Source organism: Acomys minous (genome assembly GCF_964271855.1).
Source record: "Acomys minous genome assembly, chromosome: 12".
Taxonomy (NCBI): Eukaryota; Metazoa; Chordata; class Mammalia; order Rodentia; family Muridae; genus Acomys; species Acomys minous.
The window spans coordinates 39,509,506-39,581,594 of record NC_140493.1 but is presented as its reverse complement, the minus strand read 5'-3'; the positions used below and the strand labels follow the sequence as shown (position 1 = coordinate 39,581,594).

At 44.8% G+C, this 72,089-nt stretch overlaps 1 protein-coding gene across 1 annotated transcript; it reads left to right on the top strand.

Moving 5' to 3' along the window:
• The first annotated feature begins 17,999 nt into the window (after window positions 1-17,999).
• ANXA13 (annexin A13) lies at window positions 18,000-68,242 on the top strand. The gene is made up of 11 exons (XM_084748196.1): window positions 18,000-18,052; window positions 38,870-38,945; window positions 45,575-45,669; window positions 48,759-48,929; window positions 53,864-53,897; window positions 54,001-54,080; window positions 55,614-55,682; window positions 56,676-56,777; window positions 61,186-61,261; window positions 64,420-64,532; window positions 67,692-68,242. The coding sequence occupies exons 1-11, from the start codon at window positions 18,038-18,040 to the stop codon at window positions 67,809-67,811; spliced, it is 951 nt and encodes a 316-aa protein (XP_084604322.1). The 5' UTR covers window positions 18,000-18,037; the 3' UTR covers window positions 67,812-68,242.
• The last annotated feature ends 3,847 nt before the right edge of the window (window positions 68,243-72,089 follow it).

Sequence of the window (72,089 nt, the reverse complement as noted above, 5' to 3'; positions counted from 1 at the left end):
ACTCAAAAACATCCTTAAGCCTCAGGTACTCAATAAGCATTTGTTATAAGGATTTGATAAAATGAGGAGATTGAACAAAGATTAATAATATCCAATTCTAATTCTCCAAGTCAGTGGTTCTGTTGACCAGATATAGTAATCAAATCTATGGTATAATATGTAATATTCAAAAATAAAATGCTTGATAAATATAAGGCTTCATTTTTATGTGTAAGACGATCTATCCAATCTCGGCCTCCTAGCATAAGAAGTGAATAGCTTCAATACTGCTCAACATTCAACACCCTGTAAAGACCAAGGAAGTATTTTTTTTTTTGTACCTGAAAGCAATCAAGAGACTTATAAGTCAAAAAAGAGTACATCTCTGAGCCAACATGGAAACCACCTGAGTTTGTGCTTCTTCCCTTGCATTCGTCTGCTTTGTTCTTTTTAGCCTATTTGGATGTTCTGCCGGAGTGGCTTAGCGCTTGGCTGAAGTACTTCTCTGTTTCCTTCTACATTGTGTCATTCAAGGTTTACACCTCTGAATTACACAAGTAACTCCCCACTGTTGAACAAGAAATACAAGCTTGTCTACTAGTGTGAGCTGTGATCAGAGATCAAATCCGATAAGAGCGGAACGGTTCTGTGACCTCTATAAGTGAGATGTGAGTGACAGATAGGGACCATGCTTGGCTGTGGCTGCAACTGATTCTGGGAAAATGTCAGTGGCTGATTCTTGGCTGTGAAAGCAGTTGCTCCTCACTTCACAGAAATGTGAGATTCTCCTTCCTGGAGCTTTAACTTATGACTACGTCTTTTAAGAAACTATACAACCATAGTACACATTAATTTTTATACTTTTATTTTCCATAATTATTTCAATATAGAAAGTCTTCTAAATCATATACCTCATTTAAAAACATATGCTCGGGGAAGCAAAAATCAGTTAAAATTAATTTAAAAGTCCAAAGATTCCCATATTGCCTTTGAGAAAATAAAAATTGCTATAAAGAAACCCAAGGTTCAGCATTGGAATATGAAACAGTTTTTGAGTCTCAGCCAGCTAGCCATGTTGAAAGCTGGCCTTGGAAAGCAGGACCTTTCAGAATTCACTCAGATCTTGAGATGAAGCAGGAAAGAGCATGACGCCTTCAGGGTGTCCCAAAACTTACCAGTGGAAGTCACTGCCCCAAAGAGATGACAACATGTGAACAGAACCAAAGCCACTCTTTCAGGCAGTAGAGTTAGGACACACACACACACACACACACACACACACACACACACACACACTCATGTACACCCACCCCTGTTACCTGTGCAGGAAAGGGCACAAGGAAAATACCCCAGAAAATGCAGCAGCAGATTTTCTTGGGTATGGAAACAGTTATGCATGGTCATCATCAACCCCTAAATGATGACCTGGTTTAATCTGGACTAAGACCTATTTTCTGCACAGGAGATAAAGGTGAGCTTGAATTTAAGTGACAGTCCTTCATTATCTGTGTTCTGAGACATCAGTATCACAGGGCAAGACCTCAGGGACATCAGAGTCTGGGAGGGTTGGACAAGGAAGGTTTCCATGGACACATAGAAGGAGAAATAACTCAGGGGACTCCAAGTATGACTTCTATGTGAGAGGACTTGAAATTTCTAAATTTAGAGTCTGTGTGGCTCCTTTTGACAGATAATTCTGACCCATCTTATGAAAAGGCTAAGGATCAAGGCCATTTCACAGACACCATTCATGAGATTAATGTGAAATATGTGATTTATTTCCACGTGTAAAAAAAAGCACATTCATTATATTTAGGGATAATGGGAACTATCTCATTCTATATATACAGGGGAAAGAGAATACAAAACTCCTTCTCACACTCTATGTTAACCCCAAGCCTCACAGACCAGCAATAGAAAGAATATTATGACTGATTCTTCTCTACTGGCAACTTCTGACTCCTGAGTCTAGAAATTAAATTCAGCCAATAAACATCAACTTAACGAATAGATACAGTTTTCCAGCAAATGTGGACTAAGTTTCAATGTGCCAGCCACTGTGCTAAGCACTCAGGTAGGGCACAAAGCAAGTAGGATCCAGAATCCAGGTATGTGATTTGTGATTTAATAGGCTGTAAAGTGTAAGGTAGGAGGGGCTCAGGATGCTGGCACAAGGAAATAAATCTTCTCATTAAAGACTCACGGAAAAAGTGGCTTTTCTGCCAAGTATTAATGCTGGGGGTAGATCAGAACCACATACGAAAGGACTTTTCGCTGCCAAGGAATTATACAGATGATAACACGAACGGCAATAACACAAGGAACATTTTCTTAAACTAGCCAAGGATGGTGGTACACGCCTATAACCACACAACTCAAGAGGCTGAGCCAGGTGGATTATGGGTTTGAAGAAGCTTGGTTTGCATAATGAGATGTTGTGTCGAGAAAACAACATGGACAGACAGAGTGATACTGCTCCTAGACTCAACTCAGTGTTTTTAGGAACGGAAGCTCACCTGAGAGATAATTTGTGATTTATTTTTGACAGTCTCACATAGCCCAGGCTAGCCTTGAATTACTGATCCTCCTGCCTCCACCTCTCAAGTTTAGGAATTATAAGCGCATTACCAAGATGGGTTAAGTCTTTCCTTTAGCAATTCAACTGTGTGTTCTCTCTCTCCCTCCCTCCCTCCCTCCCTCCCTCCCCCCCTTTTCTCTCTCTCTCTCTCTCTCTCTCTCTCTCTCTCTCTCTCTCTCTAATTCTGCTTTCCTTTAAAAACCTATAAACATGTTCAAGTAGACGGCATGAACTTAGTTTAAAATCTGTCCTACATTTAAATGAACAGCAGCAATAAAACTTTGATATGTCTACACACTAAGTCAAGAAAGAAACCTACTGCCTTAAATATGTAAAAACAATTGATGATACTATATTTTAAGTTTCTTGCCAAGCTATAAATGCCAAATATGCTTGCCTCCAGTGTGGCCACTGGATTCTAGAACAATAAGAAGCTGGCTGTTCAGTTTATAAGTAAGCCACAAAGTTAAAGATTTACTGCATATTGCATGAAAACCTAGTAGCTGGTACAAGCTGGTACAGTCTATTTATTACTGATATGAGAAACTGGACACACCTACTATGAGCAAATAATGGCATGATACTGTGGCAGTATACCCAAGGAAACATTCCTGAGCTAGGTGGTCATGTTACTTCATCACGGGGACAATTACTTAATTGGACCCTTAGAGACCACAGTATTCTCTAGATTAATATTTCTTCCCAGGTGCGAGTTTTGTTCCCAGGACACACTTTTCAGTGTCTGAGATATTTCCTGATGTTGAAACAGAAAGTAAGCCTGTCTTGATAGCACACAGCTATAGCCTCAGCACTTTGGAGGTAGAGGAAGCAGGGTTGTAAATTAAAGGTCATCCCTGGCTACATAGTAAATTTAAATTCAGCCCCCACTCTATGAGATACTATCTCAAAAAGTAATAATCAAGTAGATACTAACCTACAACTCACAAGACACAAATTTCCTGGCCCCAAACGCCCATAGTGCCAAATACGACCCTTGTTCTAGACAATAAAGCCATGAAAATGAGCACCGCAAGCCTTGACCCTGATCCCAGCTCAGTCCTGAAGATGTCAGGTCAGTCTTCTCATAGGAGGCCATCTCCACCCAGTGGAGTGGTGGTCAGAGGAGTTCTGGCTGCGGTTCTTATCCTCCTCTTGTTCTTTAGCTGGGGCAGGAGGAGTCCAGCACCAGGCTTAGGTTTCCCATACACAAAAAGAGGACAATGCCAGCATCTGTCTCAAAAGCTCGGTGTGACATTTAAGCAAACGCATCTAAAGTGGTTAGAAGGGACTGGCTCAGAGCTGGGAATCCAATCCAAGTTCTCTGCAAGAGCACTAAGTGCTGCTGACAGCTGGACCATTTCTGTAACCGTCCACCTTAGCTTTTGAGACAGAATCTCTCCCTGGGACGTGGAACTCACCACATAGGCTAGGCTGGCTTGCCAGTGAGCCCCACGGACCCTCCTGCTCACCTCTCCTGCTCTAAGCTTTCAAGCACTCACCACTCTGCCCAACTTTGTAAAGCCTGGGATCAGAAGGATCAAACTTTGCTGACCATGACAACAAGGTAAATATTTGACTGTCTGAGCCACCACCCCAGCCCAAGCTCCAGAGTCTTCAGCTGTCTCCTCTCTTTACCCCTTCTCACTGGAAGGCTTGTTTGAGAAACAGGAGAGAACTGACTGTCTTCTCCCATGTGGCAGCAGTCAGATTCCAAGACACCCTCTTCTGCTTGCTTTCCAAGAGGCAACTGTATTCCCTGATTAAAGCATACTAACTCAGTTCAATATTTTTGCTCGTATTATTTCTATGTGTATGAATGTCTTGCCTACATGTAAGTATGTGTACCACATGCCTGACTGGCCACCCCTAGAGGCCAGAAGAGGGCATCAGACCACCTGGAGCTGGAGTTATGGATGTGATAAACCACCATGTGGGTGCTGGAATCCAACCTGGGTTCTCTGCGAGAGCAACAAGTGCCCTTAACCACTGAGCCATTTTTCCACCCCTATTCCCCGGGTGTTTCATCTTTTACCAACATCATTTTGTCTGACTATAGCATACTTCTCCTTGTAGATCCTACTATAAGGTCGACTCTTTCTGGAAGCCTTTCCCCATCCCTCCTTTCTTCCCCTTCCCGCCCCCCTCCCCAGCTCTGCCCACTTCTTAACCCATCTTCATTAGGTTAGGTAAATTGTACCTGGGGTAAAAACTCCACCCACTTAAAAAATAGTCTCTTAGCCCTAGTCTTCTAAAGTATAGATGGATACATTTACACGCTAATGGGGCAGAGTGGGAGGCGGGAGGAATGGCGCACACTCCTAGAACAGGAGTGAAGTGGACAAATGTGAGGCAGAGCAGGACAAAAGTAAATGTTACTGAGAAGGCTATAGCTTCTCAGGAAAGATCAGTTTCTTCGTCCTGTGTGACATCTGTCCAGAGCAGTATGAAAATGGTTACCAGGAAGACGAAGGTGTCTATGGATTGGTTCCCCCCCCCCCCGCCCAACCTCTTGTTGGACAAATTTTGAATGCTGAGATACTAACTCTTCTCACCCAAATGAGTTTCCTGGTGTGCACAGGCCACAGCAGAGCTGCCTCTCCCACAGCACCACCATGTTGCATGAAAGGATGCTGCTCAACAATTACCAGTGGATGGTCACTTACACACGTGGCATTCTCTAGCGCGCAGCGCAGAGAAGGAAAGGAGGGAGGTGGACTGTCTTTATAGGCAGACAAAGTGAAGCAACAACAGGAACGTTTGCCTCCAGAATCTCTAGATGCACCAGTGTGGCAGAAGACACCAAAGTGTGTAATGTGAAGACGGGACAAAATTGAGGTAATAAAGGACTGTTACAGACAAGAGCTGTTCCAGAAGTTGGAAAAGGAGAAACAGTCCAAGGATGATAGTTGTCAAGGGGCATGGCATGCAGAGATGGGGCATGGCAACTTAAAAGTATCAAAGCTATCCATCCTTCGGATCAATGCACACCTTGACCAACCCAACAGCACGCTGACTTCTGGCCTTTGCTTGCATCTCAACCTCTCCCGGCCTTCTCACTAAGAGTCACAGAGCAACCTCACTCTGGATGTGTGGTGTAGACAAGTTAAACAGCAAATGTGTGTGATATCTAAAATCAGGCATCTGGAGTCTTCCTGCTTGCTAAAAGCTGATCTCATGCTTATGCTGAGCCCTTACATTTTTACAGGAAGGTTTTCACATATCTGTTCAATCAAAGCCATTTCTTTTAAAAATCTTTTCTGTACAGCTCATTTCTAAGGAATCTTGCCACCATAATCCCTCTGCAATGGAGTTGCAATTAAGAAAACCATCATATAGAAAAGGGTCCAGAGGTTCACAATAGTGCTGCAAACACCAAGATACCCTTGTTTGTTTTATACATTTGAATGCTGCTTCACTATAGATATTGATAAATGTATGTGTGCAAATGTAAATTCTTTACATCAATACATTGGTGAGCACTGAGGTTGTTTCCCTTCCTCAGATGCTGTGAACATGAAAGTGGAGATTTCCTTATATGAAATAAGACAGACATGGCAAGAGAAGTATTGCATGATCTCACTCACATGTAGGTGTGTGTGTAGGTGTGTGTATGTGTGTGGCTGTGTGTCTGTGTATGTGTTGGGTGGGAAGAGACCAGAGATCAGCATGTTCGAATGTCTTCCTCGGTAACTATCCATCTTATTTTTTTTTTAATGTTCTTTTGCCTAACCTGGAGCTCTTCTCTTTGCTCACACTGGCTGGCCATGGGCTAGAGGGATCTACCTGTTCCTACCTCACCCCCAGTGCTGGAGCTACAGGCACACACTGCCACACCCAGCTTTTATATGGGTTCGGAATATCCAAGCTCATGTCCTCATGCATATAGATATTTCTAAAAATCATCAAATAAAATGAAACAGAGGATAGAACCTTAGTTGTTAAGTTCAAGAGAACAGAGGGGTGAGAGATGTAGGTCAAAGGTTATGAAGTTCTAGTTATGTAGAATGAATGAACCTAGAAATCTAATTGATGTTCAACTTAAGAACCAGAGCAATTACTATTGTATTATTCTCTGGAAAGCTTTCTAGGAGACGATTTTAGGAGCTCTAACCACACCCAAAAGTGCAGTTATGCAAGATGATGGATGAGTTTACTTGTTGTTTACTGCAGTAATCATCTCCCTATGCTTATGTAGGTAGAAACAGGCTGATGTATAATTTAAATATATACTAATTTTAAACTTTAGATGGGCTGGAGGATGGCTCAGTGATTGAAGCTCTAGCCAGATCAATGTGAGGACCAGAGATCGGATACCCAGAGCCCACTTATTTGTGGCCGGTTTGTCATGCCAGCTTCAGGAGGTGGAGATAGGGCATCCCTAGAGGAAGCTAGCTAGCAAGACCAGCCAGATTAGCAAGCTCTGGGTTCCACTAAGAGACCTTGCCTCAAGGAAAAAGGTGAAAGAGTGATGGAGGGTGATTCCTGGCATCAAACTTGGACCTCTACATACACACACACAAGAATACATATCCACATGTGTGCGTGCGTGTGCACGCGCGCGCGCGCACACACACACACACACACACACACACAATTTTTTGGAGACAGAGTTTCTCTGTGCAGACTTAGTTTGTAGACCAGGCTGGCCTCGAACTCACAGCAATCTGCCTGCCTCTGCCTCCCTGAGTGATGGGATTAAAGGCATGCACCACCATGCCTGGATCCATATACTCATATTTGCTAGGAGGAAAAATGGTCTGGTTTTGACCATTATCTTCTACAACCCTGTAATACATAAGCAATATTTGTCCAAGTGCGTGTTTGTGTGGTCAGCTGTCTGTTAAGCCTTCCCTGGCTGCATAGCAGCAGGCTAGACACCTTGCACACCTCCAACCGCTAGTGCCTTTTAAGAGGTTTCATGTTTCTAGCCACTTAGCATGAACCCCCCAAATGAAAACCCATGAACCTTCAACACACTCCCTTCAAGGTGATGACAAACTTAAGAATCGGGTTAAAAGAGAAATTTTTAAAAGTAAGATCTAAGAAGTGAAATAAATCATCTGTCTGATTTATTCCCAGCAATATTTGATCTGTTTGTTGTTTCCAGCATTCCGACTCTGAGTCTCAGCACTAAGGAAATGGCAGGAAGCCTTGGTCCTCTGTAATAAGCCATGTGCCCCCTCCTCCTTGCACCCCTTGCCAATGACATTTGCACCAGTACGTTCGTCAGTGAGTCATTTATTGCTTCCTGCCTCATTAATCATTTGTCTATTATTGCTCAGCATGCCTGATATCACAACTTCCTCCAACCTCCGTGGAGAGAGCATCCGGGAACATGCCTCCCATCTGCAGCAGACTCCAGAGAGAGTTTTATGGAACTGTTCGGCTTGGGGCTCCCAAGTGGAGCCCACACAGGCTGTGTGTGTCAGGAGGACAGGGGTGGCCTCGCAGGGAATTTCCAATGTGTGCTTTCTTCACAAAGTGCTGAGCTCAGCTGGGCCAGCAGCACAGGGCCAAAGCATAGGGAAGTTCAAAAGACAAGAAATTCTTATCTCAGGCATCCCAACCCCAAGGTCCCTTCATAAAGTGAAACATTTTGAACATAGACCAGGCTTTTTAAAGCCATAAAAATCACAAGAGTCTGCAAATGGGGCTGTCGCCTCTCGCTTGTTGGCATTGCTTTGCATAGAATCATGAACCAAAAAGTCAGCAACAAATACTCCTCTGTGGCACAGCCCTGCAGGTGAGGGAGCACAGTTTCTGAGCCTAATACAGTACTGATGTAAATGCTTCTCAGCAAGAAAGGGGCTTGGTGAGTGCTCCTAGTTGGGGTCACAGAACCCAAGTGACCTTGCAATGGAAGCGGGCTCATATGCCATCTGGTCTATTCTTCTGTTTTAGAGCTATAAACATGGAAGCTGTAAATGGAATGGACTTACTGGTCATTACTGGGCTAACAACAGAAACTAACGGAGGTGTAATGAGGGTTGCTGGAGACAGAGAGAGAGGTAGGGAGAGAGGGAAAGAAGGAGAGAGGGAGAGAGAGAGAGAGGGAGAGGGGGGGAGGGAGAGATAGGAGGGAGGTTTCCCCCAGGGACCCCTGGCCAGCCACCTGTTCTTCCTCATTCCCACCAAGCCAACACTGATCCTCATCAAACCTCTTTGCCTAAATCAAACCAAACTGGTTGATTTTCAAAGTTAAATCAATGAAGAATTTATTTATATTAACTTTAAAAGTAAAATTACCCGGGATAAGGTGGCTTCTGTTCAAGTGATACATGTACTTCTAATATAAATTTTAAAAAAATTTAAAAACCCAGTAAGGTTAGTTATAAAAAATAAAGTATATTTTGGATGCTTTGCTCTCTTCGTAGGACGCAACCCCAAGGGCAGCTGTCTTCTCCTGGTCTCTCATCTTGCTTTCTGGGTTCCACAGTCTCCTGTGCTTGCGGGTCCCCAGTCCTTTGCAGTCCGCACTTCTTACAAGGCGTGAGCACTGGCAGACTGAATGCTGCCTCCAGTGCGCTCCTGCTGCTGGCCTTCCCAGCCCATCCTTATCTGCTCTCTTCCCTCTATCCAGAGCAGCACCACCCTGGCTTTTGTCATACGCAGCACAGCACCGACTCCCAACTTATCTCTAGCCCAGGGTCATTCCGCTCCACGGTGGTTTAGATGTCTCTCCCTGAGCGTCTAACAAAAGCTGCGGACTTAACACAAAACCAAAACCTTTATCTCCCTGCTCCACAATCTTTCCCCAGCTTTCTTCTTCAGGGCAGTGAATGTCAACACCTCCCAGGAGATGCCTGAGACAAGTTCTGCAGGGACACCCTTGATTGGTTTCCTCTGGGTTCTCTTTGATCACATTGCTAACATCCAAATGGAATCATTTTTTATCTAAACCAAACAAATTCCTCAGCCTCATTTTAACATTGCGCACATCCCCTCAAGATACCACCGCCCGAACCAGCTCCTCATCACTTCAGTGGCAGCTGCCATTCCCCAGGCCACACCTGCCTGCCTGTCCCCAAGTCTTTTCCCTCCCCTGCCACTGCACTAATCTCAAGGTAAGATCCTCCTCCTCCTGCCTTCTGATCTCGGTTCATCTCTCCTGTTCTTTTCTCTTCCCTCACCTGCTTAACATTGTTTTTTCTTCTTCTTTCATTTATTTATTTAGTTAGCTAGCTAGTTAGCTAACTGGTTAGTAAGTTTCTCTGCTACAGTAGATATTTCTTTATTGAGCCAATTTACCATCACACCCACCCTTCTTTGATTAAGATGGTGCTAATTTCTTCCAAGCAACACCCCTCACCCACTCTCTGGAGGGTTGGGTCATCCTACAGCTGCAGTGGCAGATGTGACCCCAAGTCCTCACAACCTAGTGCTGTCCCCTCCACCCCCCATCCCCCCCACCCCAGCAGTGGAGACCAGTTTAGAGATGAGCCTGAGCTCCAGTTAGAAGCCAGTTAGAGTATCAGATCAGGACACATGTTCAAACATTCAGGAAAGGGAAGCTTTTGCTTTCTTTCTAATAGTCTTGGAATTGAGAGAATAAAAAATGAGATTCCAAAGGGGGTAGACATCTGCCCCTTGAGTCAGAAAGATGAGGCCTTGCTCTTCGCTTCTCATAACAGAAACCTGAGAAGCCTGGGAGAAAGGACTCTAGCATAAGTACCAGTCCAAAGTATGGGGCTTTGTTCTCTCAGTGTTTGTTTCTGAAGAAAAATGTAAACTTGAGCATTTTTGCGATATGGATGCATTATTTTCCCTTCTGGAGGTGTCACGTTCGTGTCTGCCTGTCAGTCACATGTCCTATATAGTTCAGCAGCAGCCCGCACATAGGCTAAGTTCTCGCTCACACACCCCGGAGCTAAAGGAAGCATTTCATTATGCGAGACTTGGGGTGTGTGGCTTTCAGGGTGTTCACTGTTGGAAAGTAGAGATGCTACTGCTTCCAGCAAGTGCAGTCCCTTCCTGCCAACGTCGGCACTTTTGTCTTTGTCACATAACAATTTTTATCAAATTTTTATCTGTTTGCGGACACATGGGTACAGAATGTGTCGAGCCATAACCCTTTCCCCATTCTGGGGGCTTCATTAGCGAACATGAAGGGGAAAGCATAATCAAACATGACAGAAACCCTGACACTTTTGCTTTTGTTTATGTGGAGGAAGAGGTCAGTATGGACTGCATAGCGACACTACATGAAGGAAATACTATTTATTCTCTCTGCACTAAGAAAGACAGAGCAAGTGCTCAACTTTGGGAAACTGGTCTGTGTACACTCTGCTATTTTAACTAATACTAGGTGACTAGAAAGGAGCCTGAGACACTTACGGTCTTACTGTGGTAAGTTTAGAACTGTCTGTACTTACTGAGAGACAGCTGCTCTCCTAAGTGCTAAGGGAACTACAGTGGACAAAAAAAAACCCCTTGTCCTCCTAAGGTTTGTCCCAGTGAGGTAGAGAAAGATAAATTAAAATACTGTGACAAGAATCCCTGACAAGGCACCTTTGACCCAGTTTCAGAAGGTTCATCCTGTCACCACAGAAAAGGCATGGTGGAGCCATAGCTGGCTACTTCGTGGGTTACTTTCTCTCTTCCATCCTTCTCTACCCCTTTACTTCTTTCCTTTCAACCCCCTAATGCTAGATAGGAGAGAAAAGAAGGGTAGAGGGGAAAGGGGTGTCGTTATCGTTAGACTACTTCCTGCTGATTTGGGACGTTCCTTGGGGTTACGTTTTTTGTTCACCAGCGGGATATCTAATTTCTTCTTCTTGCTTCTTTGTGCACAACCACTTGGCAACTCATAACCAACAGCGTCCAGCTACCAACCAGCAATCCCCTATTGGGGCTCCAGCACTTACATATCCTCTGAGAAGTCCCCAGAATCCCAAAGGTCACACAATCACAGAAATTCTCTGCAGCTGGCAAAACCACGCCCCTGATAGAACGCAAAGCAAATCGTAGTCAGCTACTGCAAAGCAGCCCCGTATATTCCCATAACATTTCTATGGTTTTTAGAGAAATCAAAATGACACAATTCTCACTACAGCATGGGGGTGGGGGTGGGGGAAGCAGAGTGTTCACATCGTGGCTGACATGGAGCAGAGAAGAGCGAACACAGGAAGAAGGCAGAGTGGGGACAGACCCTAGGACATACGAGTGGCTCCTCGCCTTCCTACCTTTATTCCCTCCAGTGATACTATCTTATCATGGCTTCCTTGGGGGACCAAGCCACTGATTAGGTCTAATCAGATGTGGAAATCCCCTCACGGACACACCTGAAGTGAGCTTCACTAATCTCCTAGGTGTCTCTTAATCCACTTAACTATCAGCAAACACATCGAGGCCATCCAGGTTCCCCTCTTGTGTATAAAGGGGTGGAGGTGGAGAGGTGTAGGGATAAGCTCTGATCTAAAGGGAGCCACTATGAATGCAGTAGGGGGAGGAAGATGAACTAATGAGGAGTAATAGGGACGAATATAATCAAAATATCGTATATATCTGTCATAATTAACTCTTTGGTATTAAATAATTACTATACTAAAAAAATCCAACTGAGGACTCATGGGTAGAGCATTTGCCTAATATGTGAATGGCTCTGGGCTCAATCCCTGGTACCATTTAAAAAATGAAATTGAAACACCACATACTGATCTGATGATAGTTAAGCCCAAGGAAAAAGATCAGCAAATGTGCGGGAGCTTTAGAAGGGGTCGTAACATCTCATCAGAGGCCTAGAGGGACAGAAATACAAGCCATAGAGACAACTGCAGGTAGAGTCTACCGGGCAGAGGGAACAGCATGTGCAAAAGCGCTGAGGCCTGCGTGGGGCCGCTGCAAGGCGCAGTGAGGAGGCACGTCCAACCAGAGCACGCAGCATAAAGGGAAGAGAATGGGAGAGAGGCCCATGGGAGTCAGGGGGACACTGGACGTTACAGGACCTATAATGACATAAAGGCTGACTCTCCCGGAGAGCGAGGGGAAGCCCCTGGAGGGTAATAGGCAGGAGAGCAATACAACCTCCAGTGTTCACAGGCTCACTTGTCCTCCATGGTGAACAGAGAAATGTGGTGACATGTTAGTGCAACAGTCCCGGAGGACTACTGTGGTGTTGGGACTGTGGAAGGAGCAAGGTGGCCAGATCCCCACTCTACCAGTCACCACGATAACCTAGACACTCCCACACATTGCCAACAGCGCCTCCCACCTGGTGTGCAGTGTCTCCATTTTTATGAATCCTCAAAATCCAAAAGACCAAATAAGTAAGTAAGTCCTCTCTGTTACACAGCACCTATTAAAATTTTATAATAACTAAATATTTATAATAATACAGGAAAATTATGCTTCCATTACTGGGCCAGTGATCTTTACTCCTGCAGATTATATTTCCTTATCTTTTTCTCAAAATAGTTCCCTCTCCCTAGAGTCCAGAAATCACAGAAATGCCGTTAGTCCCCAAGGCTGCAGCTGTTGGGTACATTCCAGCTAACTCCATCCATCTGTGGAAGGAGGGGAAAAAAGATACCCAGGAGAGTTTAATTTCAGCCAGATGGAAACCTGGTACATCTAGAAAATCGAGATTGTCCTTGGTGGTGGTGATCTGGAAAATTAAAAAGCTAGGCCGACTTGGCCTCTTAGCTTTCTATCTTTCACCTCCTCGGGGCCATAAACCCATAAGTGCGTATCCACAGGCTCACTAGCTAGGCAGCCTTGAACACAACTTATCTCCGCAGTGACGTGTGTGTATCTAATTGCCCTGTTCATTCTCCCGACCTTTGAGTTTCTAAAGTCAAAATCATAAGGGGGAGGGACCAGAAACCAACCCGGATCCCCTGGAGGTTTCTAGGAGGGGGTAACTGATGCGTAGGGCGTGACTTCAAAGCCGCTGCTGAAGTGGGGCAGGGCTGACTGGACCCCGAGAAGCCTGGAGCTGTCTAAGGAGACAGTGGACAATAAAGCAGAAATTAGGTGCAACAGCTGTAATAAAATAGCAAAGAGCCAGTGTGTGGGTCATGTTTGTCTTTGTGTCTTCTTCCCACTACGAGTTCTCAGAGACAGGGGTGTTTGTATTACTCACACGTATCCTAGGCCCTAGCACTCTTCCTGGAAGACTAACTCTTCCGGTTAGTCTCCACTCTTTGATTTCCTCCAATCGGTAGTGCCCTTGCCTATTTCTAACCTTAGCACAGCTACTGCCATCCAGTCTGAAATACTATATTTTCAAACGAGAACGCCTTGTCCTTTAATTCATAGTTTAAATGTTGGCTAACTATCCGGGCAATCCCAGCACATGGGGGTGGGGGTGGGGTGCGACAGAGGCAGGAGGATTGCAGCTCAAGGTGTCAACAGAAAAATGCACCTTTCACCTCAGAGGAGTAAGAGGTGATGTCAGATTCTAGAGCCAAATGAAAGTGACAATGGCCTGGGGACACCAATTGAGGGTATCCCAAATCCTGTGCTCTAGTATGGTAAGCATTCCGCGCAGCTCTTATAGCTGCAGAACATTAGAAAGTGTCAATAACAGTGCTTCTGAAACACCATGCTGACAATATCACATAAGCAGGTCCCGGGAGAGTGGCAAGATCTCTGCTGCAGGTCTCAGATGCCCTTTGATGGATGACGTAATTCCTAGCCTTGGGGTAAGTGGACAAGCCACAGAGATGTTAGGTGAGATGCTGAGAGGGGCAGTGAGCGGCCGTTAAGGAACCTAAAGAGAGCCACAATGATTTGGCCCCACCCTGCACACCTACACTATACTCCTGCCCGATAACCATGGCCCGTCACTGTGGCCAGCATGAGAGCTGCTAACACACTCAGTCTGTCCCCAGTGATGCAAGTGTGCCAGATCATTATCCTGACCCCAGAGGCCTGGACATGCAGACAGCCTCAGCTATCACCCACGGTGGCAGAGCTGGGCAAGGATCCGGGGGCAGCTGTCAGGGAGAGGTCAGATTTCGCAGTCCACATCTGGTTCCCCTCTTTCTCCTTACCCTTATTACTTCTGCCAACATGCCCAAGCACATGTGAGGCGTGTATTAAGAGGATGCTGGACCCAGAGGGGACATCATGTCCTTTCTGAGTAGCATGTCAGAAAACGGAGTTACACTTTACATTTGGGAGAGGTGGGGAGGGTGCTTGCTTATTAATGCAAATAACAGGGTCCTGCTGTCTTCTCTGAACATGAAGTAACATTTTAATGTCATGTTTTGGATACTCATTGCTTGTAATTTTTAAAAATCAGCAGGAGTCTTCCGAACCCTGGCTGCCTCATGGTGACTCCTGGCTGGCTAGCACTGGGACGGAATGGGGGGCAAGAGTTGGGGTTAAGGCTCTGCGCATTACCAGCCCCTCTGCCATGGCTTCAGGATGGGGCTTTTATCACCTGACACAAGTGAATTTTTGGTTTTTTGAGGCAGGGTGTCATGTAGCCAGGGTGTCCTGAAGGTCATTATGGAGCCAAGTGCTTGCCTTGTACTCCTGCCTCCACCTCCCAGATTCTGGGATTAAAAGTGGGTACCACCACGCCCAGGACAGTGACCTGCACTCTGGACATGCCAGGAGGGGACCTAGATCAGGCAACTGTCCTTTCTCACAGCTCATACTACAGCAATCAATGCTTAGTGACACTGCTCAAGGATTCCTTCCACAGATGGCATTAGCATGTGATGTGTGCCATACTCTGGCCTGGTCCTGGGGTGTAACAGTGACTAGACCAACAAGCACCCACCTTTGGTGGATCTGGGGAAAAAAAGATACTAAACCTAAATAAATACCAATGGGTGGGGCTGGAGGGATGGCTCAGTGGTTAGGAGCACTTGCTGCTCTTCCAGAGGACCCAGGTTCAGTCCCCAGCACCACATCAGGTAATGCACAGCTGTCTGTAACTCCAGTTCTAGGAGGCCAGATGTTTTCTTCTAGCCTCCACAGGGACCAGGCATACATGCAGATAAAAAGTGATACACAGGAAAATTAAATATACATCTTTAAAAATACTTTTAAAGATTAAACAAATTAAACACCTGTAGGATTTTTAAAATTAATCAACTTAAATAATTTTGGTCTGGGGCTGATTGTACAGACCTATAATTACTATTACTCTGGAGGTTGAGGCAGCCTGAACTACAGGGTGAGTTCAAGCCCAGCTAGGGAACCTAGTGAAACTCTGTCTCAAAATAAAAAGTAAAAAGAGACAAGTGATTCAGTTCAGCCATATAAGGCTCACCTAGCACCCAAGACCCTCACTTCAATTCCAATTACTGAGACAAATGAAAGAAAAACCTTAGAAAAACACAATATTTAAGCATCTTAATGCAGAAAAAATATTTTCTAAGCAAGAGAAAGTAAACACTGACATTTAAACATTAAAAACTCACAATTTCCTCTCATATATATTTACATGCTCAATATAAAAATGGATCAAAGGCAATAAAAACAAAAATGAAAAACCTCGTGAAAAACAGCTGTTCTACTTGGCAATGGCAATAATACTTTTACTATAAAGAGTTTTATGAATAGTAACACAAACTGAAAACAGGAGTATTAGCAAGCAAACAGTAGGAAAGTTTACAAAAGAGCTCTAAGGGAATTGAATATATTACTTCAAAGATATTGAATAAAAGAAATATAAGTTAAATCACCATTCTTCCTTTTTGAATTTGACAGAAGTGAAAAGTTGGGCTGTGTGAATGCCAGCAGCAAGCAGGACCAAGCAATGAATGCCATCATAGGTTGTCAGCTTTATCTTTTAAACACTAGGCCTATGGGTCAGCTGACCCTCAACAGTAGTTCAACATTCTAATGCCTATGTCGAAGATATCTTGACAACAGCTACTAGAATTTTAAGTTCTTGTCCTGTTTGATAAGCAATCTCATCTCAAGATTCAACAAATAGACAAATAAAAACCAAAGACATATACGCAGAAAATCCAAAACAACCTAAATGGACTGTAGTGGTGGATTAATTAATAATGCTGAGTTAATGCCTGTAACAGAAGAGCATCTCCTTAGTATACATGCATGCCAGGCATGGAGCAAAAGACATCACGAAAGCCTTTTGTTATAAGTGCACATACCAAGATTGGAAGGTAGATAGGTAGGTAGGCAGGTAGATAGAAGATAAATAGATAGATAGATAGATAGATAGATGATAGATAGATAGACAGACAGACAGACTTTTGGAAGGATTCGTAGAAGCAAGCCTCTAAAAGAGACTGAGAGAACAGTAGGCTTATTTTTTGTTTGTTTTTGTATTTTGTTTTTCAAGACAGGGTTTCTCTGTGTAGCCTTAGCTGTCCTGGACTTGCTTTGTAGACCAGGGTGGACTCAAACTCACAGAGATCCACTTGCCTGTATTAGTTTTTAAATTCAAAACCTATTTAGATTATAAAAATGATGACCCAGTACACCACCAAACGTATCCACCAAAAAATATCTGTAGTAAACAATATAATAATTATAGTGATATAAATAAAATGTAGTCTTCAGTCTCTTTGGTTAATGCTATAATGGTGACAATGATGGCAGTTTTAAAGTCAGGGTCTCATTATGTAGCATCGGCTGTGCTAAAACTCACTGTATACAGCAGGCTGACCTCGAACTCACAGAGATCTGCCTCCCAAGTGCTGAGATTAGAGGTGTGTGCCTCCATATCCAGCAATGCTTTTATTATTTAAAAAATGAACACACACACATACACACACACACACACATACAAAAATAACTTGGGGCTGTTGAGATGGATCTGTGGGTAAAAATGAGTGTTGCCCTGCCTGATCACCTTAGTTTGATGCTCCCTCAGACACACATATCAGAAGGAGAGAACTGACTTGCAAGTTGTCTTCTGATCTGCATGTGCTCTCTGTGACATGCACACACACACACACACACACAGAGAGAGAGAGAGAGAGAGAGAGAGAGAGAGAGAGAGAGACAGACAGACAGACAGACAGACAGACAGACAGACAGACAGACAGACAGACACAGACAGACAGACACAGACAGACAGACAGAGACACAGAGACAGAGACAGAGACTAGATGACTGTAATATCAGCACTCTGGAGCTGAAGCAGGAGGATTTCTTCCAGTTGAAGACTAGCACAGGCTATATAATGAGAACGTATCTCCAAGAAGAGGGGAAAGAAGGAATAATCTTTTCAAATTCTTTCAAATATTACAAGTGCGGCGAGCTTTAACCTTTTAGTTGTGATTAAGTAATTCACCTCAAAGACGCCAAGCTCCCCTTCCCGGCGTGTATCTTCTGTGGGATGGCCTGCCTGCTCAGCCTGGGTAGCTAAGGTCTGTTCATAGCTATCGCCACTCCCTACCCATCCCCAACAGTGTATTCAAATCCAACATCAAAAGTTACTTATTAAACACAGGAGATACTGTGCCCTGAGAAGTCCATTATAAACTCTGTCTGTGGGAGGACCAATCTCTTTCTGAAGGAAGCCAGGACAGGCATCTCAGAGAAGAGGAGATGGGGAACCGCCACGTAAGTACTCACTGCCTTTGGGGATCAGTTTCCTGTTTGGTTAGCCTGTGAAAGAATTAGCTGTGAACTCATGGCTGGTATCCTTCTGTTTCATCGCTTTGATGTTCCCCTCGTCGGGAGCACTAGCAAGAGTGTACTATGCTTTTTAAATGTATTTGAAGTACATGTCTCTCCCACCCGGTAAAAAATCTTGTAAGAGGGGCTTTAAAATAACACAATAAAGATTGCCTTGCAGAGAGCAAATGGCTAGCATGTGTTTGTAGAATGAATAAGTAAAGCTTTTAGTTTGTGGCAAAGTTGTACAAACCCTCATAGACTATTCCCAGTCAGTTTGTGTGGCAGATGAGCTCCTGTTAAAAGTGTGGGTACAGCAAGAGAAAGATGCTCCTGGAAGGCTATATCATTTAGACTACAAGGTGAAAATCCTCCGGTGTTATCGCCCAACACCCAGATATTTGCAGTTGTTCATGAACAGAGTAAATGTTTCACTTTTCACTTCTGAAACATCTAGGCTTACAAATGTCATGTCTGAAAACGACTAAGAACTGACCGAAACACTTACCATTTGGTGTCTCTGGTGCATGAGGCAGAGAAGAATTGAATCAGATTTTTATGCAGCGATACGGATACCTGGAGCTAGTCCAGTTAGACTGAGCAAGATCATGTGCAGCCACTGTAGTTTTTCATGGAGAGATTCTATATACATCATATACTTAATATAGATATTTATAGAACATGGCACTAGGGGTAAAGGGAGTAAACATTCAATTTTTTCCCTGTGAACTAGCCTTCTTTATAAGGGTTTGCCTTTACGGGTACGAAAATATTGTTTTCAGAGGGTCATTCATTTTAAATCATATGTAAATAGCTTTTTCTAGCTAGCCATGATTATGAGTTATCTATTCACTATCTTTCTCAGGAACCAAAAACTAATTATATTATAAACTCTGTAACTAGACACAAAAATCTTCAGGAGACCAACGGCCCAATGCCTGCACTTTGTCCCTTGAAAATCCGCCCCTGACTGGGGCAGTCGTCTTTTGAGATTGGAGCGGAATTGTTACAGATTCCAGTTTTTAATCCCCAGGCCCCTTTTTACTCCTCTCAGGAGGCAACCAACAGTTGTCCAGAGGAGACATCCCACTCTTGGTAGCCTTGCTCCCACCCAACCACAGCCAAAAGACTTTCTTTTCCTTTCAAATTATAAGATTTCTCCTAGGTGTGGGATCACCCAGCTATGGCCTTTGGCTTCAGGCTAAAAACCTCATCACAGACATGACTTACAAGTAGGGATCTCTCTGTGTCTCTGTGTCGCTGTCTGCTCTCTGTCTCTGTCTGTCTCTGTGTCTCTCTGTGTCTCTGTCTCTGTGTCTCTGTGTCTGTCTGTCTGTCTGTCTGTCTGTCTGTCTGTCTCTCTCTCTCTCTCTCTCACACACACACACACACACACACACACAGACACACACACACAGACACACACACACACATACAGAGGCAAAAAGCTTGTTACAATATTTGCAGCTAATTGAAGAAAATATAGCCTTCTAGTGTTCACTGTTCCAAGCAGTGTCCCATTAACAGCCCCAGCCCACACCCTATCCCCACACACATGGCCCCAAGCTAAGTTACAGTGTAACAGAGAAATTTAACAAGCCCAGAGGAAGTGACTCCATTCTAAAAGAGTGGGTACAAAAACATACTTACAGAACAAAAATATTATGCCAGAAATGGCTCAGATTAATTTCCCTACCAAGCTTCTTGAATATGTACAAACTAAAACCCAAATGCCAAAACAGATTCACAAATTAAATACTAATAAATGCAAATCTGTGATGTTCAAATGGATGTTCATGTAGTGGGAGATGTTGTTTTCTTGAGTTACGTGGTCATGTGCAATCTCCAAGTGTCCTGTTTCTAGTGCTACTGTCTCTTGAGTTCCTGCAAGCCTAAAGTATAATGTAGTATGACTCGTATCTCCACTGTGCTATCACGCTTACTCCAATCAATCTGCGAGAAAGTTTAGTTTCGATATGTCTTGCTATGCCATTGGGCTCTGCTCTTGGCTCTTGGCTCTAATACTTGATTTCCACAATCTCTCTCTCTCTCTCTCTCTCTCTCTCTCTCTCTCTCTCTCTCTCTCTCTCTCTCATCTTTGTTCTATTTCCCTCATGTGGCTATAAAATGAAATTTGGCTTATTCAAAATTTTAAAAATGTGTACACAAAAGCAGACACTGAACTCGTGTGCCAGCACTTGCTCATCCTCATGATCCAGGGTGCTCTATGGTACATTTTAGGTTATCATCACAATCTAACACCTAGGAAAATCATACATTCCCAAGAACACACCCACAGACCAGTATCCATATATAACTACTTGACTATTATTGCAAAATCAAGAGAAAAATGGCCAGGAAATACATTTTCCTGGAACATCTGGAACTTCGCCAGTCCAGAAACTGAAGAATACTGCTGCTTCTTACTTTCCTTTTCCCTCCCCTTTAGTGATTTTATTATTTTTATTTCTTTTTTATATCCATATTATGAGCACACATGCTATGATGCATGCATGGAAGTCTGAGGACAACTTTGTGGAGTCAGTCTTCTCTTCCCACCTTGACATGCCTTCCAAGATCTAACTCAGGTCTCCAGGCTTTCACCACAAACACTTTTACCCACTGAGCCATCTCACCAGTCCTGATTTTCTTTCCTCCCCCCACTCTCCATTTTTTTGTACTAAAGATATCATTGGACTAACCTGTTTGAATAGTAGTAACCAAGACCCTGGATTAGTATCATCACACTGACTCAAAGAGTTTGCATTACATAAGTTGGTCCTTATGCTGTAGAGCATCACACATTGAAAAGTAAGATACATCGAACACCACGCTTAGGTTTAATGAGGTGGGTCATCAGTTCTGCTTTGGTGTATGGGTTATTCTCAAAAGAACTGGTATCGAGAAAAGAAATTGAAAACTGAGCTGGCAAAGTAACAGAGATAGAAAACAAGACTTGGGAGGGGCACTAAAATGTGGAAATGCTGACAAACCCAAAAGGATGAGTGGCTTCTGGGAAATGATCTGCAATGTTGATAAAGAGAGCCTAGAAGGACAGACAGCTTTGCTGTCCATTGGGCCCTTGCCCTAGGAGAAGGAGCAGCATTGCCGGGACTCTTAGAAATTCGAAGCTATGGCTGGAGAGGTGACTCAGTAAAGTGCTTGCTGCCCATGCATGAGAACCTGATGTGATAGCGAAATACTCTGTGAGAAGAGCCTGCCCTCTTTATTTACAGACAGGTTTTCATTCAAGGGCTAGCTACTTTTCAATGGAAACTATGTGTCCTGGGCTTAGAGGTGGCAAGAAGGCTGCCAGGGACAGATAGGGCAGACATTGACACACACACACGAGGGAGTAAATGAAGCACACAAATTAACATAAGGCTATAAGAGCTGCAGGTACCAGGAGCCACTTAGTGCATGGATGCATCCATACACAGCCTGGTGGCACAAGCCTGGTGGCACAAGCCTGGTGGTGCAGCCTGGAGTCAGTATTCTCAGCTCAGAAGCAAGAACTGAGACTCCCCGGAATGACAGAGACAGAGAGAGCTTAGATGAGACCTTAGAAGTGTTGGTGATAGCCAAAGTCCATCTGGTACTCACTGGAATGGGAGTTGCATAGCTGTGCACTGTGGTCTGTGATGTTTGAGCTTTTCACTGTGCCTGCTATGGGCACAGTCCTCATGCCAATCCTCAGAGATGCTGGTACATCCCTCTCTCAAACAGAAAGGTCAGTCGGTCCTTCCAAAGAAGTACACCACGGTGGTCTGGGAAGACAGTCTCGAGGTAAAATGTTTGCTGTGCAAGCACAAGGGTGTGAGTTCAGATTCCAAGAACCCACATCATAGCTGGGCATGGCCATGTGCATCTGTAGCCCCTGGTATTGGGTGAGGGCCATGGAAGCAGGAGAGTCAAAGAGCTTGCTGGCCAGCCTAGGCAAAACAGTGAGCTCCAGATTCAATGAGAGACCTACAGAGAGTGATAGAGGAGGCACCTAATATTAACCTCTAGTTGGCACACGCACGCGCACGCGCACACGCACACGCACACACACACACACACACACACACACACACACACACACACGATACAGCAAGGACTTGGATTTAGCAAGTTTTCACACTGTCTTGGGTTCATTTAAGCTCTAGATGCTAACCTACCTTGTGTAATTAGTAGATCATCAGGATCGTTCCTTCCTCCTCTTCTTTCATCCCCTTTCTGAGTCTCCTCCTCCTCCAAGCTGGGTTAAATATCATCTCAGCATAACATTCTATAACTCTCACTTGCCTGTGGACTTAAATCAGTGTCTCTCAACCTGTGGATATCCTGTGTAGCATATATTTACATTACAATTCATAACAGTAGCAAAAGTGCAGTTATGAAGTAGCAATGAAAAAAGCTTTTGGGTCGGGGGGTCCCCACAACATGAGGAACTGCACTAGAGGATCGCAGCGTTAGGAAGGTTGAGAACCACTCAACTGATGGCTCTCTGAGTACAAGATGGCGTCTTATGTTGCTTCATAGTATACCACAAACACAGAGCCTACCACACAGCAAATGTCCCAGGAAATTTCAATAGATTCTTTAATTGGCTACTGTCTTAGTTCTTTTCCTCTTGCTGTGATAAAGTACCATGAGCAAGGCAGCTTATAGAAGGAGGTAGTCATTTAGGACAGGACCACATCATGGCCAGGAGGCATGGCAACAAGGGGCAGGCATGGTGGCAGGAGCAGTGAACTGTTTCAAAATCAGGGACAAGAAAAATACCCATCCATGCGCTGGACAGATGCAGTTATTTTCCAGATAGTCTTTAATCTGTGGTTGGCTGAATCTGCAGAAGCAAAGCCAATGGACACAAGAACTGTGCGTTATCTTCCTTCAGCACCTGTGCAAAACATGCCAGAGAAGGGATGGAGTCAGAGCTTGGTGGCTGGGAGTGCTTGCTGAACCATCACGAAGACCAGAGTTTGAATCCCTGCACTTAAGTAACAAGCAAGGTGTCCTGTGCTTATGTTTGTAATCCCAGCCCCTCCCCCCAGGAAGGTGGATCCCTGTGGCTTGTTGTATTCCACCTTAACCCAAGATGACATATGTGCCTGGTCAAAGGGAGACTCTGCCTCAAAAGAACAGAGGGTGCTAGGGAGGACAGCCAACACCCTCTTCTGGGCCCTGTGTTACCTTCGAAGACACACATGCCTACACACACACTCACAGAGACATGCATACACACAAATACATAAGTCATCTTTTTTTTTTCACTGTCAGAGGATTCTGGATGGATTGGATCACGTCCTGCCTGGTGGGTGATCACTGTGGCCCAGGCTGGGTTTACCTTTGGGAGTGGGGACATGGCCTTCTCGAGGCTGACTTCTTCAGACTGTGGTTTTACTAATATCACGTCTCAAGGCCCCGCTACACATACTAACTTTCTGATGACAAAGAGATAATAAAGACTCGAAGAACAGACAGGAAGTGAAGCAACTCCCTCTTCATATGAGGGGAAAGGATTAAACACACACACACACACACACGAATTTTAAAGAAAAGAATTACTAGGCTTGGAGCCAGCACATAGTTAAAGTCTCTTACAGGGGAAGAATAAAGTTTATTGTTTTGATGCTGACTGAGATAGGAATTTGCTCAAGTGAATTCAGCTGTTTCACCTTGCTTCCTTTTTAGCAAATCGCAACCTGTCCACACTCTGTTGCTTAGCCCTCACTGCACAGCATATAGAACACAATAGCTTGACTCAGTCCCCAGTATTTTCTCTCTTCAATTCCATCGGCCCACTTATCTTCGATCCACAGTTTCTAGAACATACCAGTTATTATTATTTTTTTTATCGTATAAGAAATGAATCTCAAGTTTTCGCCCTGGGTGAATTGGCTAAAGACAGCCTTTGGCAATATAAGAAGGAAGTGGACTATTCCTTTCTAATGAAAAGCATGCTTCCTTTGTCATAGCCCCTGAAGACATGGCTCTTGTCATCCTTGAGAAATACCCTTCGTCTCCCAGCTGCTACTTTGTTCTCCAAGCTTCTTTTCCTTGGTGCACTATAGTGGTGATTGGATATATGGAAACCTAATGCAATCCCAAGGTCTTTGGCTCCCAAAACAGTCTGTGAACAACCCTTGAATAGATGCTCCTTTCCCCGTGACACGTGTTTTGCTTCCAGATAATTAGTGGTATTCCTCTTCTGGTAGACCAGAGGTTCTCAAACTGTGGGTCTCCACTCTTTCACAGGAGTTACCTAAGACCATTGGAAAACTCAGATATTTACATTTACAATTCATAACAGTAGCAAAATTACAGTTACGAAGTAGCAACAAAAATAATTTCATGAGGCTAGAGAGACGGCTTTAGTGGTAGAGAGCACCGACTGCTCGCTCTTCCAGAGGACCTGAGTTATATTTCTAGCACCCACAAAGCAGCTCACAACTGTCTGTAGCTCCTGTTTCAGGGGATCTGACACCCTCACACAGACATACGTGCAGTCAAAGCATCAATGTACATAAAAGAAGTAAGTTATTAAAAGTAGTTTTATGGTTGGGAGTCACCACAACATGAAGAACCATATTAAAAGGTCGCAGCAATGAGAAGGTTGAGAATCGCTGTATTAGGCACTTCATGTTCTTGGGCCCAGCACCAAAAGACCCTAAAATGGGCCAACTGAGAGCTGTCACATAGGTGTGACATCCTGCCACGCAGGCTGTGGTGCTCTTAATATCACGATGCAGACAAGCAAGCAGGAGGCCATAGCAGGCTTCTCACTCAGGGTCTGAGCTTAGCTCCACTGTTTTTCTTCCCAGTTATTTTATCCCATTACTCATCTTGTAGATTTATCTTCAGAAAGGCACAGCTTGCTTTTATTCTTCCCTTTTCTGGAAGGCCAGTTATTTGCTGTTAGTGCCTTGAAATCTATGCCTTAGTCAGGATCCATGTGCCATTTCCCACTAGCATCTCAGTCTCTCACCACCTTCTAAAGTAACATGTTGACAAGCATTGTTAAAAGCACAGGCAGCCTAGACCCTGGGCACGTAGGACCTCGGTACTATTGACATTTGGGCTAAGATATCACTTCGTCATGAGGGTTTTCTATGCATTCAGAGAATCTTTAGCAATCCATGACTTCTATCCTTAGCTATGAAGGTAGTAATCCCCTGGGATCAGTCAGTGTTGCCCGGAAGGAGAAATCACTCCTGGTTAGCTGAGAGCCAGTGTATTTGGTACACCATGGGGCAGAAGCTGTCCCCAGATTGTCTTCTGCTCTCAGGATCTGCATCAACAGTCATACTTGCTGCCTTCCACCCTCACACTGACTCTTATCACAGGGGGCATAAGCTCCTGGAGACTGACCCTTGTCCTCTCGATAAGGACAGTGGCAGTTCTGAGGCAGCAGTTGTTCTACGTTAGTGATTTGTGGTGGCCAGGGGAGGGGAGCACGGCTACATGGCAGGTGTCCCTGAGTAGAGTGACACTATGGGGAGAGGCACTAATGTAATCACTCAGGCGTTCGTTTACACACTTGGTTATAGGGTACAAAAGGCTGCTGGGCTTTGTCTCCCTATACCCTTGCTCAGTACGACAAGCTGACCCCCCACATATACACTTCTGAGTGTCCACTGCCACCTCCAGGAACAATGGTACTTGACCCTGTGTAAGGAGTGTCAGGTCAGGCTTCCTTGTTTCTGGCCAAATCCACAACCACATCAACACATATAGACTAAGAACACTTGTCTTTATAGAAAATGCCCTAACGATGCCAGCTGCCACTAAAAGGTACCAAAAGGCAGGTATGGTAATGCACCCACTTAATCCCAGCAATCATGAGGCAGAGGTAGGAGGATCTCTGTGAGTTCAAGGTCAGCCTGGTTTACATAATGAGTTCTAGGATAACCAACTACATAGAGAGGCCCTGTCTCAAAACATCAACAATAACAAAGGTATGAACATATAGAATAGGTATAAAAGAAAGCTTATTTGTAATAGAAAAAGTTTCACTCATTTTTCAAAACAGTCAGTATATATAAATACGGCATGTTGTGTTCTGATCTGAATAGATGTCTTTTTCTTTTTCTTTTTGCATGTGTCATGTGTGTGTGTATGCACACACGCATGTGCATGTCCACATGTGTATGGATACATACATGTGTTCATGTGTGTGGAGGCTTGAAGCTAATATCAGGAGTCTTCTTCAAATGCTCTCTACTTGTACAATACAGGCCCAGCTGAAGCCAGAGCTAACGTACCTTCTCAGATTGTCTCTACTTTCTAAGCCCTGGAATTACAAGAGGACCATTACACCCACCAGGCATTTACACGTGTGTGCTGGGGATCGCAATCCCAGGCCTCACATTTGTATGGCAAGCACTTTAACCATTGAGCTATCTTTCTAGCCCATTTGTCTGCTTTCAACCTTGTCAAATTATCCAAATAGCTTACTCATGTAGAGTGATAGCCAATCACTTAATAGTCGTAGTGTCGCCTCAAAGCTGCATCTCTGAAAGCAGAGTCCATGGCAACACATAGCCATGTCACACTTCCAACCCACTATGAGGACAGAGCATAGGCTTCCATGTGCACTTCCTGGCTCTCTGATTCATCACAGTATTAGTAAATGTAATGGGTACCAGTGGAAAGGGGCACTGGGACCAGGGCAAGTGCTGCCTTTAGCTGGTGTAGTAAAGGAGAATCCCACTGGAAATAAAGCAATCATCACAGAGCAGACTGGCAAATATTCCTGTAAGATTCAAACTGTGCTTGAATGTGCCAAACAGAATACACAGAAAGCAAAATGTTTTGTTGGTAGTCTTAGTGTTTGCCATACAAGCACTTAAGTGCATTTTGACCTAAGAAACAATAAGATTTTTAATCCGATTGATTAACCATAAGAAACTATGACCAAGAAGCAATCAACTTAATGAAACCAACATGTCATGCTTAAAACACAAATGGCCCCTTGCTTGTTTCAACTTGTCTCTCAGTCTCCACCATCCGTGTCTGTGGATATGTCATGAGGATATTTTCCAGCTCTGAATTCATGAACTTTAACTGTGGAATAATTTGTGTTCAGACTAACTGGCTCAAAATACAAATGACTAACCATTTAGAGGTATGAGATCATTATCCTAACAGGGACAGGAATCTATTACATGAACAAGTATGTGACCATGGGCAGGCAACTTAATAACTAGACTATAGTTTCTTTACCGGTAAAAGGACAGGATTAGATATAGTCCTTCAGTGCTTCCCAAAGTTCAAACTGACACATGACCCTCATGATGCTGGCAGGATGCACATGTCACCTGATCTACTAACTGTTCTATTAATTACCATCTTTAAATCTGTTTGCTTTTTTGCATCGGTGAATTTACATCAGGAGGAAACTCTAGATTTGTCCCATGAATGGTGGGCTGGCATCAGTGTATGTATAAGTAAGCGAAAACAAAAGATGATATCAAATTCTAACTAAATTCTAACTAAATCATCCTGTCACCTGCTCTCAGATTTGAAAGCAAGGAATAAAGTAGTTTTCCTGGAACATAATAGATACTGACACAGTAAATATCTGAAGCCCTGGGGACCCATCCTAATATCATACAAATGTAGCCATGGACCAGACATAACTGGATAGTTTGTGTTTTACAACTTTATTTCCAAACACAAATGATGGGTTCTGATAGGTTAGAAGGATGTGAAACTTTGGTGTCACCAATTAAAGACCTCCAGAAGAATTGAGGAAGAACTTAAAAGAGAATTGTTTTTATTTTTCTTATTCCATCATTTGTTTATTTATTTTGGGTGGTGTGTGTGTGTGTGTGTGTGTGTGTGTGTGTGTGTGTGTGTGCGTGTGTGTGTGTGTGTACATGCACAATCACATGCCATGGTATACATATGGAGGTTAGAGGCACATGTGTGGCGCCCAGAAGCCAGCTCCTGAACTGTGGGCGTCAGTTCTCTCCTTTTACCATGAGTCCCAGGATACGACTCCAAGTCATTAGGCTTGATGGCGGCCATATTTGTCCCGCATCATCTCCCACGCCCAGGAATTCCTTTTCTAATGGGAGTTCTAATGACTTCCATGCTTTGGTGTTCCATGTCACCTATTTGAAAAAAAAAAGCTCTAATTGTACTCTTCTGTAGGAGTCTTTGATGGACCTCTTCCCTCTGTGTTTAGCATTTTGGGTAAGGTCCAGGCTTTCTTGTCTACATGAATCCTCAGTACATTTCTAGTCTTCCTTTGTCTTCATTGGAATATGAACAGGAAATGTTTATAATTATTGTTAAATCAATGGCTCTCAACCTTGGCCATCCATTAGAATTAGCTGGAGAATTTCAAATTTACACAAGACTGGTCTATACCTGTTTTTCCTGGTTTAGGACCAAAGTAGATCTCTGTCTTTTGTATATTGTAAATATTCAAAATGATTGTGAAACACAGGCAGGGGTAAAAAACTACTCAACTCTCTCCTGGCCAGGCCATCTTCCTTAGAGCCCATTGTCCCTCCATATGGTGTTAATTCTCAGAGCTCTAAGTTCAGTTTAGCTCAAACTGCTCTATGTCTGAGTATCTGAGGCCTTGGCTTTGCCCCTGTGAGTCCTGCCTTTCCGAGGGAACTCCCTCAGCTACGCTGGTTTCAGCTGTCTTTTCCCTGCTCCATCTCTCCAGGAAGCCTGATATTATTTGCAACTCAGGATCTCTGTCTGGGTAAGTTTTCTCTTCCCTTCCTCTGTCCTCACTATTGCCCTTGACTCTTAACAATGTCACAGACTAAGACAAGGCCAAGCTACCACTGAGGATCCTCATTTCCTGTAAAGACAGAGACATGACTTGTGCTTTCCTAAAAGAGTTCCTCCATTCATTACATGTCATATGCTTGGTATTGGCAGCATATGGTCCCATTCCCTTCGCTAATGCATGTACATTGACCAAGTGTCTCAGTGGGTGGCCTTTGTGCTGGTATTGTGGATGTGACAGTGGACATGAAGTGGCTCTCACCACCAAGAAGTCTACAGTCTAAGGAAAGAGCCAGACTGGCAAACCTAGACAATGAGGGGAATACTATGGAAGCCTCTAGGGTACAATGTGAACACAAATGGCAAAGTCCATGGGTGTGCTGGAAAATGAAGCCATAATCAAAAGCCTAATTTATGAGTTTGCCAACTATATGGCTGATTTCCAATAACTGATATGACCTCTCTGAGGCCCAAGTTAGGACAAGGTGCTCATAACTGGTGCTTGCAAGCTTACTTAATCTGTTTCAGATGGGCTAGTCAACATCAGTTTATCCAGCATGTCATAGATTTAGAACAGAAAAAAAATATCTCCTCCCAGGAAACCCCCAGTTCTAGGCAGGCAGGTTAGACATGGTTTCAGAAAAGAGTTGAAGCTTTAGTATATTCCCATATATAATTGTATTTTCCATGCCTGTCCACAGAATCAATGTCAAACACTGTTTAAAAAAAAAAAAAAGGAAGCCAAGCCTGGTGGCATACGCCTGTAATCTTAGCACTTGGGAGGTGAAAGCAGGCAGATCTCTGTGAGTTTGAGGCCAGCCTGGTCTACAAAGTGAGTCCATGACAACCAAGGCTACACAGAGAAACCCTGTCTCAGAAAAAAAAAATCAACAAAAACAAAAACAAAAACAGAAGGTCATGAGGCTCCATTCTGTCAATCAGTCCCACCCAAGAAATTACAGTGAAAACCCACTTGAAGTATGCTTCAAGCAAGAATGCTTCACTGTAATGACGCCTTGGGAATAACATATAACAACAGTCAATTTATATAAATTCTATCGGATAGACATGTGCCATTTTACATTTGACAATATTTGACAGTTTGTCAGGCAGGAAATCAGTCACCTCCCATCTACCCCCAAATAAATATATTAGAAGTGACCTACTGGTTACTCTTTCCAGTCTTCAGAATGCCTTTGCTAAAATCACACACACACACACACACACACTTACACACACACCACATGAGAGAGAGTGAGGCAGGGGGAGAAGGAGAGGGCGAGCATGCTGTATAGTGCTTTCTGTTCTGGAAGAAAAGTGAAAAGCTTGAAAGTGTAGGGTGGGGTGGGGAGGAGAAAGTGTCCTCGGAGCTTGTGGAAGGACTGAAAAGCTGGTTCCTCCCCTGCCGGCTCCGGGTCGTCATGCCAAGTAGCCAATATTGAATCTTCCTGAGACTGCTGGGTAGGGCAGGTGTTAATCTCAGTTTCCCAACGAGAAGCAGAACACACGGTTCTGCTTGAATGGAAAGGAACACTGGGTGATGGTTATGGCCACAGTGACCATCCCACATGCCCAGTCTGCCTAAGAAGAGAGGGACGCCCATGTTACCTTGCAAAGAGTGGTACCCAGCCTGCAGTTTCCATTTCACTTTCTATTTTTGCTTCATTGAACTTCTCTTGATCCCACAGCTATCTACAGAAAAGGCTCTACTTTCTGGCCAGGGGACAAGTGTCAAATGATGCTTCTATGAAAGGCAATCTTTTGAAGACTTGGACTACAATTTCTATCCTTAAAAATAATTTTAATAGGGGATCAAAAAAAAAATCAGTAGTGGGAAGTCAGTTGCGGAGTTTCTGAACCCAGAGTGTAGGCATGGATACTTATTCCATCACTTGACCTTGGGTGGGTAATTTACCTCTCTGCTGACTTGCACAGTCATAACACCTGTTCCACAGCTGCTGCAAGGATTAAAAATGGGCTTTATGTAAATCATCCAGACCAGGGAGGGCCTGCCACTTAATGAGTGATCTGGCTTTGGCTGTCATTCTTAGTGCTAAGTTTTCTTCCTGTAGATTTCTCTGTGGCTTTTAGTCCTTGCAGCTGATTAAAAGTATAAAATGGCTCTAGGATTAAGACAAAATATACAGTTAATAATTTTGAGCTCACTGTGGTAAAGGTAGATTTTATTTTTGTGTGTTTGTGCATGCGCGAGTGTGTGTATGTTGAGGTGCAAGTGTGTGCACATTTGTGTAAAGGCCAAAAGACAACCAGATAGTCTCACATGTCATTTCTAAGGTGCTATCCACATTGTTTTTAATTTTTGTTTCTTTCTTAGGGCAGGATCTCTCGAAGTAGGCCAGGCCAGGCTAGCTGACCAATGGGCACTCGCTTTCCTCCCCAGTGCCAGAATTTCATGTGTATAGCACCATACCTAGCCTATTTCACATTGGTTTTAGGGATTAAACTCAGATCACTTTACTAAAGGAGCTATCTCAACAGCCCAAGTTTTGAAGTCTCCAGACTACACACCATGGGAGAAATTCACTCAGCCCCGTGCAAACCAAGAGATATCACAAAGTGCTCACCACGTGCCAGCCATCTTGCCAAATGTTCCATGTCCGTGTCCTTATTACAGGCCATAAGAGGTGGAGTTCCTACTAACTCTCAGAAGGGAAAACAAAAGATAAGAGAGGACATAGCTTTGTACCTGGATCAAGGGTAAATATCTTTTTGAGGGCAGAGAGGGGAATCTATGCTGTCTCAAAGAAGTCCTTCCCCAAGCTAGACCTCAGTTTTGTCAAGTTTACAACACTCTTAAAGTCAGCACAAGGCCGTCTTACAATGAGATATGATTCAAAATTAAAAACAAAAACAAAAACAAAAAACAGTTGTGCCATTTGTGACAACTTCGATGAGCCCAGAAAGCAATCTTCTAGATAAAATAAGCCAGTCATTAGAAGGCCAACCCCTTCCACTTAGGAGAGGCACCTACAGCAGTCAAACTCATGGGAATGGCACCTGGAATGGTGGTTAGCAAGTACCACTTGTTTCCTAAACCTCATCCCCTCAAGGCAGGGACGAGGAAGCGTGGTTCAGCCACTGTTCCATCCAGGCCAGGGGAACTGAGCTAGTTCTAGAGATGTGCTGGCCACCATGCAACCACTACTCAACAGTATTCTAACACACACATAAAATTGGTCAGGCATGCAGAATGCTCTCCCCACATCCTCAAGGGAACAGAGTAATGTGGGGGAGGTGACGACGATGGTATTGGTAAGTGCTGTCTCTCAGAACAATCTAGGCAGCTCCAGGACTATCCCCAGCACGATCGCCCTCTATTTTGCTCCTGTTTCAATAGACTCAGACAACACCTTCTTCTAATTCTGGTCCTTGTTTTTAATATCTTTAGTCTCTTCCAGCAGCAGCACCTGGCAGATCAATATACAACAGCCCTCTGCCCTCTGCCCTTCCTGAGCCCTGCTGGCTCAGAGCCTGGACACTAGGCAACCATTCTCAAATATTTACTAAGCAGAGCGCCCCAAGGCAGGGCCTCCGGGGACCTGGGGTGGAAACAGTAAATCCTAGTGCCACTCCCATCACATTTCAACAATATTTCAGAGTTACAAGTGACCCTTACATTCTTATGTCACCAGGCTGCCCACCTCCTACGTGCCACCAGCCAAGTGAGCACTGTAATCCAGCACTGTGCTACTCTATCCCAGACACGACTGCATCTGAATACCACACTACACATGAGCAAGAACATGTCTGATTTAAAGATGAGCTGTGACGCTAATTAAATAGCTAATAAAATATGGCTTCTAAGGGGGAAGGAAAAGAGTCAAGCTAAAGAGCAAGGCTTCCTCCTCAGGCTGCATTTGAGTCCCACCAACTCAGACTTGTCCATCCTCTGTCCCCACTCTCCACTTGGGTAACATCAGGATCAGAAAATAAGAGTTTATTGTTATAGAACTGGACATTCCCAGGACTCCAGCCCTGAGGCAGGAGGATTGCTCTGACTTTGAGGCCAGTCTATAGTATAGAGTGAATTTCAGGCTAGCCTGATCTACAGAGAGACTGTTTTTAAAAACAAAACAAAACAAAACAAAACACTGCCACCTCTAACAGCAAAAGACTAAAAAGGAATATATAGTTGTGTAAGAGCCATATGAATTAATTAAAATGTATCACAGCAAATTAAACTCTTCTCTGCTTAGTGCCTCCCTTTTTCCATCCTTCCTCCCCTTTTTTATTCCTCCTTCCTTTTTCTTCCTCCCTTCTTTCGTCTCTTGCCCTTGTTTGCAAACAAGTGCTCAGGACCAACAGTGGACCAAGCAGGTATTTAAGTGAAAATGCATATATATATATGCACCACATGAGAGCCTGGTGCCTGTGGGAGCCAGAATAGGGCAGGTGATCCTTTGCAACTGGAGTTATAGACCATTGTCAGTTGTCATGTGGGTGCTGGGAGTCAAACCCAGGTCCTTTGGAGGGGCAGCCACTGAACCACCTCTCCAGCCCAGTAAAAAACTTTAAAGCAAGATAGCAATTGCTCTTTTGTAAATAAAAAAATGTATTTTTCCATCCTTAAGTGTTAGATGATACAATAAAGTCAATGAAGAGTGTGGTAAATTATTCTGCTAAGACACAAAATCTTTGCTAGCAGATAGATTATGTAGCCAGTAATGGTTAACAAGTCACAATCTACTTACCTTAATTATTGTCTTCAGTGGCCAACTGCAATAAATAACATTGTTTGGCCAAGTGTGGTGGCACACGCCTTTAATCCCAGCACTTGGGAGGCAGAAGCAGGCAGATTGCTGTGAGTTTAGGGCCAGCTTGGTCTACAAAGCAATTCCAGGACAGCCAACGCTACACAGAGAAACCCTGTCTCAAAAAGCAAAGCAAAACAAAACAAAACAAAAGAAAAATAACATTGAACATTGTGACATATATAATATGTATGCATGTGTGTATGTATTTGTAGATAAATACATGCTAAATATATGTGAATCAAAATATGCAGAATATAAAACTCATGTATCTTCATATATATTCATATAACTTTTCAAACTTGTCGATCAAATATGCCTACCTGAGCCAGGCGCGGCATGATGGTACACACCTGTAATCCCAGCACTTGGAAATAAAGGCAGGAGTCTCAAGGGTCAAGGTCATGCTTGGCTACATAGTGAGTTCAGAGACACCCTGAGATAGGTGAGATCCTGTCTCAAAAGCACATATGTGACTGATATCTACATCAGAATTATTTCCTGAAATGTTGGCATCACTATACAACAAAAAAAGGCAAGAGATAGCTGAAGAAGCAGGGAGGTGCTAACATGAATGCTCTACAACAGTGGGATAGTTAATGTTGGTGTGGAGCAATCGTGTGGTATATAAATCTGGCATTTGAAATGTACTCCCATGCCAGGCTGGGCCTTGCAAGATAGACACCACCTCCATTTTGCAGATAAAGACACCGACTCACAGGTGAGCAGCCAAGTGGCAGAGTCACTGTTGAACCAGAATTCCTGTGGCCCAGAGCCCAGACTTTCATACTGATTGTTACTGGCATTTAACCTCTTGTCTTGTTTTTGTTTCCTGAGTGTCAGTGGGTGCCAGGGCTGCTCAAAACACACACACATAGGAACATAAAGGATGTCACTCTGCCTCCACACTCAAAGCAGGCAGAGTGTCTGTGTGCTCACTCAAAGCCTGGGGAATGTGGTGACCCTGTGCTAGAGTCCCCTGCCACCAGCTCTCTATCCGACCCCACATTCCTCCCTCTGCGTGCAAGTTCTGCACCATAGCTTTGGTTTCAAGAATGAAATTTCCTTCTTGGCAAACAGGACTAGGCCCATTTAACAATGAACAATGACTATGGCATGTCTACTCCCCTGTGCATTCCAGAGGAGAGCTTGTCCCAGCTCCTCCAGAAGAGCCCTGGGACATTCCAGGATCAACCAAAGGGCCACTGACAAACATAAACATGGTCATTGTGGAGACAGATCAAGCCACACAACTCTCTCTCTCTCTCTCTCTCTCTCTCTCTCTCTCTCTCTCTCTCTCTCTCTCTCTCTCCCTCTCTCCCTCTCTCCCTCCCTCCCCCCTCCCTCCCTCTACCCTATATTCTCCCTCCCCCTTTGCCTCTCTCTCTTAAATCACGACATGGCATAATCCCTTAACTCCAACATTACAGACCCCACTGTTATAAAGAACAAGACTTCATTCTTGAGTAGGTTGGAAAGAGTAGCCAGAATGGCTAATGGTGATTACTCCCTCTGTGTCCCTATCCTTCCCTGTCCATGATGGTGTTTCTGATTTGGACCCCACTCCACATTACATGCCAGGCATGTGCAGCCATAACGAAGTCCTAGTGTCTTGGCCACTGTTCTATTGCTGTAAGGAGATACCAAGACCACAGAACTCTTACAAAGGGAACCATTACAATTTCAGGGGTTCAGTTCATTATCATCACGGCAGGAAGCATGGAAGCAGGCAGGCAGATGCTGGAACAGTAGCTGAGACCCACATCCTGACCCTTAGGCAGAGAAAGAGAGAGACACCGGGCCTGGCTTAGGCTTTTAAAACCTCAAAGCCACCACCAGCAACACACTTCCTCCAACAAGGCCACGCCTCCTAATCCTTTTTTTTCTTTCCTTTCTTTTCCCTTCCTTCCTTCCTTTCTTTTTTGTTTTGGTTTTGGTTGTGTTTTGTTTTGTTTTGTTGGCTGTTTGATTTTTCATTTTTGAGACAAGGTTTCTCCTTATAGTCCTGGCACTCACTCTGTAAACCAGGCTGGCCTCACACTCAAGAGATATGCCTGTGTCTGCCTCCCAAGTGGTGGTATTAAAGGCATGGGCCCCGCCACTACCCAGCTCCTAATCCTTTTCAAATAGTGCCACTCTCTGATGACCAAATATTCAAATCTATGAGTGTGAGGACCTGAGTTCAAATCAGCAGAATCTACATAACACTGGACGCAGCACCACACACCTGTAACACTAGAGCTCCAATGGCAAAATGGGAGGCAGGAAAAGAAAAGGCCAGGGGAGCTCCCAGGCCAGCTAACCAGGTATGCATAATGGCAAACAACAAGAGGTCTTGGTCTCAAACAAGATGAAATGTGAGAACTGACACCCCCACCCCACCCCACCCCACCCCCCCGCCCAGGCTGTCTTCTATCCTCCATGCTTGCAACATGACAAATCCATGCCTATTCGCGCACACAAGCAGGCACGCATGTACACACATTGTACGCACCAATACACATGTTTTTCTTTAAAGAAGAGCAGGATGGGCTCCATGAGTACGTCTGTGCGGCCTCCAGGGTCCCATGCGCACAGAGCCCCGAGTTTGCCTGAGTACTCTGGCTTTCCATGTCGCAATGCTTCATTACTTTTGAACATCACTTAGTAATGAAGCCTGAAAACAACGCGGCAGATTTTGCCAACAAGCCTCCAAAAGCAGCAGATAGGTTCTCTCAAATCCACATGAGATCTTGGTAAGGAGAACGGGAGTTGCCCGGCCTGAGCAGAAGGCCTGAGGGCACGAGTGGGGTGAGGGATGGGGTGGTGCCGGACCTGAAGCCAGGTGTCCTTGCCTATAAGGCTGACTGACTACAAGCGTTCACTCTTCTCTGTGGATGACAAAGGAAGGTCTTATACATAGGCTGGTATGTAGCAGGTGTTCTAAAAGTGCCAGCCCATCTCCTGGCATGTTTCAAATACTTCAGTATAGGCCACATCGGACTGTAAGATGATGAGGTCAGTGGATTAAAAACACCTGCCAGCAAGTTCACTCCTCAGGAAGGAGAGAGCACTGCAAATTATCCTCCGACCTCTACACAGACACTGCTGCATGCACACACCCATAAACACATATATAAACAAAACCAATCAATCAATACATAAATAACTATAAAAATTATAAACTGGTGGTCCATGTCTTCATAGTCTGAAATGGATGATTGATGGGTGGCCCCTGGATCCCTCTGACCCCCTCAGAACCTATGGTTCTCCATTAAGGGAAACTTCCTTCAGACCACAGACTTGGTCAGGACACTCAGGGTCTTGAGGGCAGAAACTGAACTCATATTCTCTTAGCTGAAGGGGATGTTCGTGGTTTGTGGCTCCCTTCCATCCAGGGGTCACTGGCCACTGGTCCTCAGGAACAAAAGGAGAAGTGACGAATTGGGGATTCAGTGGCCAGTGAGCACGAACGGAAACACCCTTCTGGGACCAGGTGCAGGGAGGCAGATCAATTTTATTTGGGGTGAACTAGACTTATATAGAACTTTGGGGAGGGGGTGGGGATTTCCAGGGTGAGCAAATGGCTGAAGAGCTCAGGTACTGAGATGCCTCATTAACGTGGAGAGGCATTCCACGGATCCCAGGTGCTTGCTGAACAGGTTCTATTGAGAGAAAGGGAGGTGGACCTGTAATTAGCCTAAGGACTGACTATGTGACATTCTTCAGGTAGAGGGTGTGGGGATCCGGGCTCCCCAAGACAGAGAATAGGAAGCCTTGCTGACCGAGCTCAGGGCTTTTAGGTAAGGACAGACTGCGACCTTAGCAGGGTTTCCCCCTTAGTGGTTGTCATGAGTGAAACAGAAAGCTAAGGATCCAGGCACTGCGGTGAAAAGGCATGTTTCTCCCTGCTCCCCTCCCTCCTCCTTCCTTGTCCATTCTCTCTCCTCACTGACTCTTGTTCTCTGTCTCTCATACTTTCTCTCTGTGGCATGTAGTGGGCAAAAAGGTCACCAGCAGCTTTAACCTAAGAGCCACTCAGCTCCTCGGTGCCCTCAGAGGAACGCTCCTGCCTCTCTCAGTGTATTCACCAAGGGAAAGACTGAATGATTCTGTTTCGACTATATCCTCAATTCTGCACGAATCATGGCAGCCAGAGTGACAGGAATGGTGTCCACGTTGATGACTGACACCCTCATTTGGGACACCAAGAATGTGGGAGGGGCAATCCACCAAAGAAATAGTGATGCTAAGCAGATAAGTGCTACATGGTCACTGTCCCATGTGTGGTTTGCTCTTCACTTCCTCTGTGTAAGGAGAAGAAGAAAAGTGAAGGGGATGTGGACCCTAGGCCCTAAGCCAGCTTCCCTGAAGGAAATACACAGATGCCTCATGGACATCTGAGGAAAGGCAAAAAATTGAGAGAACTCAGATGTATTCAAGACCACTAGCTTCAGAATGGCGACTTAACTTCCTACCTTAACATCTTTAATCTCCATCTGTCTACTCTTATGGCTATCTGTTATTATGCAAACTATATCGGTTTTCCAGTTTAGTACTAATGGAAGTGTCTTTTTAAAATAACTAAGTAAAAACAAAGCTCACAGCCTTATTATTATTAGGCAAATAATAAGGAGATCGGCATAAGTAAAAGAACACAGCAGTGCATGCTCTAGCCCAAAGACTGAAATGCAAGACATCTGGATACATAAACAGGACTGTGTTCCCCCAAGAGAACTAAAAGCTAAAACCTACTCTCTTGTCAGTTCACAAAGAGTCACCAAGAAACTAAATGATGTCCCTCCTGTGTGGACGGCACTGATCCAGGCCAGCGAGAGAATCTGTAATAAGATTCCCTCAGCGTTGGCCAGCAAATCTGTTCCCTGGATATACTTGGCGTATCCATCACGGAGGACAGATAGTCCAGGAACACTGGCCCACTGTATCGTGCTTTGTTTGAGAGGAGACGACACGCAAAGATGGGTTGCTATGAAAATCATTTACCATAGAGTTGGCCAGTGCAATTAGTTGTACTTGAGAGCAGAGGACTCCCTTCTCCCATGGCCATCCAAGCCCAGCTGGTCCCAAGGAGTACCAGCCATCTCTCTGGGACCAAAGCTTCCCCAGGTGATTTCCACAAACACCCACTTGTAGAGTGGCGTCTGTGCTTTGTTTGGATGATGGTTTGGTCTTCTAGTTGGCCATCGATCCCAGCAACACTAATTTAAGAATATCTGCATTATCCACCTCACCCCTTGAATTATTTCCTTTCCAGGCCAAAGAGAGAAGCCATCATGGTTTTGATGCAGACCGAGATGCCAAAAAGCTGTACAAAGCCTGCAAAGGAATGGGTAGGAGAATCATTTTGTTCACTTATTTGTCTTTGAAATTGATTAAGCTTGACATCGTGACCAGCTTTCCCATAGTGACAAGAAGGTGACCTACCTGCCATATGTATTCTAAGCTAATTCGAGTTGATCTTTTCTCATGATCTCTTTATTTGAGGTCTCATAGTTTCGTAAGGGCTCGATACTTCTGAGGGTATTGGAAGAGCTAATCCCCGCTTGGCAGTGACAGCCAGGGGGAATCAGAGGGAAGCCCAAAGGTTGCAGCTTCCAGCTCATCTCCTGCTCTGGCTTGTCTCTGCTCTCATGTCTGGCAGACAACTGTGAAGGAAAGGCCTTGCGTGAAGCCTCAGGATGTTTACGCCTGGGTGTTGCTGAGTGGAAGGGAACTCCAGGGGACTTTCCAGGCAGCTGAGACTTTCCTAATGCTCAGTGGTGAGCTCCAAATGCCTGGCCATAGCATGGAGACTAGATTACCTAGAGTTCATTTAAAAACACCCGGGGTGAGCACCTACTGAATGCCAAACCAAAGTACTCAGGCATGTTTTTGTGTGGGACCACAGAACCGAGCCAGCACGCGTGTTACTGTGTAGAGCGCCTGTGTGACCATTGCCCAGCTCAGTGTCACTTATCCATCGTCATCCTGTTTGGTCTTCTCAGCAAGCCTGTAAAGTATATACTATCATAAGGACTGACAGATGACAAAGAAAGGCTTGATATTAAATATTTGCCCCCAAATCATAAAAGTATGAAACAAGGGTGGAGCTGTTAGACGCTTGGCCATCTGAGAGATCTCTGATTTGGCTGAAAGTGTAGAATCTTGATTCCAATGACAAATACACACTGAAGCAAAAACATGTCACTGACATAATTTGCCTTCAAGACTTTGTGTGACAGCCCTGCCAGGGCAGAATTTAAATGTCTAAAGTGAAGCTCTTCAATAGCCACAACAGTAGGCTACATGATCATTTTCTACTTTAAAACTTACTTTGGGATAAGGCTGGGATATAGCCCAGGCTAGCCCCAAATGATGGCACTCCTCCTTCCTCAGTGATGGGCTTATAGGCATGTGCCACCACAGGCAGCTTTGCAAGCTTATTCTGCATCTATGTATGGTCAAGAATGATGTGCAAGCTGAAAACTGGTGTCAGGTGTCTTCTTCCATTACTCTTTACCTTGTTTTTTGAGACAAGGTCTCTCCACTGAGTCTGGAGCTCACTGATTGGCTACACTGACTGCCAGCAAGCCCAAGGACCCTCCTGTTTCTCAGCATCGATAGTCCAAGTGTGTGCCACTCTTACATGGGTGCTGGGGATCTGGATTCAAGTCCTCGTGTTTCCACAGCAAGTCATTTACCCACTGAGCAATTTTCCCAGATCTATTTTTTTAAGATAGGGGCTCATGTAGTCTAGGCTGGTCTTGAAGTCATTATTTAACTGAGGCTGGCCTGAACTGACCTTACTGCTTGTGCCTCCAAGTGCTGGGGCTACAGGCAGGTACCACCATGCCCAAGTAGTAAAATAAGCCAAATAGTAAAAGAAAAAAAAATATGTAAGTTGTATTATTTTGATACAGTTTTGCTTACCCCAATTTATATAAAAATATCATTTTATCTCAATATTGACATAAAATTATGAGTGAAGTATTTTATATTCTGGGTTGGGTTTTGTTTTGTTTGGTTTTTTTTTGTACAAAGTTTCTGAAATCTGGTGTGCACTCTGTACCCACAGAATATTTGTATTTGCAGCAGTCACCCTCCAAGTACTAAATAGCCATGAAGGGTCAGTGGCTGAACAGGATGAATGGAGGAGGGCTGGAAACCCCATGCACAGTAAAGCTAGCATGCACTCCTACCCCTCACCCACCGATGCAAGTCAAAATTATAATGATCCATAATAAAAATGAGAGTTTATTTCTCCTAAGAGTTTAGCTTGGGGCAGTTGTACATCCCTGGTGACTTACGATGCCCTACGTATGCAGATAGATAATTTGAGTCACGGGCAACCCCCAAACAGTCCCCAGCTCCTAGGCACTGAACCCTCCACCAGCTTCTGCCTAGACTTACCCTTTGTGGAGTCATCTCCATCAGCTGACTCCATCAAAGAGAATGCCTTAATAAAGAGTACATGGACCAGTAGCCTCTTAGACCTGGCTGGAGGTCACCTAATACATGGCTTCTCAAATGTTCAAAGGTGCAATAGTCATCAAGGGGTCTTGAAGGGACATGGGGAAGAAGGCGACTGTCCATTTTGCATTTCTTATAGGTCTCAGTTAGTAAGAACACTGCAGAGCCTGGGACCACACCTTAGGATCAAGCTCAGGCCCACCAAGGTACATAGAGGTTAAACTACTCAGAGCATGCTTCTTGGCTAGATTTCAGATCCTAGCTTTTATCCCAGCACTCCTTCCCCCACACTATCTGTGTGCCATGTACAGCACCATTGGTAACCCTTCAGCCACTTTTAAAAAAATTAATTTATTCCCTTTACATCCCAATTGTAGCCCACTCCCTTGCCTCTTCTGGGTCCCACCCTCCCCCCTCTTCTCCAGCCCCATGCCCTAGTCTTCAGCAAAGGGGAGCTCTCCTCCTTACCAACTGACCCCAGACTATCAAGTCTCTTCAGGACTGCCTGCATCCTCTTCCTCGGTGGCCTGGCAAGGCTGTCCTGCCTGGGGGAAGTGATGTCCCTCAACAGAAGAATGGGTTAAGCCACTTCTGAACAGTGAGCTCAGATCCAATCAAATCAGCCTGTACATTGAGCGAGCCCAACCTGCTCTCCATCAGGAAAAGTTGAATGGAGGCCTCTAGAAAGGAGCAGCCCCCCAGAACCCAGGAGAGTAGCCTTATCCTTATTTGGAAAAGGAGTCTTTGCAGACGTAGTTGAGTTAAGGAAAACAGCCCTCTGGGATACCCGAGTAGATTTAAAATCCAGCTATTTTTGCAAGTGAGCTCATCCTAGGATTTTTCTTTTCCTCTAGTTGGACTCAAATAGCTAAAATCTTGGAACTGGAATTACAGAGGTGCAAACAGTGCTTGAGATGAAGTGAATGGACCAAGAACTCAAAGCTAGTGGCTATTCCGGGGCTCTCTCTCCTGTGGGCTGGGCTTCTTCATCCAGGTTCTGGCTAGGTCCTTCCAAAGACAGTCATCAGAGTTGATGCAAAGCCAAACTGAAGAGAAAGCATCCCAAGTGTTTTCCGGCCTCCATTTTCTTTCCTTCCTCCTTTCCAACCAGTTCCTTTCCATCTCCCGTTCACAACCGTGGTCTGATTTTTTTTTCTTGCTCCCGACTCCTCCATCAAATCAGTCAGCTCCATTTACTGGTCCCCCAGAATCCCAGTCTCTCAGCAGGGTAGTCCTCAGGCAGCGAGTTCATTCACTCAGCTCTGTTGAGCAGGTACCTTGCCAGTGTCTGATGCCTGCAACTGAAGGTTGTTGCCAGCAACGTCAGGACGATGCAGGTTTGGGGTCGTGGAGGGAGGTCTCACATATTGCTGAGCAAGGCAACTGTATTCATGCCTTAGGCTCTCAAACTGATGTGCCAAAAATTAAGTGGCTTAAGACAATGGAAACTGATCATACAGTTCTGGAAGTCAGAAGCTCACCATCAAACCGTTTGTGATTCACATTCTATTTCTACAGACAGTGGCAGTGGCCACTCCTGAAGATGCAATGGACTGAGTGGAAGAAGTATTAGCCCAAAGTCACAGGAGCTCAGCATTGTGTCATGTCATAATTGAATAAATCACCACAGGACAGAGTAGCCCGTACTTTACATAGAATATGCTAGAACACCATAAACCACTGTGTAAAGAGACTCAACTCTATGTCAGACGCATCCCATTTCCCTGAGGAGTCATTAATCTATAGCAAGGTATCTGGACCCCCAACATTGACTTTCCCCAAGGTTTTGCCAATACAAATACGATTGGCTTAGTATTTTCTTCGTGTTCAGTTTATTTGTAACCCTTGTTCTTTCACAAAACACAAGTTCACATAAAATCGTAATTAATACGTGTAAAAGTGGTGGACCTGGCAGAACCTTCAACCCTCCCACGCTCCCAGTTATGGCCCAAGCAAGATGCATGTGACTGACAATATAACAGTGTCCACTGTCATTGAGTGACCACTGCCCAGGGCCCAGCATTGACCTACAGACAAATGTCATTAGGAGAAACTAAGGGAGCCCTGGGTTAGTCATGCCAGAGATGGATCTAGAAGAACAGCTTAAGACCAAATTGCAGGAAGTCTTATTCTGCTTTGGGATTCTGATCCAAACCTAGGAGTCATAAAGACTCATTAGTGGCATTTAGATTATGGGGTGAAAGGAGCTGGAGACTGCAGAGATCAGTGCCTTGTATCAGGGAGACTAAGTGTCAGGTCCTGGCAGTGGCATCAGAAGCAAAGGAAAGGCCCAGATGAAAGACCTAGAAAGGGTTAAGTGACCCAGAAGCAAAGGCAACAGAGGTAGACCCCTTAGGTAACTTTGGATTTTCTGACTAAGGTGATGTCAATGAATTAATTATATAAATGAATTAATAGTGCAGATAATGGACATAAGAATTTACCAAATAAATCTAGCTAAGCTACACTCAAAGTTGAAATGCTTTGGAGAGCCATGAGAATGTGGCCACAGGAAGCTGGAAATAAGATGGGAAGTCAGAAAAAATGAGCTAGGCTAGAGGGGCTGATCTGGAGATCACCTGAACATAAGAAAGGGCAGTGGCCATCTGTAGGCTGTTTTCTTAACCAATATATTTTATTAACAACTTAGTAACCGAGCGCACATCACTTATAACCCGACTAACCAAAACACTAGGAAAAGAGGATTAAGGAACACAATAACAAAACCATAAGGATATCAGTTCTGAGGAATGATTTTCCTGGCGTAATCAGCAGGATTTCTTCTGCTGGAACCTGGAGTAACCAGAACCTGGAACCTCAGCAGGAGTCAGAGACCTGAAGTCTTCCCCCGAGCAGTTCTCTCTAGGAGCACCTCGAAGTGGCGATGAACAGCCAGAACTATCCAAAGTCTCCAAAAGCCCCGCTTCCAGTTCTGGGCTCATTTATATATCTCCTCCCAGAGTTTGTTCACAGGATCTTTTCAGCTGGCAACAATCAAGCCCCTGCACGAGATGGTTGGTCTTCGAATGGATTAACATCACCTGTTCTCTCACAAGACCAGTCCGATCCCACACTTAGGATCCTAAAAAACAGGTTTATCTCTCCGTCAGCCATCTGAACAGGAAGGCCAACGAGAAGCTGAGGATAGAGGGCAGGGAAAAGAATGGCCAGCCAGTGCATGATGCTGAGAAGAAGGTGGGGGTGGGGAGAGACTAGTGGGAGGCTGGGGGTAAGCTAGTCACAGTGCTTCAAGCATTGAGAGGTCTATGCAGGAACCAATAAGATGTTCTTTCCTCCATTTCATCATCTATCGTTAAAATGTAAACTAGATGAGCTCACAAGTTCCTTGTATAGATCACAGTTGCTGAGTGATGTTGTGGGACAGGCTTTGTTATTGGTGAGCATCCCCTGTAGGATGGCCTGAACACAAGCCCTCCATGGATGCGAGGCAGGGCCAGGTCCTTTGGCATATATGGTGCATGATGTCTGTGGTATATAGTTTGTTGCTGTGTGCACCATGGTCCCCTCTCTTGACTCTCTCTTTTCAATCTCACATGCCCTTGAACTACATGACCCCAACTCGTAGGTGAGGAATTAGAGCATCAAAGTATTTTATACAAACACACACATACACACACACACACACACATACACACACACATGCAAGTGCATGCACACACACAAATGAAGTCTATGGATAAGATCAATATTCTGTACATTTGGGCTGCAATCTTATCTATTCAGTACCCAGAAGAAAAGGAACAAGCCACACTTTTATTAGGTTTTCAAAAATAACTTTAGTGAGATATAATTCACATACCATATAAACAGGTCAATGTTTACTACATTCATAGATATATGCAACCCCACCATAGTTAGTTGATTTTAGATGATGAGACTGAACACATTCAGGGTGGTGTGGCCATAGACAGTTGACTGTTTTTTGAACACTTTCATCTCCTCCTACTCCCGTCTAGTCTATGCACCCCCAACCCCTAACCCACTTTCTGCCCTCTGTAGAATCCCCTAGTCTAGATTTTCATATGAATAAAATCATATAGTATGTGGTCCTTTGTGACTCGCTCTTTTTACCTAGCGTAACATTTCCAAGGCTCCTTCATATTCTCCTGTACTCTGGTCCCTCTTGTGACTCACCAGTACTCTAGTGTACGGATGGCCCATGTTTTGTTTAGCCATTTGCCTCCTGATGGACTTTGGGATGTTTCTTCCTTTGGCTGCCTTTAAGTTAGGAAACACGCCAAAGGCATTTCTCTTTCTATGAGTGCCTCTCACTGCCCTGCACACAAGGGGAGGTCTCCATGGATATTTGTCTGAGTGGCAAGAATATGGTTTTCAGCACAAGACAGTTAAAGCCACCAGATCCATCTAGTCCCATTCCAACCTCTGACCCCTTCTAAACCAGACATGTGGTCTCTTCCGGTCTGGATAAGAACACTCTCCATCATCTTTCTTCATTCCCGTGGCTTTGTTTCTATCTCCTGCACTTCAGGAACGGATGAAGCAGCCGTCATTGAAGTCTTATCCAGCAGGACATCGGATGAGAGGCAACAGATAAAGCAGAAATACAAGGCGAAGTACGGCAAGGTATGCAGGGCTGTGCCAGCCCCGGCCTCAGCCTCCGCACACACCCAGGAGGGAGGACACAACTGAAGGCTGACTATGGTCTGAGAAAGGGGCATCTGCAACTTGTTTTTAAAGAATTTTTCTTTATTTATTATGTACACAGTGTTTTGCCTGCAAGTATGTCTGTGTGCCAGAAGAAGGCACCAGATCTCATTGGTTGTGAGCCACCATGTGGTTGCTGAGCCTTGAATTCAGGACCTTTGGGAAAACAGCCGGTGCTCTTAACCTCTGAGGCATCTCTCCACCTTGGCATTTGGAACTTTTAATTGACTAGACAAAATACTAACATTGCTATGTCAACTTAACACCTATAAGTCAATATTCCTTAACTCATTTTTAAATTGATCTTTTTATCTATTGCCTTTGCTCATTTTTCATTCAATTGGGACTAATTCCATGTAATAATTTAGATACAAGACAGTAATTTGAAAAGCAATTCCCGCAAGTGGGGTTTTGTATAGAAATTTTTGTGTGTTCAGCTGTCTTTGAGACCCATATTTGTTCACAAATCACTGGTACAGAAAATGCTTTAAAATTATTTCTTTTATTTTTTGAGATAATAATGTAATTACATCATTTTACCCTTCCCTTTCTCCCCTCCAAACTCTCCCCTATAACTATAATTGCTCTCTTTCAAATTCATGGCCTCTTTTCATTGTTGTTAAATAAACACATACATACATGCTCATATATATACACATATACATACATACATACATACATATATACATGCTCATATGTATATATACACACACACATACACACATACATACAAACACACACACACACACACACACAAACACACACACATATGGATGGATATATATTCCTAAATACATAATGCAACTATTCATTCTGTATCATGTTACTTGTGTGTATATTTTCAGGGCTGAGTATTTGGTACTGGATAACCAATTGGTGTGTACTTCCTTGGGAAAGACTATTTTTCCCACGTTCATATTTCATCAGTTTCCTGTGGAGCTGAGCCTTACTTGAACTGTTGAGGCGTAGTTGAACTTAGAGCTTCATTCATGCTAGTAAACCTCCCCACCACTGCACTGTGTCCCTACCCTTTTCTCTTTTTTCTTTTGAAAAAGGTTCTCCTGATTTGCCCAGGCTGACCTTGAATTTGAGATTGCCTCAATCCCTAATATCGAGTGACTATAGCCCTGAGCCCCTGGAATTATCATTATGCAAAGTAGAAATCATTATGCTATATTGTCTTTTGTATTGATAAAGGCTTCTTTAGGTTTTAGTCTCGTCAGGGACAGACTGAGGATGGGCACTTACCAGCCTTCTTAGATTTCAAACAGGATAACGACAGCACAAACCAATAAATAGAAATTATGACAGTCATGATTGCTTCAGTTTACAGACAGGAAAGGCAGCACTTATATGGCCAAAGATTTATATGTAAAAGCAATGTACTTAGTGGACTTTTTAAGAACTGTGTATTTTCTTTCACAATTTAACACATACACCTTGAGTATATCCAGCCTAACTTCTATTCCTCCCTCCTCCATATTTAATTTTTGTTAAAAAGAAAAGAAAGGAAAATGCAGGACCCATGCCCAAGTCTTCAGTAATCAAGGCCAACATCTATTCCAGAAGACCAGTGCCATAATGAGGCTGTTTACTTATATACCAAATGGTCAATGGCTATGATGTTGTTGTTGTTTGTTTTAATAATCAAGCTTTTCAATGTCATTTTTTTGTGAAATCAAGTGAGTCTCCAGTTTGCTGCATTGTGTTGAGGTAGAACTTTCATCCGTTCCTACTTGCATGCCTAACTCTAAAGTATTCCCCTAACTTATATCTATTGCTAGCCCAACAAAACAAGACACGTTATGCTCTTGCCCTAAACACAAGTAGATGTGGGCCTAGGGACATTTCCCTGTGCTGAGCATCTACTGGTCTTTAACAAGATGCTTCCAAAACCTAGAGGAAGTCAAGTAATCAACTCTAGGTCTCACATGAGCTGAGCTCTGGCAACAGCCATACCAAGGTACCAAAGCTGATTTTCAGAGAAGCCAGGACAAGAATCAGGTTTCCTGAACCTACTTCTTAGGCTCAGACGCATATAAAAATACCATATTTTGATGGAATAACAATTGAGTTGTAATATGAATAAATTAGTTAAATAAAAAATATACCATATTTGTTTTCATGCTTGGGAATCAAAAGACTGAGCAGCTGAGAGTCCTCAGCAATCCCAAATGATGCCAATCCAACGTGAAAAATAAATGTTTCAGACATTTCTAGGGATCCATAATGGATGATACTGAGAACAGCCTGGCCCTGCAGGATGTGGTGTTAGGTGAAGCAACTGTGAGACATGAAGACATGACGTCACGGTCTTCTTTTAGCCTGGCAGATCCCTTTATGTAAAATCTTCTGCCTTTTCCCACCAACTGAGAGCTTAGAGATCTATCAGAGAAATAGTGGGCTTGTGTTTTCTCAAAAAAAAATGCAGGATGGAATAATAATATTCTTGCATACTATATATGAGCATGAGTAATTTTTGAGCATTGAATGTGGGCACTGTGCTGAGTTTTTCATGGATTCTCATTCCTCCAACAACCCTATGACATAAGTCTTGCTATTCTCCCATATAAAAACACGGACCATCAGTGGAAATTGTTGACTCTTTTCCAGCTGAATGTTTGGGGGCAAATTCTTCATTATCTGAGGTTTACTGGATGGAGATAATGCGATTCATCTGCCAGGGTTTTCAGGGATGTTATGAACTTCAGCTGATAAAAGCTCTCTGAAATCTAAAATGCTCTGTAAATGTTCTTGCTGTTTTAACTCATCTTTGAGGGCTCCGGCCCTGAGGGAGATGCCTCTCAGCCAGATTTAGGGGCAGGGGAGAGATGAACAGGCAATTGTGGTGACTATTGTCCTCAAGAGATGGAGTGGCTCTTGCCCAAATGATTTCTATGCATATCTAGGGCAGGTGTCCTGGCCCTGAAACTCACGCAGTAAGGTAAGCAGACAACCACCTTCCTCTCCCATGACAATTTCAGCCAACTGCTCTGTGCTTCCTGCAGGACTTAGAGGAGGTCCTCAAGAGTGAACTGAGTGGAAACTTCGAGAAGACAGCCTTGGCCCTTCTGGATCGCCCCAATGAGTATGCTGCGCGGCAGCTGCAGAAAGCTATGAAGGGCCTGGGCACCGATGAGACAGTACTCATAGAGATACTGTGTACAAGAAGCAACAAGGTCAGTCTCACTTGAGCCCTCGGTCCCAACTCCTGGAGGACAGGCCATTCGTGCATCAGAGATGGCTGGGCCGCACCGGAGGAAGCTCACCCTCTACGTGGTATCCACGAGTGGGCAAGAGTCTGGGCAGAAATGTATCTGCTAAGCTCACTCGGGAAGAACAGATCTGTCAGTCCTCTAGAGGTCAATCTTCACCTTGCTGCCTCTGGATTGACAGGAGAGCTATGTCAGTCTAGGTTTTGTCTTTCTAATGGATGTGGTTTGCATTCAGGGGGCAGAATTCTATTTTCTCAGCTTCTAGTCTGACCTTGTAAGCCCTCTGCTGTGAATTATCAATAAGTAGCAAGTATGTTTGAGTCACTGCCTCACACATGGCTGTTACCATAGAGTAGAAAGCTTCAATAATGGGCAAAGGTGGGGGTACCAAGGATTCCAATGAACAGGTCCCGTGGCCACTAGCATCTCCCTGGACAATTCTGTATTAGTCGTCTTTTGTTGATTTTCTTTGGGGCTTGGGAGTTTCGATATTGCTATTTGGCTTTTCTTCTTTCTTTCTTTCTTTTTTGAGACAGAAGTTCATGTAACCAAGACTGGCCTCAAATTCTTTATGTAGCTAAGGATGACCTTGAACTCCTAATCCTCCGGCCTCTATCTCTGAATGTTAGGATTATAGGCATGCACCACCAGACCCAGCTTTATGCAGTACTAGCGATCAAACCGAGGCCTTCATGCATGTTAGGAAAGCACTCTACCAGCGGCGCCACACCCCAAGCCTGACCCTGTGTGCTTCCATCAGCATATATCTCCCCACTTGGCCCTTGCGCATGCACCGCCCTCTAGAAGCTGCGCGTTTGTTAATGTGCAGACACAAGCCAACTTGTCTTTGGTTCCCCAAGCCAGGAAGGAGGGTTGAGAGTAAGATTCACAAATCATCCTTAGAGACACCCCTCCCCACTGGTTTCTCCACAACCACCAATCGCAGCGGAGTAGGGGGGTATAGCAAAAAAAAAAAAAAAAAAAAAAGCCAGAAAATCCCAGCATTCTGAGGCTCCCAGGGGGCAGTGGGGTGGGGTGGAGGGGGGTGGGGCTGGGGGACAATGGCAATGGGTAGAAAAGAGAGCAAGAACGTCGGAAGCACTGCCCTGCCACCATACGTCGACATAATGGATTGACACCCTGATGCTGGCCTTCTGCTTCTGCTTGAGGCTCAGTCATGTCCCCACAGAGGCACCATGAACCAAACCACCACAACAATCTCCAGTCCTTTGGATCTCTGGGTTAATAAACCCCCTCCATTTCTTTCTCTTTTTTTTTTTTTTTTTTTTTTTTTTTTTTAGTGATGGGAATTGAGCCCAGAGCCATGCAAATGCTCGGTCAATGAGCTGAGTTCCTCAGCCTTGTAACCTCTCCATCTCAAGGAGACAGGGTAGAACCTCAGGGGAGGAGCAGCCCAGACCCTGTCTGACGTCACTCCTTTTTCTCCATTCATGCCCACCCTTCCCAGAGACGCCAAGGTCCCTGCAATGAAGCACCTGGTGATGTCGAGAGCAAGCAGTACCTGCTTTTGTAAACCTGTTACCTTATTATTCTTTTCTTAATCTTAGCAGGGTTCCTTTAAGATCCAAGCAACCAGAAAAGCTTTTCTTTCAAGCAATAGACCTAGTGATTTAACAGAAAAAGAAAAAGAAAAAAGAAAAAAAATAAAAAATAAAAACACACACACAAGTCAAGTGAGGGAGGGGTTGGGTTCAGACAGATCTCAGGAGTAGCTGGAAAACACAAGGTGAGGAAGCTGCATAAACAAAGTAATGAGCAGCCCCTACCACCTGGTCTGCCTCTCCTCCCCACCCACTTAACACGCCACACCCCCCTCCCCACTTGGTGCCCTCTGCACACCTGCTCTTCTCTGACTGTGCTTTAAACTCAACTTATGAGCTGGGGTACCAGGAAATGCCTGTTCTTAATCATTGCTGGCTTACTAGTAAGCTGACACAGCTCTGAGGTCGGCAACTTGACACAAAGGATGTAAAAAAAACAAAACAAACAAACAAACAAACAAAAACAAAAAACAAAAAAAACCCGCTTCCTTGCCGGGACACATTCTAGAGGGCAGCTTGCACCGCTGACCCAGCAAGTTGTTTAAAGCATAGGCAGGCTGGAAACCACCTAGGCAGCCACCGTAGGAGGCTAGCCAAATCAACTGTGGCCTATGCTAGAACTGGATACTTTCTATCCCTTCCAAAAAACAAAAACACTGATGGTCTGTGTTAGAAAATGGCTGGATCGCCAAGACAACGGGGAGTTAAAAATCAGCCACAAAACAATAAGCACTGCTTCCCACAGTCTAAAGGTATGATGTGCACAAAACAGTTCTGGGAGTTCTGTTGCTAAGGTTCCTTTCCTAGGAGAGACATAAACAACGTCTTCCCCTAAGGTCCCAGTGGCAAGCCAAGTATGCAATTCTACAAAATTCACTCTGGGGAACCAAGGACTTTATTAGGCTTACCCATAGAGCAGTTGGTGAGGTCTTACAGGCAGGAGTTTGGGTGGCCTTAAGGCAGCCACACTAGAAGGTCTGCACTGAGCATGGATGCCCACTCCCCCATGGCTACATAGATGAAGCTCCTTTCCCTAGTCCCCCTTAGCCTATATACCTGTAGCCCTCTCCTTGGCATCACCATTACAATCAGGGCAGAATTACATATAACTGATTGGGAGAAGTGGCTGTAGATTTAGGCAAAACTCCTATGACCTTCCACACCCCTCTTCCCAAGAGGGAAGGTCAAGAGTCAACAAAGCCCAGCTGTGATGCTGTTTTGCAAGTGGGCATAGCTGCAAAGTTACAAAGGTGGTTGACCTTTGGCTTGGGGAATAGTACAGTAAGCATATATACAAGTATACAGAACTGTTATAGACACCTGCAAGACACACACTGAACTCTATCCTTGGTTGTTCAATTGGGAATAAGGGGAACAAGACTGGGTTAAGAGACAGAGGAAAAATACTAGCTATTAGCTATGATACTTCTACCTTTCTATTTCCTTATTGACAAGGCATCTTGGTAGCTATGTCTGGGATAAGGTATGGTGTTTTCATACATATACAGTGTCATGGCCAAGTGTGAATAATGGGCGAATACATCACCTTAAATATTTATTATGCCTTTATGGTCAGTGTTGGCCCTATTCTTTTATTATCTATTTCAATGGGGTTTCTTATATCTCTACCTCCATTCCACCAACCCCTCCAACACAAGGTAGGGGAGAAAGGTTAGTGGAGGAATGGGGCAGATTCTCTTTAGGTACTTCTGGCTGGTTAGGGTTGTCGGGTTCTTTGGCGCAACACCAATCTCAGTTGTCAGGATATCCAGCAGTCCAGCAAACAGTAAATGAACCAGAAGCCTTTTCTCTTCCTCCAACAATCTCCTTGAAATATATATATACATGTGTGTGTGTGTGTGTGTGTGTGTGTGTGTGTATCAAAGCATCCTCTTCTCTCTCTCTCTCTCTCTCTCTCTCTCTCTCTCTCTCTCTCTCTCTCTCGCCTTTGATATTTATCCCCTCTCTGAGTCCTCTGAATTAAACTGTCTTCATACCCCTCTCTGAACCACAAGAGGCTGTTACCAGCTGGCAAAGACATGTCCCACACAAGGCAGTTATCAGCTGTGGATAAACCAGAAGCACCCAGTATTCCACACTTGGGATCAACATAAAAACATGTTTACATAACATAACTGAGTTTTTAAAGAAACCAAAACTTCCACTAGAGGTGAGAGCATTCAGGATCCTCTCTTTTAGCCACACTGAAATATACAAAATATTCTTGTTTACACCAATTGTCCTACTGTGCACACTAGAATGCCTCACTACTAGCTCACTGTGTTTCATTTACCTTTCCATGGGTGTGATAAAATACCATGGCCAAGAAAGAGCAACTCATAGCAGGATGGGGATATTGTAACGCTTGGTTCCAGGGGCATAAAAGTCAGTGACGGCAGGAAGGCATGGCAGCCCAAGCAGGAAGCTGAGAGGTCACATCTTCAACCACAAACTTGGAAGCAGTATAGAGTGAGGCTATAAACCTCAAAACCCTCTCCTAGTGAAGTCCTTCCTCCCATAAGGCTGCACCTTCCCACAGCCCCCACAAACAGTGCCAGCAACTGAGGACCAAGTTGTTTTTGGTTTTTTTGTTGTTGTTTTTGGTTTTTTGAGACAGGGACTCTCTGTGTTAGCCTTGGCTGTCCTGGACTCACTTTGTAGACCAGACTGGTCTTGAACTCACAACGATCCACCTGCCTCTGCCTCCCGAGTGCTGGGATTAAAGGCGTGTGCTACCATGCCTGGCTCTGGGGACCAAGTTTTTAAATGCCCAAGTTACGGGGGGGACATTTCTCACTGGAAGCACCACATGCTATAACTTAGTGCCACTGGCCCCTCTGCCACCCCTACTTTCTCCAGCCTTTGGTAACCACCATTCTGCTTTCTGTGCCTATGACGTTAACTTTTTTATACTCCATAAGTGAGTGAGTTCATGGGGTTCATAACTTTCTGTGTCTAGATTATTTCATTCAAAGTAATATCCCCCCAGGACCGACTATGTTGCCATAGACAACAGAATTTCTTTCTTTTTATCAGTGAATAGCATTCCATTGTATAAATATGCCATATTGTTGCTATTTATCTGGTGATAGATCCCCCAAGCTGACTCCACTTCTAAGGACACTGTATGCACATACTATTTATGTATTTGAAATGCTTACACAGAGAGGACCACTTTATACTCACAGACTTCCCATAAGCCTGTGCTCTGCTCAGTAGAGACAGTCGTCTTAAGGGAACATCACAAAGGCCCCCTACATCTGAAAGCAGATGTCTGCCCTGTCTTCCTCTATTGACTCACAGCCTAGACATTAATCCCTTCCATCATCTTCCTAGGAAATTGTCGCCATCAAAGAAGCTTACCAAAGGCGTAAGTAGCTTTTGTTCTGGCTTTGGGTTGAGTCTGTTTCTTTTGAAATCCCACTGGGAACTCAGTCATCCATTTTTCCCTTTTCCTTGCTCTTCCTCAAAAGTATTTGGCAGAAGCCTTGAATCTGATGTCAAAGACGATACAAGTGGAAACCTAAGAAAGATTCTGGTATCTCTGCTACAGGTGAGAACAAACAGGCTTTGCCTACTTCATGATCTTAGGAACAAATGCTTAGCAATGTGCTATTGTTACAAACAACAACAACATGCTAAAGGAGAGAAGTATTTACTTATAATCTTAGAGAAGGGGTCAGGGAGGCAGCTCAGGTGCTAGAGTGCTTGTCTAGCACGAAGGAAGCCCTGGGTTCAATCCCAGCACCAGGTAAACTGGGAGTAAGAGTTCACACAGGTGATCCAGCACTTTAGAGTTGGAGACAGGAGGATAAGAAGTCCAAGGTCATGCTTGACTCCCTTTCAAGTCTGATGCCAGCCTGACCTGTAGGCACAACAAGATCTCAGACAGGGGAGTGGCTCTTTTAAGATCTGGCCCTTCTCTCCATAGCCCTAGGGCTCCAGACAGACAGCACCCATTTCTCACTGACAGACAGCCGTCCACCACCCTCCCTAGTTCACTTCTCCCACTTGGGCACAGTGACAGCAGAGAACGTGAGTGCGTAGGTTTCACCCACAGAAGGAAGGATCTTCTGTTTAACTGCCCCAAACATAACAGCTCTCAATGCATCATGGCCCATTTTCCATCAGTGTCCATGGGCCAAGGGTCCAGATATCTGTACACGAAGTCCTTCATGGAGGGTCTCACTGGGGTAATATCAACTTGTCCACATGTCAGCCACCCAAGGCTCAGGGAGAAATCTGTCACATCAGGGGCCCTTTGCCGGCATCAGCGTCTTCTTGCTATCTGTTACCCAGAGGCCATTATGAGATCCTGGGACGTTCTCCAGAAACCCACTGCATGCCCCTCCCGCCTTGCCACCACCAGGACAGTTTATAATCAGGTGGCCTGCTTTCTCCAAAGCCAGCAGAAGGGTTCTTCTGGGACTTCCACCTCTGATCTTGAAGAACTCTCATCTGGTTAGGCCACTGGGCCAGGGGCCACCCAGGATAGTTTCCCTTCGGATTTCATTTGCCTGATTAGAGACCTGGGCTACATCTGCAAAATTCCCCCATGCTATCGGGCATGATGTCATTGTGAGATCATCCACAGCTAGGGAAAGGGGGTTATAGCAGGGGCCGGATCACTGTGGTCATTTCAGCACTCTGCCACCCACCATGGGATTTCTTTAGACTGCCATAGTCTTCCATGACCAACTTTCAAAGTTCTTTGGCATCGCCACTGAATTTGGTATTTGAGGAGAAGGAATACTTGTTTCCTACTGGATTTCAGGTCACTGTTAGCTTTCACTGGATGGTGGATTTGATGAGAGACCTTTGTGGGGTGGGAGAAAGAGAGGAGGAGGGGGGGAGAAAGACAGAGACAGTGAAAGAGAGACAGAGAGATAGACAAAGTCAGCCACATAAATTAAACCGGTTTCCGGTCTTTCCCAAAAGATGGCAGCAAAGAGCAGGCCTCACCACTCTGACAGGCTGACTTGAGCTTCAGCTGGAGCTCCTTTTCCCCCACGTTGCTCCTGTATCACTGGGTTCGCTCTGCTTTTCTGTGGTTAAGCAGTTGTTGAATTAATGGCAATCTTTGTAGGCCAGTCGCGATGAAGAAGATACTGTGGACAAAGACCTGGCTGGTCAGGATGCCAAAGATTTGCATGATGTAAGTGTTTGCGTGCACCTGGCTCCATACATTCTTTTGGTTTCTGAGGTATTGGCATGGCTTTAACAGGCATTTCTTTGTTTCATGCAAATGAGAGTTACTTTGGAATGAAATCCGGCCTTTGATAAAGACATAAATGCTACAGTCTGCACAGATCATATTATAAAGACTCATTCCTGTTCTTATATTGTGGGGTTAACCACCTCAGATCCATTTTGGAACCCAAGGTGGTATAAATAAAGGCTGATATGTCACATACACTGTGGGCTAGAAGGTCTAAATGCTCCGTATATTCGCTTGACTTCTAAGTACGCGTATTTTGTATTTCACTGTAAGCGAGGCCTTCTCTTGGTCTTGTGGGTCTCTCGGCTCCTGCCTTCTTAAAGGAAAGAAATCTGCTGAAAGGCATAGATAGTTTAAGCAGAAGTTTATTAGTAAAGCAAACACCCCAAAGAGAGATTAGAGTGGGATTCTAGAAGGAACTCTCCGAAAAGGGGATACTCCAAGTGGGGTCTGCACTATGGGTTTTAAGGGTGTTTTGTGAGTATTTATGAGACGGGTGGCATAAACAGAGTAAGGAGATAACCTTTTCTCTCTCGTACCACGACGGACTACATCTCTATTTGAAGATATTTCTTTCCATGAACCTCTTAAAAAGCCCACAAGGGAGAGTCAAGACCACAATGTAAGTGATATTATAATAGCATGGGGCCTTTTGAGGACACGGGCCTTTAGATGGAACGCACGTGTAGCAGTCGGGAAGGTGTCCTGGCGCATTGGTTTCTGATATATCAGGAGCAACCTCACTATAGACTCAAGGACATTTACCCACAAAGTGACATTCTGACAGCCAGGAGACATAGCCACCCCGACAGTTGTAGTTTTCTACATTACATAGTGTTTAACTGCTTGCCTACCCAGCGTCAGCAGCAATGCATGTTCAGTCTTTTTCATATGAGTTCCTTTCACATTGTCTGCACTTGGCCCTTTAAGGCAGGCGAAGGCCGCTGGGGTACCGATGAGCTTGCCTTCAATGAAGTCCTGGCCAAGAGGAGCTACAAGCAGTTGCGTGCTACCTTTCAAGCTTACCAGCTGGTAAGTAGTGAAGCCCTGACACTCAAGGGCTCCTTCCGGCACCGTCCTGGGCTATTTCTAAAGGAAGCCAAGACCTGGGATGTGGAGCTGAGTTTGGGGGATGGAACTGTTTACATCAGTGGTTCTCAGTGGTAGGAGAAGGAAGGGCCGGGATACTGCCAAACACAACACAGAACAGCCCGACAGTGCAGTACTGACCAGCATCAAGTGTGGGACTGAGGCTGGGATACTCTGAGTCACAGGAGAGCCAGGACAGTAGAGAAGTTCAGGAGGAAAGCTTGGCACACAGAGGGCCCCCGCGCAAATCTGGGATCTACTGATAACAAGTGCCTAACCTCCTTCTCCATCATCCTCAAAGAGCCATCCTAAGTGTGAGGCCATGGGCAGGCTCAGAACCCTATCTGGCATGTGGCAAGCATACAAATACTAGCTTTTGTTTTTATGATTACGATTTACTGTCTCATGGGACAGATGTGCTGTGCCTCAGAGAAAGGCTCCTGAGAAAAACATGCATAAATTATGCTTCTTTCTAGTCTCACGATCGCCATGAGCCAAAAAAAAAAAAAAAAAAAGAGCTGGCTATTTCAAGGTACTTCGTGATAAGTCCCTTTCTGAGAGAAAATTGTTAATTTGCAAAAGAGCCTATGGGGAGTTTCCGATTTCTTTTTGTCTTCTGTTTTGTTTCTTTGGAGAATGCTTTTACCTCTTCGAAACATTTCTATGCCCAGTGCTTGACTTCAAATTTCACAACAATATCCTAACTCTCATGCAGGCCAAACGGCTATTTTATGGTGGCCCACAACTGCAGAGCAAGGAGCCATCTGTAACTTATCAGGACCACACAGCAAGTCGGTAGCAGAAATGTACAAGAACTCCAGGACCCCCCGGCTGAGTTCCTACCTCAGCTGGGGCTGGCTGCTCCTCACTCAAAATAGCCTCTCATGTGTGCTGCCAGCAGATGAAAAGACAAAGCTTTGGAACTGTAGCCTTACTGTATGTGAGCCCTAAGGGCCCCCTGCTTTCAAATCGTGCCCAGTGTCATGATCAAAGGCAGCTGGCCCCATGCTCTCCGGTCTCTGAGCCCAAAGCCCATGGCCACTGAGCTAGAGGACTTATCTGTGATCTTGGTTCTTTTTCAGTGTCATGAGGGCCACCAATGACGTTTCTGAGGATGGCTGACATTGATGATCACTATAGAAACACACACACACACACACACACACACACACACACACACACACACACACCATGAACAAGTGTCATTGGTAAAATAGTGAAAACAAGTGACTAGAATCCAGGCCATTATCATAAAGTTTGTCTCCAATCGATAACATCATAGTGATTTGAGAAGCCATTAAAATGAAAATTCTCAGTCCTCTCTTTGGTCCTACAGAACCACACTTCCTCAGCTTTGGGTCTTGAATCTGAGGCATGCTAAAGCTTGAGAAGTGAGCTCTAGGCTTAACCTTGTTCAGGTTATTGGGGCTCTATGCCTTGGTTTCCCCAGTTGTAAAACAGAGTTGATAATACCTACAGAATTAGGCCTTACTGGGTGGGATTAGCAAGGATTCAATGAATGAACAACAGCAAGCACTGAATACCTGGCCTGGGGTAGGTGTTCAATAAATACTAGCAATTGTTAGTCGTTTCCCTTTGTAAACCAACAGTGACAATGAACACATTGGGAATCATGTGATTTCATGATCATTTATACAAAAGTAGCTCTAAGTCAGCCCCCAAAGCCTTGCTGCCCTGTTGTTGATCTTGACTGTTATTTTTCTTTAAGAGATTACTGTGCTGTTAGAAACCAGGCCCTGTAAGCCTTGCATAGTCACTGGCCAAGAGCACAAAGATGCCAGTATGCCACCACTGGATTGTTATGTATTACACCGTCCTGGAATAGAGGTGGATTTAATGTTGGCATTACACCTCAGGGGTCTGTCTTTTTTTATTCCCCCCTTCTAAGTCCAAGTCTTAACTTCTGACTCACCCCAGATCAGTTCCAGATCGAGCAACAGGACCTCAAACTGCCACAGCATGCAAAGGGATCACAGTCCTGAGTTGATTAAGCATAAAATACTGACACAGTTACAGGGCCAAAGTAAGTTCTGCACACGGGGGATCAGCAAGAACAGTATGCTCACACACCCACGGCACAGCCTTGCCGCCTCTGTGTCGTGGGCACCACTACCCCGCGTCTTCACGTAAATATCGATGAGTCCATGCAAGAGGCTTTGGCCCTTTCACTGCTGGCATGCTGTCAGATTGGGGGAGTGCATTTGGAAAGAGGAACATGTGTCCCCTATTTTTCCTATAAGCGCCATACAGGCACCCGTTTATCTAGTCTCTGAGACTAGTTTGGCCCAAAGATAAAAAAGAGCACCTTAAGAACCAGGTATTGGAAGAACTGAAAAGAAAAGTTTGCAAAGGAAGATCCCAATAGCATGGGCCAGCTCACTGTCTTCAGACCCCTAAGCAGCTGCCAGTGATGGGTGAAGCAGGAAGAGAAAAGGCATTATGTGAATATCGCCCCCTAGAGGTACATAAAGAAGACACACACACACACACACACACACACACACACACACACACACACCCCTTTCAACAGTAGAGCATGACATTGATGCTTAGACTCAGGTACGGAACCCACCTCCTGCCTCTTCAAAAATGCACCTCTCCAACTCTTGTCTGCTTTGGAGGCTGAGAGTCTACAGAAAATTGAAAGCCACTGTTCTGGCTCAGTCCGAACAATACAAACAAAAAGTGGTTTCATGGCAGAGGGTGCTGGGGTTCACCCAGACCCGTGTGACCAAAACATCCTCATGAAATACAATCTCGGTCTGCACAACAAAGAGCCCAGGTCCTGGGGAAGTGATACCCACCCCCTCCCAAAGCGCTGACTGCCACATCAAACCCCAGAAAGGTGGACCAGAGCTCAGAGCAGGGGAGCCTGAAAGCTTCTGTTCCCTTGTGATCTGGTGCCCTCGGCTTTACAAAAGACTTCCAGACATGTGAGTGGAGAGCAGACCCTTTGTTACCACTCCCCCACTCCACCCCACTTACACACACATATTGTCCTTACATCACAAAGAATGTTTGTTTGCCTTTGTTTTTTCCAGTAAAAGCCCCAAACTCTGCTAGTGTGTACTCAAATGTCTCAATTATTTTGAGGATCAACTGTGTCCTGTCCTCAAAGACAATTTCTAAGAAAGAGACAAAACCCTCAAAGCCAGCACACTCCTTTCTCTTTATTTGCCTTCCTTGAGCTTGGCCCCGACAGTATTTGTGTTAAGGACAGGCACAATTTACTTTAACTTTAGTTTCTGTAAATATTTGGAAAGAAACCTAGTGTGTAATACTGTGCCAAGCGACGTGAGCCAGTGGTGAATGTATAAGACCATTAGCAATCACCCAGCAGTAAAGGGAATGACATTTTGATGTGGTCAGCCCTGGCTTCCAGCCCTTGAAGCCTCACTCTTTTATGAACCTTAGATCTAGTTTCATCATGAACTGCGTAGCCTCGCCTCAAACTTTACCCAAACTGTAAGTGATTGAGTCTTCAGGGCTAAGACAGGTGAGAAGAAGGAGACCAGGGCCAGAGTTTCAGCCACAGCCTCCAGGAACTTGCAATGGAAAAGATAGAAAACATTTTGGAAACTAGGATGCCATATAATGTAAATTAATATTGTTGCAAGCTGAGGATACAGCTCAATAGATAAGAGTGCTTGGTGAGTGGGCATGAGGACCTACATTTGAGTCTCATACCCATGTGAAAAGCCACCAGGAATGGCCAGACATGCCTGTAACCTCAGGGATATGGCAAGGGTATAGGGTGATGGAGAGGCAGGATTGCCTGGCCCTGCTGCCTGATGACCTGCCTAACTCTATGTTCAGTAAAACACCCTTGTCTCAAAGGAAGATGATGGAAAATGATGATAAGATACCAGTCATCCTCCACTGGCCTCTGCACACACTGTCTGTCAATGTTAATGGGTGTTCTCCCTCCCTCCCTCCCTGCCCCCCCCCATACACACACAGGGAGATACACATATGCTACACATATAAACTCATACACAAAAGAATATTGTTGTAGTACATATCCATTATCCTGCCAATTCCTAGTTGTACAGATGAGAAAATGGAAGCTAAAAGAAATGACATTGAGTGGGGCCGAGAGCCCCCTTTTGAATAGGGAAGGCTGGTACATCATCCCATCTTGTGATGCAAGAGGCAGGATAGGCACCCTTAGGGGCACAGCACTGAATCTGGCACTGTTTCTGAGGGAAGCTGAAGGCTAACAGCAAAGCCTGCAGTAATGCCTGGGCTTTGTCTCTCTCTCTCTCTCTCTCTCTCTCTCTCTCTCTCTCTCTCTCTCTCTCTCTCTCTCTCTCTCTCTTTCTCTCTCCAGCTCATTGGCAAAGGCATGGAAGAAGCCATCGAAGAAGAGACATCAGGAGACTTGAAGAAGGCCTATTTAACTATAGGTAAAGTAAAATCAGGAGAGAGAGCTGTCCTAGCTTGGGCTCCTGGGAACCGTTCAGAGATATGGAGGTCTCCTGACTGGAGTAATTTTGGAAGCACCACATCTAAGCAATGCTGGACAGGGCAGAAGGTGGATGTGATGCAACTTTTGTTCCCCAGGGAGCTCTGAAGGTGGGGATGTCCAAAGTGAAGTAAGGAGGCAAGTCTCTGTGCTCTGTTAATGATGGCACCAGTCACTGGACACAGGCTGTGTAGCCCAGGACCATTGGCAACACTGAGCAGGCAGCTCGTTCTTGGAAGGTGACTTCTGAGAAGGGACCCAGCTGTTAGCAGTCAGCAAGCAACACTGGCACTGAGTGCCTGATCCTAAAGAGAGTGTCTAAGTGAATTCCATCACAGTATCTCCTTTGATAGTACAGAGAGTATGGGTCCCTGGGAGCATCTATCCAAAGCCTGAGTCTACTATCTAAGCTCAAGTAACAGTATGCAGCTCATATGATACACACTGAAAAGTGCCCACAGTTAGGACCTGTGGGCATGTTCGTACACATGTCTGGTGGCCAGACGGTTTCTTTTCCCCCTTCAATGTTCCCAAAGAATGAAGTCGCTTTAGAAACAGAGGGTAGGGAGGCTAGATTTGGGCCATGCCAAGTCAACCCCAGGACTTTCTTCTCTTCAGGTGTTGCCCAAGGCCAGGAAATAGCAGAGAGATGGGCACAGGGCCATGCCTGGCATGCTCCCTTTTCCTCTTTGTAAGTCCTGGAATGAAGACATTGTCCATTGTCCACATTGCTGTGGTAGGGAGTCCATCACAAATGGCACAGGAATGGAGAGATGTGTCCCCCAGAAGAAAAAGAACCAAACAGCTCTGGAACCTAAAAAATGTGCTCCTGTTGCCAAACTCCTTTGTGGAGTTCTGAGGATGTTTTATATTCATAGTTTTATTTTAAACAATACTGGCAGCTGACCTTTTTTTCTAACTATGCTCATTTTACATTCAAATTAGCAAACATCAAACTGATGCACAGAACCCCAAACCTTACCTACTCTGTTCATGCCCCACACTGAACACCCAAGAGCCCTGTGTGGACAGCTGTCCTCTTGGCTTCACGAAGGAGTGACCCGATGACTTGTTCTAAGGGTCCAGACCTTTCTTGTACTTGTGATACAAGAGTCAAAAAGACCCCAGAGCACATTAAGAAGACACCAACGCCACCATTCAGAACAGTCAACTGTCACCATTCAGTGACAGCATTTGCCTGGCACCTGCCTGGCCCAGAGTTGTGCTTGGTGTAGGATCAGAGGCAGAAAAGACCCAGTTCTTGCTTGTGAGGGCCTGAATATCCACAAAGAACACACACACACACACACACACACACACACACACACACACACACACACACACACACCTCACAAATAGAGAAATAGCTTCATGAGTGTGTTCTCTGGACGCCTGTAACCCTACTTCACTTACCTTGTAAAGACATCACTTAACTGCTCAGATCTATAGGGGCTGAGATCACATGATCACCACTATGAACATTTCTTGAATAGGGCCCATGAGCCACCTGCCTTAAAATAATCTCCTGTTAGGGAAATGTCTTGAACCCACCCCCAGGTTCACCGCAGAGAGAGCAGAAGTGGGGTGCAGCCTGGAAAGCCACTGTCACACACTCCCAGTGATGGTTTTGTGTTCAGTACAGTTTTCAAAGCCCTACTCCTCGAAGGCAAGAGGAGCAAGGTATGCAGAGCCATGGCTGTCGTCGCTTCCACTCAATGCAAACAGTTTTATTACAGCTATTCCCTAGCTGTCCTGGTCCAGCCTTTTGAGGGATTCCTGCTACTTCCTACTAACAGAAAGATGGCCTTTGGATATTCATCAGTGTTATGTGGCATAGGAAAACCTTGTGGATGCCAGCAGCTCAAATGGCCTGGGGACCATAGTGAGCCTCAAGTATGCACCTGTCAACGTAGCACAGGGGTTTCCTACCCACCTGTGGAGTGTGGAGATAGAGACACTAGACATCTGGCCCTTGAGTGTTCCACTGAAACTCGGGTGGCTGCCATATGGCCTGAGAACTAAAGGAGATTGGCTCCTGACCCCAGGCTCTGCTCTTCCCCTTTGCTCAGAAGCATCAGCCACACAGATTGTGACCTGGGGAATGAAAGCCCTGCTCCAGAGCAGACAAAGGTTCACACTGCACACTTGTGTTGAATTCATCACTGTACTAGCATTGAAACACTGCTGTAATTCTAGCACTGTACCTCTCATCAAAGTCAGGGGGTTTACTTGAGTTTGAGGCTATTCTGGGCTATCTCAAAACAAAATACCAGTAAGATTTCTAGGAAACTGCCAACAACCTAAAGAGCAAATGGTTTGTTCCTCTTAAGCATTTGTAGTGGTGGATGCCTACAAGCCTAGGAGGATGGGCAGGAAGTTCTGACTTTCCTCCAGGGTGAAGATGCACCCAATTGCCTGGTTGATGAGCAAACACCAAGCCTCATCAGTTTGGAAACAGCAAAGATGGCAGGCAGGGGGAGGGCCAGAAAAGAATGCAGAGCAGCAACATAGAAGGGATCTTCGGTAACAGGGACAGACATCTTTGTCTCACATACCAGATAAAAGATGCTGGAGACCTGCAGATGGGAAAACAGAAGATACCCAAACAAATGCAGTAAGGAGAACAAAGGGTGTAGAGGTTGCTGAACAAAGCAGGGTGTGGTCCAGCTGAGCAAACCTTCTAGATATGAGGTTCTATTATGGAAGGCTGCTGGCCAAGCTGTGTTCCCACGGAGCCCTGCTCTAGCCCCAGAGGTTCCACTGTGCAGCGCCAGCTATGTGCATGAGTAAGACTCCAGACCCCCACAGCATGGGCGTGAGGAGGACCCATTCTTCCCCAGGGCTTGCAGAGAATAGATGCCATCCTCCTCATTCTCCAGTGGTATTTTGACCCAGCTCTGATTGAAGAGCCATGCTATGCTGACACAAGCAACCTTCTAGATCTCATTTCACAACAGTAAAAAGTCAGATCCTTCCAAACCTCTTCCTGTCAAGTCCAGAAGTCCCACGGGTACAGGAGACACTGTGCGTAGACAGGGTCCCCCTGTTGGTCACCAAACCACAAGAACGTTTCACATCTTCCTTTTCCCTCCCTCCCAGTGAGATGTGCCCAGGACCTTGAGGGCTATTTTGCTGACCTACTATACAAAGCCATGAAGGGTATGGGGACAGATGAGGAGACGTTAATTCGCATCATTGTGACCAGGGCTGAGGTAAGACACACTTCACACTTGACGTAAAAAAAACAAAAAAAAACAAAAAAAAACAAAAAAACTTCAGCATCTTCCCCTCCCCCACTGATGTCATTGGCTGCTATTATTATTATTATTATCATTATCATTATTATTATTATTATTATTATTATTATTATTATTATTATTATACTATTTCTCAAGAATGTAAGACAAAGATAGCCCTTCCCTTCCCTTCCCTTCCCTTCCCTTCCCTTCCCTTCCCAGAATATGCAGAACACACTGGACTTGCCTTCAATCTTCTCCTTTTTATTAAAATACAATACTGAGAGTTGATTCTATTTTTGTCATCTGTGGCTCCAGAGAGCTGGTGGCGCTCTGTGAGGGGGAACTGGTGGAGTTCTTCCAAGGTAGCACAGCTACACCCAGCTCTATTTTAAGGAAGACAAACCAGAGACATGGAAAGGGGTCACCCTGCAGCACGACAGAGATAACGCACAAATGATTTCCTCACTCTCTTAACAGAGCACACACCTTACAAGAATGGTCTTTCAGAAAACAAAAACAAAAAAACACCCCCCACCCCACCCACCCAAAAATCAACAAAACAGTTTCTTGGCTTTTTTTTTTCCCCAATCCTAGCCCTCTCAAAGAGCCATTTTAGACACACTTTTGTCTGATTAGCGTTACTCCTCACTCAAATTTAACAGCTGCAGATAATAGTGAATATCTCGTTACACACTACATGAGTAGGGATACTTCACATATAAAAAGACTGGGGCTTCTTTTACTCCCTAAGAGCCAGCTTGCACCCCATCTCCGAGAAGAATGCGAGCGTCAGAAAGAGAATGGAAAGAGTAGCCAGAAACTTGGAATCACCTACCAAGCTTCACAGAAAACGCCTTGGGCTGGCGTGTGTGTGTGTGTGTGTGTGTGTGTGTGTGTGTGTGTGTGTGTGTGTGTGTGTGTGTTGGGGGGGTGAGTGGCCCACAGTCTGAAGGGGATGTGAAATGAAGGGGAAGTGGCAGGCATGTCCCTGCAGCGGCAGAGGCCTCGGAGAATGAAGGGAGCTGAGCGGCTGCAAACCACAGACATCAGCCGGGAGGGAGAGAGGTACCAACCCAAATTCTGACCCGTGCCTTTCAACAAACACTTAAAACATCTGACGTTGTTTTTAAATATAGCTTCACGGCAAGGCGGTTCTTTCGTTTTTATTTCTGTTCCTGGAATTTCTCCTCCCCCTCTTTCTCCTCCTCCTCTATGCTCCCCACACCCCAGCAGCCTCTTTGCCCCTGGAGTTGGCTTTCCCTCCCTCTGTTCTGAGTCTCTCTCTCCCTCCCTTCGGGGGGAAGGAGGGGGGGCCTTGCTTTCCTTGTCTCTCCAGCTCTCAGCAACACAGCTCCTAGCTCCAAAGAGGTCTTAAGAGAAACAGGGTTCTGTGGACCCTGAGAGAGACTGGATCCCACCGGAAGGCTTGTCAGCATTCTGTGTCCACTAGGACGCAGACCACGGGATGCTTGACTCCATCTCAGAATGGACCGCCTGTGAGGATGGGTGAACTCCACAGGTGGCCAGTCTCTTTGGAAAGCTTGGGGGCCAGGTGCACGTCTGTTTAGGGGATCCTCCAATCGTCCACATGCACTAGAACAAAACGCCAGCTGCCCCAATCCCGTACTCCATTGTTCTGCCCCTCCCCCAGGACTGGGCATCCAGCCAGGCAGTGGACACCCAAGCACGGCAGCAGGGGTGCTCACAGCATCTGCTCTCCAGTAGTCTCTCCCTTGAGAGCTGCATCCGCTTCAAGAACATCCTTACTCCCCGACTCTCTCCTACCTTTCCCTCGTCTCTTTCAGTACCACCTCTCACTGAAGCATAGACCAGATGCTCGTCTATGGTGTCTAGGCCTGGTGTGGAAGGCAGAGTTCAAACCAAAACCAAAATGCGGCAAACAAAACACTGTTTCTTTGGAGGACTTGTTTCGTCCTGTCAGAAATTACCTTTTTCCTCCCCTAGTGTAGCTCTCTCTCCTTTACAGCTGAAAGAATCTAATGCAGAACAGTGTGTTTGGCTGTTTTCCTCTTGACCTTCCTTTAGCCCCTGGGTTCTTTTTTTTTTTTTTTAAAGATTTATTTATTTATTTATTATTATGTATACAGTGCTCTGCCTGCATGTACATTTGCAGGCCAGAGGAAGGCATCAGATCACATTATAGATGGTTGTGAGCCACTGTGTGGTTGCTGGGAATTGAACTCATGACCTCTGGAAGAGCAGTCAGTGCTCTTAACCTCTGAGTCATCTCTCCAGCCCCAACCCCTGAGTTCTTAAGCTTTCTATGAATTAGAATCAAAGTAAGTCCTACAAATAGTGATCAGTTTGACATGTGTTAACTGGAACTATTATCCTTCCTGGTCTGGCACAAGGAAGCAGTACATAATTTCTTCTTTTTAATTATTATTTATATTATGTGTGTGGGTGTTTTTCCTACAAGTGTGTCCCTGCAACACATATGCCTGATGCCCAGGAAGGCCAGAAGAGGGCATTGGATCCCTTGGAACCGGAACGACAGGTGGCTGTGAGCTATCGCGTGGGTACTGGGAATCAAACCTGGGTCCTCAAAAAAACAAACAAACAAAAAAAAACCTGGGTCCTCTGGAAGAGCAGTCAGTGCTTTTAATTGCTGAGCTGTCTCTCCAGCCATTGATTGATGTTTAATTTCAAACCTCCATCTGGAAAATCCTCTTACCTTCTATCAAATGCTATCAGATGGTGTCTTGGAAAGCAAATATGGCTCTGCTACCCAAGAACGAGCCATTTTCAAGTACCTATAACACATTCAGAAAAAAAATATTTTATAACACATGGAAAAATATGTAATTTAAATTTTACTTTCCATAAATAAAATCTTATTGAAATAAGTGGTGTGTGTGTGTGTACGTGTGTGTGTGTGTGTGTGTGTGTGTGTGTGTGTGTGTACATATTCACATAAAGAGATACTTTACTTTTAGGGGGCTAAGGTAGGCTCTCCTTTTCTTATCTGTCAAATGTAAATGCCAGCCCAGTCCCGCAAGGTCTGCTATAGATATAATAAATGAATATGATGGCACAGGAGGGTACCTGCCATTTACAACAAACACGAACCTATCAATGCTGTCACCCACTCTGTTGTCATCATTCCCACAGGTGGACCTGCAAGGGATAAAAGCCAAGTTCCTGGAGAAGCATCAGAAGTCTCTCTCTGACATGGTTCGCTCAGACACCTCTGGGGACTTCCAGAAACTGCTGGTGGCTCTCTTGCACTGACCCACAGCTGAGCAACAGCAATGCGGCAGTGTGGGGAGGGCGCCTTATCAGGATTCTTCACCATAGCAAGTCAAATTTGCAACTGGGTGAAACCTTTCACCTCCTAGGTTGTTTGCTCATCAGTCTAAATGGAGCCCCAAGGCCAAGCTGTTGAAGCCAAGAGCAGCATCCTTCAAAATGCTCCAGCAGTTCACCTTGAATGCTGGCTTAGCAAGAACCTAAACAGCCTCCCAGCCTTCCTTTAGCATTTTCAGTGAGTGCTTTCTAAGCACAAATAAAATCAGCAATTGGTGGAAAAAAAAAAACCAACCACCTGAACATTCATAATAAAATGTTGAGAAAATTATATGCCTCCCAGATGTATAGACCCAAAGTAGAGGTTAAATGGCTAAAGCAGAGTAAAGACAAGATTAAACCGTTTGTTCATTTCCCTTCTGTGTATTCAGTTTCAAAGCCTTTCTGTTAATTACAGTTATGGTTTGTGCCTCCATCAGCTGCTTTTCCAAACTAGTTTGATGAACTTGGGTACTTGCCTGGGAAACAGAGAACTTGTGAAGTCCAAATGTACTGGGGGATTGCAAACATCTATTAGCAAATCACCAGGGATGGCACCAAGATCGGCATAGAGGAAAGAGAAGATCCGCCTGTGTGAAATGTGACTAGACACAGAACTCCCACACTGTCCCTGGGTCAGTTAGGTTTTCTCACCTCTGATCTTCCAATCTGTCTTCCTTCTGATCTTCCAATCCAGTTAGGCCAAGCAGGGTGCCAATGGGATCACGGTCAATGCCCTGCCTCTCTGGGTGGATTAATTCTGTGATTATAGAATCTCCTTTCCAAGATGCTAGTCTTGTAGCCACATAGAGCCACTCAGAGACTGTCAGGATAACTTGGACACCTTAGGCGAGCCAGCCAGCTGACCTGTCTTGGATGAGGTCTGTGCCTGGTAGTGCTAAGTACCACAACTTCATACTTAATCCATAACCCTATGGAGTTAGTATGAGTTCCACTTAGGAGTTGAAGAAGCTAAGATGTTAAGTAACTTGGCTAAAACTCCATCTGCAAACACCAGAATTAGGATTCATATCCCAAGCTGGATGGCTACAGAAATCAAGCTACTGACCAGCTTACTTTTCTGAGAACGTGTGTGAGAGCGAGTCAGTAGCCAGTCAGTGCTTATTCCTCGGTCTTCCATTCACTGTGGTGGGCTCCACTGACACAAAGGTAAGTTGAACATGGGCCGCTTCTAATGTAGAGTCTTTCCCAGCCAGTGCTGAGAACAGACGGCTCCATCAGGGCACAGGATGCTGTAAGTACACTAAGACGAGGAGATAGGTCAAAATGTAGAGAAGAGGTATCTCTACAGAGCGCTCAGACATAAACGGGGCACCTGGATCACATATCCTCCCATCAAGGCTCCGTGAACATCCCAGACAGGGAGACGGAAAGACTGTAAGAGCCACTGATGCAAAACAGTGTCTTCCAAACATGACTTAACATTGCACTAGTGAACTCATAGCAGTTGTGGCTGCCTGCATAAGATACGCTCCTGATCAAGGCAGTCAGCGTCCAATGCGGGTGGGGTAGGAGCAAACGAGCCTCATGCCTGGCTGAGGAGCCACTGACAGTTTCCTCAAGGGTATGGCCTCTGGTAGGCTGAGAGGCCAAGAAGCATTAGCGGACAGATGTCTTGGTACATGGGTGTTGTGAAAAGCACAGGCTAGCAAGGCTACAGGAAGGTTGCTGAGATTGTATTTTGACCCCAGGAGCAATGGATGTTCTCCCAAGGTAGGGACTCTATCCTTTGAACACTGGCAGTCATGGGGGATGTGAACATGAGCAAAGAACATGATCAGGGCTGGACCTTTGACACAGGAAGGACATCAGTCACACACAGGAGGGGCACACATGTGTGAGCCAAGAAGCAAGAGAGATGCCAGGCTACCTTACAGCAGTCTGATCCCCTAGGACGTCTCATGACAATGAGAAGCCCTTGTCCTTACAAGACAGTCCCCTCAGTTCACTCAGGTATTTAAGTTTTATACCTTCTCAAATATCTGATGGGGTTGAAGACCAGATAGTGTAGTCTTACAATTAAACTTAGTAGGTTAGGGGTCAAGATGTTTTTAGATCAAGACAGACGGTTTAAGTTAATAGTGATGAGATATGATAGACACTAATCTTCATTCAGAAATTTAGACCCAACAAGATAGGAAAGATGTTTACTTCAAGCTTGCCAAAGACAAGTAGCCAAATCACTATGAATGTAACATTTATATAATTCCTGATTGTCTCATGGTTCTTCCTGACATATGTAAATTATTTTATTCATGTGTAATAATATAAATGTATATGTTAAAAAAAGAAACATAATAAAAATAAAAGATGGAAAAAAGAGGAGAGAGAGACAGAGAAGGAGAGGGAGGGGAGAGAGAAGCTGAGCCTGGTGTGGACTTCTTGAAACTTCTAACCCTCCTAACCTCAGTAACACACGTTCTCCAACAAGTCCGCATCCTCTCCAACAAGGCCACACCTCCTAATCCTTCTAATCTTTCTCAAATAGTGAAACCCCATGATGAGTAAGCATTCAAATGTATTAGCCTAAGCCTACCATGGGGGCATTCCTATTCACGCCACCGAAGGTTTACATAGATAGTGTACTCTTTTTAGAGTTATATTCTTCCAGTCAGCGATTGGCATTCATGCCCAGTGTTCCCAGGGCACAGTGTGTCTTATAAAAGTAGAATCACTCATATGTCTGCTCTTAGGTTATAAGAACTTGAAGAGTAATTAGGTTCATTCTACCTCTAGGCCTCTCTCCTGACAACTGCTAGAAACTTGTCTGCTGTTTACAATGGAGAGGCCAATATATTTGATATTCTGCTGCCAAGCATTTCTTTTTTCCTTCAGAAATACTACAGGCTTTATATTATAGGAATATGGGACTTAGAAAAGGCCAGAGAGTTGATAATAGTCATGTTTATTAGTGTTTTCTTTTATATGATTTTAGCAATTCGGCCACATCGAACTTGTCAGTGTCAAATTCTGCTGTGCTTGCAGATAGGAGCCTATCAGACTTGTCCTCTGAGAGTCTTCACACATCTGTGGTTCAAAACAGATGCTGGGCTCACAGGCAAACACTGGGCAAAGCACAGGGAGTCTAGAGGAAAAGTGGGGCAAAAGATAAAAAGACATAGTGATGACAAGAACGCCACAAGAAGACCAACAGAGCCAATTAACCAGGGTCTAGAGGGGCCTGTGGAGGATGATGCACCAGCCCAGGACCACGCATGGCCTGGACCTAGGTCCTCTACATAGATGTAGCCAATGGGCAGCTCAGGCTACATATGGGTTCACTAGTAAGGGGAACAGGGGATGTCTCTGACATGAATTCTGTTGCCTGCTTTTTGATCACTTCTCCCTGATGGGACTGCCTTGCCAGACCACAGAGGAAGAGGAAGACCTCAATTCTGATGGGACTTGATGAGCTGGGGTGGGTGGGTAGGGGGGCTCCCCCTTTTCTGAGAAATAGGGGGTAGGGGAGGGAGAGTGGGATTGGGAGGAGAAGAGTGAGGGAGCTACTACTGGAATGTAAAGTTAATTAATAATTAATTAATTAATTAGTTAATTAATTTTTAAAAAAAGACAGTCCCCTCTGACCCAATCACCTTTTACAAGGCTCCATCTTTTAAAAAATCCTAACAGGTCACCAGTCCACACTATGAACAAGACTCAAGAACATGGCCTCTGAGGAGGCACATCTCCAATCAGTATACCTACACACATGTGCACATGCAAAGAGGATTAAATTTGTATAAATAAATTTCATTTGCATTAGTTAAATGTATGATGTACTATTATTGCCCTTGCGCCCCTGAAGAGAGCATTCCACAGGCTTCTTTGTAATATTTTCTGTTTTGAAAGGAGCCAACTCCATGAGTTCAAACCCTGTTCAGTCAATACTGACTTCACACAGAAGGGGTTGGGGAATCAGAGAAATAAGCGCAAACTGGGAAAACCTGGCAAGCTCAAAGTAGGGCCAAACCCTGGACAGTTTACGAAGCTTCTGGAGTGGACTGGGCCTCTTCCCAGCAAAACAGACCCAGAGCTGGGAGGAACCATCTGTTCTGTGAGCACCTGAGTGAGAAGAGCTGTGTGATCTATGTGGGGCGCCTATACAGTATGGTGCCAATCACTGTCGGCTTCGGTGGGCTGAGAGTTACTTGTAACATTTGGTCTCCAATGAGTGGCACATTAGGATTGCTTAGAATATAGACA

Coding starts and splice junctions, on each gene's coding strand:
- ANXA13 (XM_084748196.1), top strand. Junction 38,946..45,574: donor CAAAGCCTGCAAAGGAATGG/GTAGGAGAATCA, acceptor CCTGCACTTCAG/GAACGGATGAAGCAGCCGTC. Junction 56,778..61,185: donor CCTTTCAAGCTTACCAGCTG/GTAAGTAGTGAA, acceptor TTCTCTCTCCAG/CTCATTGGCAAAGGCATGGA.